Source organism: Gastrolobium bilobum, unplaced genomic scaffold, assembly GCF_033153095.1.
Source record: "Gastrolobium bilobum isolate Gb01-03AN ecotype WA unplaced genomic scaffold, APGP_CSIRO_Gbil_v1 utg728, whole genome shotgun sequence".
NCBI lineage: Eukaryota > Viridiplantae > Streptophyta > Magnoliopsida > Fabales > Fabaceae > Gastrolobium > Gastrolobium bilobum.
In genome coordinates, this window is record NW_026899225.1 from 237522 (window position 1) to 308458 (window position 70937).

Genomic DNA, 70937 nt, shown 5'->3' on the forward strand with positions numbered 1-70937 from the left:
CCCACCTCACTCTCCTAGTTTGACCCTTGGGTCACTACATATTTTATGTAGGGGAGGAGCTAGGTGGGCTTTAATCCACCACGCGCCGCCGCCGTCCGTCTCGGCTCGGTTCATATGTGTGTAATAAAAATAAATTTTTATTAAATAATTTTTTTAATATTTTGTCCAAAAAATGTATCCCTTGCTTCCCTCCAACCCAAACGTTTCTATCCGCCAGTTTTTTGAGCAATGTTGAACCGAACCGGTTCTTCCCCTTCGTGAACCAGTCACCGGTTGTGTCTGCTCGCTGAACTGGTCACCGATTGTACCTGTTCGTCGGAACGGTCACCAGTCGCACCCGTTCGCCGCCGTCCGACACGGCGGTTCGCCGCTGGCGACTGTTCATCGTGACCGGTCAGTGTCTATAAATAGACACTGACACCTTTAGAAATTTATCCAGTTTTATGTGCACTGAAACTTTGCCGGAATTTTTCTCCTTCTGGTTTTGCATACTGCCTTTCATCCTCCGGTGTACTTTCCTCTAACAATAGTTGTGTTCGTTTGGGCTGTTGATTGGTAGTGTCACCATTCTTTAGACGAAATCTGTTCTATCCTGGGAGACAAGTGTCCATCAACCTTTGGCATCTGTGAGGGGGCAAATTGTCTTAAAGAGACACGTTCTGTGGGCTCGGATTTTAATTCATCTACTGCATACATTCATTCCTCTGATTCTGTCTGCTTTATCACACTCCTCAAGTAAGTCTGTTTTAATTATTATAATTGCACATTGATAATTCTGATCATCTACCTCCTCTGTTTATACATGGGTTCAAATCTATTAGTGATATAATATCACCCACTATCTTCAACAACAATTTCCACCCCAAAACGATATCGTATTGGGCTTACTGCAGATAACTTATCTGCAGTAACTGCAGAAAAAACGAACCCTTTAAATAATGTGTTAATTACAAATTAAGATACTTGTATAGACTATGTTTATACGCAAAAAATTTGTCCCAACTAGCCGTTAAGATATGTTTGTGCGAAAAAATCTAATATACTATAGTCACATATAAATCTCATCAATAGAGTTAGAATCAGTGTTGATAAAATCAGACGAGTCCAACTAGGTCGATTCAGAAATCGATAAACCAGTCATATAAATAATTTGGGTAAAGCAGCGGATCAGTCAAGCATTAGAACCAGTGCAATTCGGTCGTTTTTGATAAAAATCGATAACCCGTCCCAGTTCATAAAAAAAATTATTTTCAAAAAAATAAATAAATCATAAAGGATATCAGTTTTTTAAATTCACAAATGATTTATTTTCTTTTGAAATATTTTTGAGCGATTTGTTATTTATTGACTTAAATTATATATCTGTAATACTAATATTTTCATGATTATGCACTATATAAGAAATTTTGATTTAATTTATAACTAGAGATTTCATCTACTGAGCTTAAAGCATTATTATTACAAACATTATATGTTGTTTGATCCTTTGTTGAATAATAATATGTATTATTTCTTAAAATAGCAAAGAGTGAGAGAAAAATGAGTTATTTATTACTTTACATTCCACCAATATCTATCTCTCACTCATTTATTATTATGTAAGCCATTTGCGATGATAAAATATGTATAATAATTTGTCTTTTTGGTGAATTGAATGTATTAGTTTAAATTTCATATTTTTTTGGAAGAATGAATATCGTATTTTTAATTATACATGTATTATTTAATATAAAATATTAACTAAATTTTTAAATAAGTTTTTTTGGTTTTATGAAATTTTATAGGAAAAACGTTTGTCTTTTTAAAAGATATAACTTTGTGTCATTTTAGATCATAGCCGTTGATTTCTGTAAATCAATGTTTATGATTTATTGAGTCAAACTTGTTATTAATTAATTAATTAACAACGTTATATACTTTAGAAGGATAAATATTTTTTCGAATTTTATAATGAAAACATTCTGAAGACATGTTTTCAGCTAAATGTTTCTCTGAGTAAAATAAATTAATCAAACATACATTAATTAATCTTATAATTATTATAAATATATGACGAAACGCATTTTAAGGCAGGGAACCTTTATCAAATCATGGAAGGAGTAGTTAACCAAACCAACGTATTAATTGTTACTTGTTTCTGTATAGTTAATTGACCATTGTTTATAGTTTTATTAATTATTCCAGAAATATACCGACAAAATTTTCCTAGTCTTTTCGACAAAATTCTCATTCCAAGTTTCAAATTATAAAGGACAACCCTGCAACCAAGTTGCTTCTTGATTGGTAAGGATATGAAGTTCTAGTATCCACTAATATAATTTTTTTAGGTTTCAAATTTGAAATTACTTTATTTCAAATTAGTGGAAAGTGCTTGTATACTTAGAATAATAACTAGCAAGGGGCAACGATTCTCGGGGCATAGGATATACCCATATCTAAGGTCTCTGTATTAAAAGAGCCGCACTGCCAAAACAAAACAAAGTTATTGGTGTATGTAGCTTGAGCCTTATGAAAGGATATTTAACAGAAACGAAAGGTTCGTTCATCATTTTACTTCTATGTGGAGTATATAATATCTCTTTCTGTTTATACTGGCTATGAGATTTATTCATAGTATCATCAATAGTGCTTCTATATTGAGGATATCATATTATTAAGAAAAACTCGATTTCATCCTCTCAACTTAGGGTCACACACACTTTGGTTCTTAAATTTTAACTAGGTGCAATCCAGTCATTCAGCCTTCTTAATTGTGGACTTTGTTTCTTTAGTTAAATGTTTCGTTACAAAGGAAATGTAACGAGAGTGAATATGTTTAAATCAAGGAATGCATTTGTGGACTTCCCAGAATTTATCTCAGCAATGAGCTTTTCTTTGAATCAAATAATAATGATAATAATCATAATAATATTATCATTATCACTATCATCAAGGATAAAGAAACTGTGTTAGATCGAGCACTTACCACCAGGTCAAAGCTATAAATATTAGTTGGGGCACAATTCTTTCTACTTACCCTTAAAGTGTACAAGCGTTATGATTGAATCTAACTTCAACCCACACTGGACTTTGCCAAGGCAGAATGTTGGCCTCTTCAACAATCCCCCAACATGTTGGAGTTAATGAGTTTGAGAGAAAAGAGTTTTGAGGTGCTTGAAGTATTATACCAAGAGGCATCAAGTTTGGAATGTTCAACAGTGTTACCTCCAATTTAGGAAAGCAGTAGAGATAATGCAAGCTATTGGGCTCCAGCCCATATGGACTCAAATAAACATACTTTCACCTATTGAGCTTGTATGTAAATATACTATTAGATTATATAATTAATATATCTATCTATCTCCTCCAATGTTCACCATACATCACCATCCAATAGAGTGTTCAATGTAATGTTCAAACAAGTATGAATCATTTACATCCAGTCCAAGATAATTAACTCGGATCAATCAAAGAGTTTTAATAGTAGGATATTATTAAACTCAATCATCATTTGCAATCTAAATAAACAAATCATCATTATCATGAATATGTTTTGAGACCAACATACCAAAATAAAAATTTAGAGTTTAGATTTAATCTAAACTCATCCAAATTCCAACATCCAAAATAAGTCTCAAAATCAGTTCACAACTACAATGTTCATAAAATAAAGATAGCAAAATGTAAGTCTTAAATAAATGAACTCCATCAAAATGGGTAATAGCATGTGAACTGTCACATACTCTAAATGATATATATATTCATTCATTAAGGAGGTGATCTTGGTCAAGATCCCTCTCATTAAGCTCTTCTCCATCTTTGTCACCCTCTTTAAAACATCAAATATGAATTTCATATTATTATGAATTCAATCAGTTGAATAATCTACCAAAGATGTCTAGTTCTACTAAAAGAACTTAGCATCATATCATCAGACAAAGAAGAACATATATTAATGTCATAAAACATCGTAATATCATGTTCATAAACATCAAGCTAGTTTCATAAATTATGAACAAGGTCTAAACAGTTTATTTTGCAAAGAGCCATCAACATAAATTTATTTGTAAGAGAATAACAATTGTCTAGTTTCAATAAACAGGACTATTAGTTAAGTTACTTACAATAACATTGTCATGTGATGTCAAATTTCAATTAAGAGCAAGATCCAAAGGCTTATTATGCAAACAACCATTTCAATGTTTCAATTTGGAATGTCACAATTACTGATTCCTCAAAGTCAAATAATTTAACCAAAAAGATGGTCCAACCTGGTTGGATTGTATCATCAAGTTTGGAATGACACAAGTTTTTCAGGTAGAACCTTTGAATCAGGTTCAAGATATCTTCATCAAGTTTGGAATGACACAAGTTTATCACGTAGAACCTTTGAATCAGGTTCAAGTTATATTCATCAAGTTTGGAATGAGACAACTTACCTTTTTCAAATTAATCAGCAATCATGAATATCGATGAAACATATAGTGCTTATCATTTTGGGTAACAAAAGAAGATTCAATAATTCAAAACACACAATTAAAAGGTAAGTAAATAGTAATTAAAACTTGTCTATTTGTCTCCCACAAAGTGCCATCCTTAGGGAATCAAACCATAACCTCGGCTTTAACACCAAGTATTGGATCGAGTGCTAATTACGAATAGTCCAAAGCTATACTCAGAGCAGATTTCTTTTTACTTAGCTTTACTAACCCAAGCGACATGGTTCGATCTAACTCCAACCCCACACTGACCTTTAGCAAAGCAGAATTTTAGTCTCTCCAACAAATTGATCCAAAGTCACTGGTCTGCTCGAACGTAATTATACTTTTCCAACAATTCAAGTTATTACAGGGAATGAGTAAAATAGACGCATGCAACACGAAATTCTTAGAACAATAGTTCCATGAACTGGAATATCTATTCTTTGGAACGATAGTTAACTGAGTATCTATGTTGTTCAAGTTCTTAAAAAATTTCAGATGTTTGAGAATTCTATTATTTCAATGCTATTTCCAGAGCCTTATTTGATGAGGTAAAGATTATAGCTTCAAATGAATCGACATCTTTTATTTTATCAAACACGATGAGAATTAAATCGGTTTGGAATATCGATTTAAGACGAGATATATGCTCTATCTGAACATGGAGGAAACAGTGTTGTAAATAATATTGATTATTTAGTTTTCATTTAGTCATTTATTGTTGTATTGGGCCAAGCCCTTTGTTGTATTGGGCCAAGCCCATTAGGTTAAAAGTAGGTCAAATATTCTCTATAAATAGAGAACCCTTTGTACACATTATTTACAATTCTATAATATATTAGAATACCCTTTTTCAAGTTGGTATAAGAGCTCTCGATCTGAGGGCTTTGCTTCCGCACATATTATCTTCTTTTTTAACAAAACCCTAATTTCTTTGCCTCTTGCCGCCATCAGCCGCCACTGGAAAATTTTTCCGGGGACCTTTTGGACCAAGGGGACCATTATTGACCTTATTTTTCCTCCGATCTATCATTCTACGCATTGTTCCTCCGCCACAAACGACCAAAACACCTCCGACCGCCTCCAATCAGATCTGTCTTCACTGTTTGGACCACTTTCCGGCGACTTTTCAACAGCGACCACCCACAGACAGGTGCGCGCTCACTGGACGACCACACCAGAAAAATCTCAGCCGGCGAAGCCCTTCCACGCGCTCTCACGCGCCGCCCCTTTCCCGGCGAGTGAATCCCACGCGCAGCTCCTTTCTCCGCCGCGTGGAGGCGCGTACGGCCGTGTTTTTGGACCGGACCACCACCATTCTTCTCGTCTTCTTGTCTTCTGTCTGGATCTGTAATTATTTTTTTGATCAGAGGTCATTTGATATTTTGTTTGGTTGATTTTATCGCTGGTTGTTAACTTTTTTTGTTAAAGAATGGCCGAGCATGATAGTTCTTCGATCTTATCTGGTAAGAGCACACGTTCTATATCTCTTCTTGCTTCTTGCACTGATTTTAAAACCTCATGGATTTTGGATTCTGGTGCAACTGATCATATGGCTTGTCGTACTGAGTTGTTTTGTTCTTATCATCCTACTGTTGGTAGTCATACTATATCCGTAGCTGATGGATCCCATAAATCAGTTATTGGTTCTGGTAACATTCAAATTCAACCTTCCTTGTTTCTTAAAAATGTTCTTTATGTTCCTCAGCTTTCTACTAATCTTATCTCCACTCAAAAACTTACAACTGATTTGAATTGTTCTATCACATTTTTTCCTTCTCATTGTCTTATTCAGGATCTTACCACGAAGAAGACAATTGGAGTTGCTAATGAACATGATGGGTTGTATCATCTCCTTCCAGACCATGCTAGCAAAAATCAGTTATTAATGACACGTCATCCTTCTACTGCAGAGTCTATGATTTGGCTCCATCACAAGCGTCTGGGGCATCCACCATTTAGTCTTTTGAAGTCTATGTTCCCCTCTCTATTTCTCAATAAGTCGGTTGAGACCTTTCATTGTGATGTTTGTGAATTTGCAAAACACCATCGAGTGTCATTTCCTTCTAGCACTATTAAAAGCAGGGAACCTTTTTCTCTTATCCATTCTGATGTTTGGGGCCCTTCTAAAGTGCACAGTGTTTCAGGTGCAAGGTGGTTTGTTTCTTTTATTGACGATTGTACTCGGATAACATGGATATACTTGATGAAAGACAAGTCTGAAGTACCAGAGATATTTATTCGGTTTCATCACATGGTTGAGACTCAGTTTGGTAAGGGTATTAAAAGACTCAGATCTGATAATGGTACTGAGTACGTCAATCAACGCCTGTCACAATTCATTTCAGACAGAGGTATGATTCATGAGCTCACATGTGTTGATACCCCTCAACAAAACGGGGTTGCTGAAAGGAAAAATCGTCACCTTCTTGAAGTTGCTAGAGCACTACTTTTCCAGACATCTGTTCCTAGTTCTTATTGGGGAGAAGCAGTATTAGCTGCAACTTTTTTGATCAACCGTTTACCTTCACGGGTCCTTAACATATCAGTCATATTCATTCCATGACTTCCTTCTTTCCTTCTGTTCCCATATTGCAGAGCCTTCCACCAAGAGTGTTTGGATGTGTTGCCTTTGTCCATGTTCATAAACAACATCGGAGTAAGTTGGATCCTAGGGCTCTTAAGTGTGTCTTCTTTGGTTATAACCCTTATAAAAAAGGGTACAAGTGTTATCATCCACCAAGTCGGAAATTTTTTGTTTCTATGGATGTCACCTTTCAAGAATCTGAATCTTATTTTCTGGGTCTTCATCGTCAGGGGGAGAATAGTTCTTCAGAAGACTCGTCCCCTTCCTTCTTTGAGTCTGGATCAATCTTCTCTCTTCCTAGTGTGTCTGCTCCTGGTGTGTCAGAACCTTCAAATACACCTGAGATACAACCCATACTGTCTCACCAGCAACCTCAATCGTCTGAACCACTGGTAAGTCCTGAATCTCCTATTTCTTCTGAGTCTCCTGAATCTCCTGTTTCTGATTCTAATATTATTTCCTCTCATGATTTGTCTATTTCTTCTGATATCTCTAATGACTTACCCATTGCTTCTACTTCTGATAACTTACCTATTGCTCTTAGAAAAGGAAAAAGATCTTGTCACAAGAAAACTTGTTCCTCCTGTCCCTCTTGTACTCAATACCCTATCTCCCACTTTGTTTCCTCTGCTAATCTTTCTGTGCAGCACAAAAGCTTTGTTTCAGCACTAGATTTTATTGCAATCCCAAAATCAGTACATGAAGCCTTGAAAGATAGGAATTGGGCTCAAGCCATGCAAGAGGAGATGAATGCTTTGGAGAAAAATAAAACATGGGAGGTTATTGATAGACCCAACGGAAAGAAAGCAGTAGGGTGCAAATGGGTTTATGCCCTGAAATATAATTCTGATTGCACTCTTGAGAGATATAAGGCTCGATTAGTGGCCAAATGTTACACTCAAACCTATGGCATTGATTATGAAGAAACCTTTGCTCCAGTTGCAAAGATGAATACAGTGAGAATCTTGTTATCCCTTGTTGCCCATTACAATTGGGATATAAATCAATTTGATGTGAAAAATGCTTTCCTCAATGGTGAGTTAGAAGAAGAAGTCTACATGGAAATCCCGCCTGGTTTTGATTCTGTGAAGGGGGAAAATAAAGTTTGTAGATTAAAAAAGGCCTTGTATGGATTGAAGCAGTCACCTCGTGCTTGGTATGGAAGATTTACTAAGGTTATGATGACCTTAGGATACAGACAGAGCCAAGGAGATCACACTCTTTTCTTCAAGCACTCCCAAAATGGAAAGCTTACTGTGCTCCTTGTATATGTTGATGATATTATTATCACAGGTGATGATTTTGTGGAGAGACAGATTCTGCAAACACGGCTTGCCTCTGAGTTTGAAATCAAAGACCTTGGGAAACTGAGATATTTCCTAGGGATAGAAGTAGCTCATTCAAGCAAAGGAATTTTTATCAGCCAGAGGAAATATGTTCTTGATCTTCTCAAAGAAGCAGGAAAGCTCGGGTGTAAACCCTCTAATACTCCTATTGAGCAGAATCACAAGATGGGCTATGAAGAAGAGAGTCCTCCAGTTGATAAAGGACAATATCGACGACTAGTTGGGAAATTGATATATCTGGCCCATACTAGACCAGACCTAGCTTATGCTGTTAGTGTTGTCAGTCAGTTTATGCACGATCCAAAGGAAAAACACATGCAGGCAGTAGAGAAATTCTTCAGTATCTTAAAGGTACTCCTGGTAAAGGATTGTTATTCCGACGTGATGACAATCTATCTTTAGAAGTCTACACAGATGCTGATTATGCTGGATCCGTGACTGACCGTCGTTCTACCACTGGTTATTGCATGTTTCTTTGCGGTAACTTGGTGACATGGAGAAGTAAGAAACAAGATGTGGTTGCCAGATCAAGTGCAGAAGCTGAATTTCGAGCTATGGCTCAAGGCATTTGTGAGTTACTGTGGCTGAAAATTGTACTTGATGATCTCAAAATAAAATGTGAGGGACCTATGAAGCTGCTATGTGATAATAAGTCCGCTATTTGTATAGCTCATAATCCAGTTCAACATGATCGGACTAAACATATTGAGGTCGACCGCCATTTCATCAAAGAGAAACTTGATAGCGGGTTGATTACCACTCCATACATTCCCACTGGGCGTCAATTAGCTGATCTATTAACAAAGGGGCTTCCTTCAGACAGATTTCAAGAACTTACTAGCAAGCTGAGAATGATAAATATCTATTCCTCAACTTGAGGGGGAGTGTTGTAAATAATATTGATTATTTAGTCATTTATTGTTGTATTGGGCCAAGCCCTTTGTTGTATTGGGCCAAGCTCATTAGATTAAAAGTAGGTCAAATATTCTCTATAAATAGAGAACCCTTTGTACACATTATTTACAATTCTATAATATATTAGAATACCCTTTTTCAACCCTAACAGTTATTCCAGTAATGCCACTGTTAGAATTTAAAGGTGAACAAGCTACCGGTCTTTTCTGGCTACTATTCTTAACATTTAGGAAACAGTACTAACTAATAGCAGACATGGAAATTTCAACTTGCATTGACGTGATATGAAGAAGTATCTTTACTTAAAACGATTAATTGCGTTGCGTTTCCTTTGATCTTGATTCTCTTCTTCCACTTGCCGTCAATTGTCATGATCCATCTTTTGGCTCCATAAAGAGCGGGTCACAATATCTTTTGTTTTGTCCTTTAGGAAGATATATTCGGCCAACACTCTCAGCCCCACTATAACACTTTTCCTCCTATTTATAAAGAACAATCTTGGTTATCTCTTTCTCATACCATCCCTTGACTTAGTGTAATCATTCTTCCCTAAAGCAACCATCATTTTCCCTTGTTTCCTTTTTTGTGGACTAAAGCCATTCAGTCTTTAATTTTTCTTGTAATTTTCTTCGGCCTTCCTTGGCAGCTGTAATATTCTCGTAGCTCAAGTTTGTTCCTAAGTACTAAGAGAAGTTAAAAGTTTTGTCTATCTGCAGATGGCAACATCATGGACGCCAAGGCAAAACAAACTATTTGAAGAGGCCCTTGCTATATATGATAGGGAAACCCCTGACAGGTGGCAGAATGTCGCAAAAGTGGTGGGAAAATCAGTAGAGGAGGTTAAAAGGCACTATGAGATCCTCAAAGAAGATATCAAGCGCATTGAACGTGGTGATGTCCCATGTCCTTACACTGGTATGGCACCGCTATTTCCAATTAAAAAAAAAAAAAAGGACTTTCAAAAAATATTTTTACTCATTTTCTTAGTTTTGTTCCGTATTACATATAATGTGGAGTTTCTTTTGCTTGGTAAGCATTAAGAACTTCTCTAAATATAATGTTTTGAAAAAGAATTCTAATTAACTTAGCATTGTGGGTATTCCTAGCCCAAATGATGTGATATAATATTGGTTAAATTAGTTGAATAAGCAGTTAATTGTATATAAGCAATAAAATCAATTAAATTAAATTACATTTTAATTAATTGATTGTAACTTATTAAATTTATTTGAATACTGGTTAAAACCGCATACTCTAACCCCTTGTAAACAAAGATATGAAAAATAATGTACTAAAAAAAAAAGATATGAAAAACGGAAGTGATGTTTTGCAGAAAAAATTCGGGCACGGAGGATACATGTGAGCAATTGGATGCGGAGAAAAAAGAAATAATAAATTAATTACAGTAAAAAAATTATGCAAAATTTGTAAAGAGCATGATTTATGTGTATAATAACATGAAAGTAAAAGTCCTCGTAACCAGTAACTTAAAGACATGCACTTATAAAAAAAATTAGAAAAATATTTAATAAAATTGAAAGCTTTAATTTTCTTATGTAATATTTTTTGGATTTTATAATTCTCATGTTGAAGTAGAATTGAAATCTCATGTTCTAGAAATAAAAAGTATGTGGGACCCATGTGTAAGAAAAAATTATATGTAGAACCCATGTCAGCACGAAAATCGAAGGGTGTGTAGGAAAATTATAATTCTCATGTTAACGAGAATTATAAAACCCATATTTTTTATGTTAAAATCGCCCTGCACCCATGCTACGAAATGATATGACCTGAATTCCCTTTCTTTAATGCTTGGCAGGCTCTCGTTGATCCAGAATCCAAGACATGCAGACTCAACAGCGTCTCCCTCATAAATATATGTATCACCACCAGCGCTAAGTCGTTTAGTTAGGACATGCTTTCTATGTAAAATAAACGTTATTTCTAGGTGGTGTGGTCAAGAAATCATGTCAATAAAACAAAATTATCTATCAAGGTATTTCTAAGTTTGTATATTATTAATTTATTATGAGTTCTCCTTTAACTTGGTAATATCAAAAAGTTCACAGTGAATATGGGGCAAATCAAAATTTAAGGGTTAAAATGCATGAAGCGTAAAGAAAAATTTCAGTACACTGAAATTCACTAATACGATCACTAAACTCATCGAAACCTGCATGTGGACTCAATAATACGTTTCACGCATGTTAAGAGTTTTTTACCCCTGAGAATTTCTTGAATTTCATCCAAACTAGTGTTTTTACTCCTGCAATGATCAGCCAGATGTTTAATTTTACGTGACAAACTTATAACAAGTAAATATATTTAAATATGATTCATATAATAACATAAAAACATAAATTCTATTATTTATGCGATTTAGATATTAATATATTCACCACTAGGATTAGCCTAGTGGTGTGGGGTGTGTGTGTTAGGAGTGTGTGTAGTGTAGGGTGTTGTGTTCAATTTCTTATAACCTCAAAAAAAAAAGATATTAATATATTCTTATATAAAGTTTCTAATGATCTTATGTAATGTAAATATTAATTTATATGATTTATATACTAATAAGCTTATTCAGTGAAAATATTTTTTTTCTGTAATTTAAATACTAATAAGCTGTAATACACAATTTTTAATCCTTCCAACGCCCCCCCCCCCCACCCCCCCCAACACACACACACACACACACACATAAAATATGCATTCTCATGTATTGTATATACCTACCATTGATTTAAAAATTAAAAACTTTAAATAAAGTATCCATTTAACGTACGTACGTAGATATTTATATTTATAATTTAGATATTAATACAGTTCCATTTAAAATTTTAATATGTGTTATGCGAAAATTTACCCTATGATTTAAATATTAATATACTTTTATGTAAAATTTCCATTGCCCGTTTGGTGTATATATTTAATTATTCGTGATTTATATATCAACATTTATTCTTATAAAGTTTCCATCTATCCATAATAATGTAAATATTTACTTGTATAGTTTTTAAATTAAAAATATTTAATATAAAGTTTGTCCAATAATTTTTTGTACATTTTAAAATAAATAACAATTATTTAAAACTGATTTATTTGATGAATATATAAAATTAATATGTTATATTAATCATTTATGAAATAAGAAATATTATGAAAAAAATTAAGCATTAAGAAGGTCTGTCTATTATAATAAGAAAAAAAATATTAATAAAATATATACATAAAAATAATTATATTATAATGATAATAAAAATATATATTCACCCCATTAAAATTTTCTCTCTTTTTTAGGTTATACTAAACTAATTTTTAATTTAAAGTTTCATCATTATTTATATAAACTCACTTTAGTTAAAAATTTGATTTATTTGAATAATATATAACAGTTATTTCTTTTATTTTACTGTTTTATAAACCAGAAAAATTATAAAAAAAATATTTATGCATTAAAAGGATTTTCCTATTATAATGAGAAAATAATTATACAAAAATAATATATATATGTACATCTATCCTAAAAGTAAAAATCTTATATACCATCATAAAAATAGATATTATTTCTTTAAAATTTCTCAACCCGTTTTTATGTTATACAAACTTAATCTCAATATAAAATTTTTGTCATTAATATCAACTCGTTTAAGTAAATTACATGAATCAAATTTATAGAGAATTATACGAATTAAAGATTCGTTTCTCAATTTTTTATCCAAGTTTTTTTTTTTATAATCATTATTGTACTTCTTAAGGATTTACTATTTAGTGAAATATTTTTAGAAAGAACCCATATCATCGTTTAAGAAGAATGAATAGCACTACTATAAATTAGAAAAAAAAGAAAGAAAGAAAAATGAACTCAAATAAACAAAAAGAAAAGGGAGGGATAGTTGAACAACTTAACAGAAAAAGAAAGAGATTAAGTGAAAGGAAAAAAAAATAATTTGTACAAATAATTACAGAGATATAAAAAAATATTGATTCCTATGGATATAAAGTGCCTGTTTGGATCCTCTTATTTTTAAGCTAGAAGCTACTTATAAGCATAAGCTAGGTCAAACAGGTTTTGAAAAAAGCTCTTATAACGAAAAACTTTTTTTTATAATGAAGAAAAAAGTTGAAAATTAAAAGCTCCTCATAGGAGCTTTTTTTAAGCTCTTATCTGTTTTTCTTGAATTGTGTGTGTTTTTTTTTTAAATGAAGAGTGATAAAGATAGAGAGAGAAATAATTTTCTTGAAATATGTGCTTTTAATTAATTTTTAAGCTAAATTTTTTATGTAATTTTCAAACAGCTTTTAGTTTCTTTTTTTAAGCTCTCTTTTTTTAGCTTTAGCTTATAAGTAGCTTCTAGCTTAAAAATAAGAGGATCCAAACAGGCTCAGAATCATCATCTTAAAAAATTAAAATGTATTATAGTTAATTATAAATAAAAACAATACAAAATATGTCAGAAAGACAAATTTTACCTCTATAAAATTAATTATGAGATGAAAATATAAAGACAAAAAAGGTCAAAGAAACAAAAGAAGTAGACTTAGGATGTGGGTAATTTTATGATAATTCAACACATGGAATTAAAAGTAGAAAGTCATTTTGCTTATTAGTGGTATAAATTTATAGTAAATGTTATGTCTACTTAAAAATTCAATAGTTTTAAAAATTGGTGGATAAATAAAATAATCAATATCAAACAGGGCCAAGGCAAATGAGGGTTCGGAGAGTTAAAGGTCCACTGGGCCACAAGTCCGCCGCCACAACCCTGGTTTCTGGGGCACCCTTCAAGACGTTTGATCTGTTTCCATATTGGGACAATAAACGGCAGTCGTTTTAAGTGTTTGAATTGCTCTCCACGCAACGGCGCAACGCCTTTACAACTTTTCAATTTTCCCGTTTAAACCCTAAACCCTAGCAGAGGGTTTAAGCTCGGGCCACGCCGCGAACTCTCGTTCCCGAAACAACACAAAGCTTCTTCATGATTCATTTCTAAGGCGCATTGCAAGCAATGGCCGCCGCCAGGTTAACCTCATGCGTGGCCGTAGCAGCTGCTGCGGTGGCTTCCATGTCCACGTTCTCCGATAGAGCGTACGCCGACTCTCCCTTTCGGTTCCCTCTGTTCTCTTCTTCACCTTCCCCATCGCCTTCGCCGCCAGAACAATCTTCTGACACCAAGTCGGATCCTTCGGCTCCCGAAGAACCAAACAAGTCGGGTTTTGATCCGGAATCGTTAGAAAGAGGTGCTAAAGCTCTCCGTGAAATCAATAGTTCTCCCTATGCCAAACAGGTTTTTATTTTTTTAATTTTACTGGTTCAGGAATTCAATATGCATTTTTTGTTCTGGCTTAAACAAGGAATAATGCGTGTTCTTTGCGTTGGGACGGATTGTAGTTTCCTGATATATTTTTGTAATGTTTTCCAGGTGTTTGATCTAATGCGAAAACAGGAACAAACTCGCCTTGCTGAGATAGATGCTGAGAAAGTTCATTATGAACTTATTCAGTCTCAAGGAGATATTGTAAGTTATCATTCATAAAGATTGTTTCATACCACCATATCGTGTAGTTTTAAGGTGGTATACTGGTATTGTATTGATAGGCGGCTCATGATATTCTTATAGTCATTTCTGTTTTACTTAAGCGATTGTGCTTTACGTCATCAGAAATTTGTACTAATATTTTTTGAATGTAATGTTTAATTACTAATATAATTTTACCGGCATTTAGCAGTAAAGTAGGAGGATAAATCAAACTAGAAATAAAGACTTAGTACAGTTATCCATAAAGCTTGTAATTACATTCAACGGCCAACTAACACTGAAAAGGCCTGTTCCGAGTGGAAACTTTGTCAACATCTTATTCCCTTTGCATCTTTCCTGTTTTAAACCAAGCTATCCCTATATTCTATTATGTATTATTTTTATCATCACCATTATTGCAAATTTATGTGTTTGTTAAGGTCTATCATTATAGAGAATCATTCTGGTGTGTACTTTCCTTGCAAGTCAGGGTTTCATGGGAGTTTCTTTCTTTTCTTTTTTTAAACTTTTTTTATTCTGGTGTATACTTTCTTAAATTTATATCTTGCCCTGTTGTGCCAATTATATTTTCATTGCAGGAAAGGCAGCGGAAAATGGCTGAAGAACAACGGAATCTAATACAAGAGCAAGCCCAGAGACAGGCCCAGGTGCTGCGATATGAAGATGAATTGGCAAGGAAAAGAATGCAGGTGCATGAATAAACAACAATATACTCTTTTAGTTGTTAATATGTGAATTTAGAAAGTTCTGGCATTTGACAAACATTTAGATATATTTTACTACAATAGCAAAAAATCATAATAGCTTTGAGAATGATGGATGCAGGTAGAAAATATATGCAGATTATGCTGAGCTTGAGCTTAAAGATATGGTTGCTAAATTTTTGTTTCCTCTTTTGGTCCTAGGAAATGGATATTCTTTAGCTAACAAAACTATACCCTTTTAGTCTTTTTGAATTTTTTTAATAATAGAAATGTGTGACCTTAGTTAATCATTGACTTGAAAACTTCTGAAACTTATCCCCCTTCCTATCTTGGTGTTCAAGACTTGGTTGTAATAGGATTTATGGTGAAAAAAGTAATCTAACGATGGACAAATCTTAAAATGGCCAGAGCCCTATGCAAATTAAGCTTCTCTATTGTTGAAATTCTGTAAGATTAAATATATTACATCAAATAGTTATCCATAAGTTGCAATTCACAGACAGATCATGAAGCTCAAAGGCAACATAATCTTGAATTGGTCAAGATGCAAGAGGAGTCTTCTGTAAGAAAGGAGCAGGCAAGACAGGCTACTGAAGAACAGATTCAGTCTCAGCAGCGTCAGACTGAGAGAGAGAGAGCTGAAATAGAAAGAGAAACCATTAGAGTTAAGGCAATGGCTGAGGCTGAAGGCCGAGCCCACGAAGCAAAATTAACTGAGGATCATAAAAGGAGAATGCTTATAGAACGGATGCAAGGTGAAAGAGATAAATGGCTTGCGGCAATTAACACAACTTTTAGTCATATTGAAGGTATGCAATTGATGGACATCCATTGACCTTAGAATATACTTTTGGCTTATATGTTAGTATCATACTGGGGGTATTGACTGGCTTGTCTCTACTATGGTACTGACTCGTGCATGGATGAACTTTTATGCAGCTTCATTGTGTCAATATTTATTTTCCCAATTGTAGATGTGGCTAATTGAGATTAATATCAATCTGGATATACAGATACTAGATTTTGGTTGGTAATTTTAATGCTTTTGTGCAAAGCTAGCTACTGTTAGCTGGAAAGGTTATTAACTTATTGCTATTGATAAATATTGCCAAGTACAATCAATACAAAAGAATAAACAAAAATGTATAACACCAGGCACATTCTTATGTTTATGTGTCTGCATATGCAGTATTCCTTCTGTACATGCCATGAGAGAGAATAGGGAAAGTCTTGTCAGTAATGTTTCCTAGAATTGTTAATCTTCTGACTTTGATAAAATTTCAATTATTACACCATGAGGTTATAAACTTGTTTCCATGCAAGCTTATAATTTAATTTGTCAAGTTCTTATTTGTTTAGCTTGCACAGCGGGATTCATGGTTGCATGATATTATTAAGCTCATAGCCACTAAGGAAAAGTAATTGCTGCTCTAAATTTACTCTTCTGAACTTTTTCTGGGAACTCTCCAGGTCAAGATTTATGTCTTCCAGATATTTCTGTCATTCTTTCAGAAAATGTTACAATTTTTGGGGTTTTGGTGTCTTGTGCTGTCAAGGCTCGTGTTACATAGAGTAAAATCTGCTTTGACTGTAACCTCATTTTTTATCAACTATCTTCATTGGTAGAAGATGAGTCCTGCATGATTTTTGATTTGTAAATTATCTGAGATTAAGAATTTGTTGGTATAAATGCCATCTTTCTACTTGCAATATGCAGGTGGTCTCAGGATCTTATTGACTGATAGGGACAAATTGTTTATGACTGTTGGAGGAGTTACTGCGTTAGCTGCAGGAGTATATACGACTAGGTAACTGCTGTTTTTCTTGGTGCTTTTGATTTTGAACTGAGAAGGGAAGTCTTGGCACAACGATTAGTTTTGTTGGCTTGGTGCCATGTGACTTAGAGGTCACAGCTTCGATCCATGTAATTAGGCCTCTTGCAAATGCAAGATACGGCTGTCTACTATAGCCCTTCTATGGATCCTGCTATAGCTTCAGGTTGCCCTTTTTATTTGATTTTGAACTGAGTAAATCATCTACTGAGTTAGGAAGTCTGTTGGCAGTAAGTGTTTTTGTTTACCCAAACATTACTTTGATTTTTTTAGGATATACAATCATTTTATTTATGTCACTATTGTAATGTCTGTCAGTAGGGATGTGCAAAATAACAAAAAAAATGAACCGTGAACCAAACTGAACTGCACTTAAAATAACCAATTTTTAAAACCAGTTCAAGAACCTGACCGAACTTATTTTTATTACTTTATTTCTTTGATTTTTTAATTTTTTTCTTTTTAGAATAGGGTCGACCTAAACCGGTTCCGAACCGAACCGTTTCCAACCAAACCGAACCATTTTTGAACCGAACCGAATCGGTTTTGAACTAAATAGAATTGTTTTTGAACCAAACCGTTTAAATCAATTCGATTCGGTTTTTCAAAAAATTGAGTTCAATTCGACCCCTGCACAACTTTATCCATACCGAAAACTTTGGGATGTGCAGGACTGATTGCAAGAGAGTTGTATCCAAAATGCATAATAGTTGTTCTATTGTTCTATTGGATACTAAGAAAGTGCATCAGACAGTAAAAGGGGAACGAAGGAATATAAGAAAGGAAAAGGATATAGTAAGAGAGCTTATTTCTGTCTCTTACACCACAGAAGTGGTAGCCTCTGCTTAGGCATCCGACTCCCTGGCTAATTCCCAGTCCGTCCATTCCTACCCCTGAAAAACAAAAATACAAATAAAATCAAGGTTTTTCATGCTATGATTCTTCTACCTCTCTCTTCAACAATAAAGCACTTAAAACCTTAAATATTTTGAAGTATTTTGCCTGAGATTCTTGCACCACTAGCAAAATCTTAGATGTAGTTCTGAAACTCCCTATTCTAATGAAGTATAGTTTCTCTCCCCCAGTTGATTGGCAAGCAGGTGCAGTGTGGTAGGATCAACTCTTGGTAAAATTGACTTTACAAAGGCATGATCATTTTCAAATTTCAATTACAGTCTTTCTTTGGATAAAATAAAATATACTCCGAGATCACAGACTATATATAATGCACTGTGTTTGTGAGTTTTCAAATCAATATTCATCAGAATTCTGCGATTTTTTGTAAATGGTATCTGATTATATTTTATTTTACTTTCTGTTTCTACAGAGAAGGTGCTAAAGTTACATGGGGCTATATTAATCGGATTTTGGGGCAGCCATCATTGATCCGGGAATCATCCATGGCAAAGTTTCCCGGGTCAAGGATCATATCTCAAGCCAAAAATAAAGTTATAAATTATAGTACTTTGGCCAGGGCAGAAAAGCGTAACGAGAGTCGAAGTAGTCTTGGAAATGTAATCCTCCATCCATCATTACAGAGAAGAATAGAGCATCTTGCACGGGCAACATCAAATACCAAGGCCCATCAGGCACCATTCCGTAACATGCTTTTTTATGGACCTCCTGGGACTGGTAAAACCATGGTTGCAAGGGAAATAGCTAGAAAATCGGTATGTTGATTAGTTCTAATTTATATATTGTACTTTCTGTATTTTTATATGATCTGTCAAGTTCTTTTTACTGACAATCTGGCATAAGATTCTGCAGGTCATATATTGATATATGAACAAATGAATTGAAATTAGTTATTATAATGCTACCAGTGGATTCGGTTTATCGCATTAGTTATTAGCTTTTTCCGTAACTTAGTCATGGAATTTCTTTGGATATTGCATTTTATGGCTCGTTATAAGTACTTTATTTGCAGAAATTGTTTAGAAAGATTTGTTAACCACTGTTGACTCCTTCAATTTTTCTGTGAAGGGTTTGGATTATGCCATGATGACAGGAGGAGATGTTGCACCTCTGGGCCCACAGGCTGTTACCAAAATTCATGAGATATTTGATTGGGCCAAGAAATCTAGAAAAGGCCTATTGCTTTTTATTGATGAAGCAGATGCATTCCTTTGCGAGTAAGTTTGGGAGGGTTAAAAATACATTTTGAAGACTATAACTATAAAATATAACACTATTTAAATTACTATGTGGCTGGGTAGCCAAAATTATCTGGTTTATGTAATTTATCCAATATTTGAGGAATGTAAATATAATTACAGTAGTCTTTGGAGAATATCTTTATGTTTTTGCTCAATTGATAATGGTTTAGATTTTACTTAAATTGTATTTTCAATAAATTTTGTATTTAAGAGCTCGAAATAATTTCAACTTTACTTTATTCCTGAGATTAAAATAAATACAAATGAATCAACAACGGCTTTTTATGGATTTTGTATGAGTGAGCTTTTGTTGTTACCTTGTTGGCTGTAACTTTAAAGGATTTCAAAATTTTCTCCCTATATTGTTGAAAAAATTGGTGTGATAAGTTGGATAATAATTATATATATTTTTTATTAGAGCAATGATTTAATGTTTATTTTGTATTCAATACAGGCGTAACAGCACACATATGAGTGAAGCTCAACGAAGTGCTCTAAACGCATTGCTCTTCAGAACTGGTGATCAGTCTAGAGACATAGTTCTTGTCCTTGCTACAAACAGACCAGGTGATCTTGATAGTGCAATTACTGATCGCATTGATGAAGTGATTGAATTCCCGCTTCCAGGAGAGGAGGAACGTCTAAAGTTATTGAAGCTTTATTTGAACAAGTATCTATGTGATAACAATAATGGCTCCAAGGGGGGCTTCTCGTTGAAGAAGCAGCCCCAAGAGATTACCGTAAAAGATTTATCGGAAGATGTGTTGAGAGAGGCTGCTAAGAAAACAGAGGGATTTTCTGGCCGTGAGATAGCCAAACTCATGGCCAGTGTCCAAGCTGCTGTCTATGGGCGCCCAGACTGCATCTTGGATTCCCAGTTGTTTAAAGAAATTGTAGATTACAAGGTGGTGGAACATCATCAGCGATTAAAACTGGCAGCTGAAGGCGGCGGCATGCCTGACCAAATGTAATAACTTGTTTGGCCTTTAACCTGAATCCCCATTTTGACCTGCTCTGGGAATTTTCTTCATATTATTCTCCATTTTTTGTTATTTTTGCCAGTATTTATGGCCGATGTAGCAGTTTCATTAAAAAAGTTCACCTTGATGCATTTTGTTAGCCAAATTTAGAGGATATTCTGGCTTTATTAATTTAATAGGAATGAGAGGCTTTAATGACTTGGAAGCAGCATGAAACTGTTCTTTTCAAGCTATGGGGCAATAAACCAGGTCTTGAGAGCGTGGAAGTCAATAGTCTTAATTATTATATTTTATAAAATATACTCAGAGTTGTAATTTAATTTTTTCATTTTGTTGTGATTTTGATTTCTGTTGAATTCCTACTATATTCTAAAAAAAAAAATGTTAAAATATTATTTATTTTTTGCTTGATTGTAGTATTTATTAACTTAATAATTTTTAACTTTTTTGTACATTTTAAAGAATTACGTAAATATTTTGTGACTTGACTTTATTTTCATATTTTGTAACTACTTTGTTTTATATATGTATCATGTAAATGGGGAATTTTCTCATTTAGTATCATTTTTTATATCATAAAAATCAATTTATTTTGCTTAACCATAAATAAAAAGGTTTTATAAGAGTTATGTTGTAGGAAAAGTGATTGTGTAATGTTATAGAGATTCGTTTTGCGTGCCTTAATTTTTTATTTATTTTTTTGTTTTAAAAAGTGTGGGCCTCACAAAATGTTGTGAGAGTAGGAAAGTTTGTTGTGTTATGTTAAAGGATAAAATGAAAACCCTAAATAAAAATTGGGATAATAATTATTTTAACTGAAAAATACATAGATGAAATTTGTCTCACACGCACACTTACGTTTAAGAATAATAAAAAAAAATGCAAAAAGTATATGTAAGACAAGCCATTACAAATTTTGATTTGAGTTATTGAACAATTTGTCAACCTTATTACCCTCAGAGCAAGAGCGCTCTCATAAAATCATCGATCCAATGTATATATGCATGGCATTATGTCATGTTATGTTAAAATAAAAAAACACTTACTTCCAAAGCTTCAACCAAAGAAAACCCGTAAGACAGGACAAGCCACTGAGAAACAAAATAGAAGAAAATAAATTAAAAATAATTAATGCAGGATTAGAATTTAGAAGATAAGACATGATTGTGCACGTGAAAAAAAGGGTCATCGCTCGGCCTTTTTATTTTGGTACATTCACAAGTAAAAGAGTTTGGGACAATCACATACACTTGGCACGAACGAGTAAATACTAAATACAGGTCGCTTTAAGATCTCATCCCTCTTTAGTCCAGGAGGTAAAGCCTTTCCCTTATAAAATTTTGAGTTTTATTAATCTACTTCCACATAAGATAGTTATCTTATGTGGTAGAGAGAAAATAGGTGGGTCCCACCATTACAAGAAAAAAGAAAAAAGACAAAAAAAAAGTGGGGTGCAAAAATTGAAGTGAGAGAATATGAGATAAGTTACCTCATATAAAAGGAGAGTAATATTTCTCTAAATTTTTTATAAAGGCAATTAAATTCTAGTACTCTCCTTCAGACACACAGTTATCTCCCCAGTTATCACTACCAGTTTCCTACTCCTATATCCGTGTGGGTAGGTCATAGGTCTTAAAAGAAAAAAGAAAAAGGTCTGGTCTCCCAGAAAAGTGTGGAAAAACCCGTTAAAGCCATCGAGATTGGTCGCGATGCGGGCCATACGGGTGCGCCCCCAACACTCCATGCATGTTCAACACGTGGCCAAAAGCTGGTGTGTTCCCCTACCTCTTGACTCTCTAAATATCACCACGTTTCTCCTCAGCACCACGTGGAGATTCATTCTGCACTACATATATTAACACCAACCGTATCTGCCACTCCATTCTCGTATGATACCAAAACCATACATATAGACTGCGAACTTTTCGTTCAGACAAAGAGAAAGAGAAAGAGAGAGAGAGGGAGAGAAAAAATGACAAGCACAAAGGTTTTCTTGTTGGTGCTGTGGCTAGCAGTGTGTGTGGGGATATGCAGACCTTGGTGTAATGATTTTGCTGATGATGCCAAAGCCAAAGCAGATGAGGCCAAGAAGTTTGCCACCGAAGCCGTTCATAATGCCAAGGAAAAGACAGAGTCTTGGGCCGATTGGGTTCATGACGAGTTCTCTGAGTAATGTTCTTTCTCACTCTTTCCTTTTCTATTCTCAATAATTTTCAGTTATGCAAGCCCAGTATGTTTGTTTCCCTGATGTGATATATATATATAAATATATATAGCAACCGATTTCAAATAGAGAAAATATGTTACAAAGCCAACGGGCCATATACTTGTGTTTTAGGTTTTCATTGTTTATTTATTTATTTATTAATGTGATGGGTTTTAATATATTCATTTTTCTAATGGACGGTATGTCTTTTCTGGGTTCTCAATTTTAGCGTGGATTGATGCTGCTACTTTCTGTTTTGCTTGACTAGTATTTGCTATGTAACAAATTCCTTAGTTTCTAATTCTTGTGTATATTTGGCCAAACCTTAAATATTGTGTTTTGTTGATAAATATATCATAATACTTTGAAATTATTGTGGCAGAAGTTTTGGGCTCCAAAAGGATCGTGAAAAACAAGCGACTCAAAACATGAAGTATAATGCTGAAGATGCTGCCTCAAGGGCCACAGAGACAATGAGATCCGCAGCATCGAGTATTTGTTCTTTCTTTGCCACTCTTTTTTCATGTACCTTTCGATTTAAAATTGGTATATATCGAATTAATGCAATGTAATTCCTTTGATTTGTTTTTCTAGGGGCTTCAGAATATGCTTCTCAAAAGGGTATGGATGCCAAGCAAGCAATTTCAGGAGCCATGGCATATGGAAGAGAAAAACCATACGAGGCTTATAATGGAGATGATGAGATCATCAGAATGCCATCTGATAGGATTAATGATGCAAAAGACACAATGGGAGAAGCCATGGCTCAAGCCAGAGAAAGAATGGGAGATACCTATGAGGATGCTAAGCAAAAAATGTACACTGCTTCAGATAAGGCATCAGAAAAATTCTATGATGCGAAAGACACAATGGCTGAGGCAATGGGAAATGCAAAGGACAAAGCAAGCGATGTTTATGATGAAGCTAGGCAAAAAATAAGTCACGTGGCTTCAGGTAATGCTAATGATGATGCTAAGCCGAGAATAAAGATGGCTTCACAGAAAACTTATGATGTTAAAAACAATTTAAAAGGAGCAATGAATTATGGAAGAGATAAGGCCAATGATGCTGAAGATAAGATGGGTGTGGCAATTGGATATGGAAGTGACAAAGTGGCCGAAACTTTTGACCAAGCTAAAAATAAAGTGGGTGAAGCATATGTAACAGCAAAGAATACCATGACTGAAGAGGACAAGGCTAAGTATGAGGCTGCAAAGGAGAAGGCTTCGGAGGCCACTGGCAATCTTGGAGCTAAGATGAGGAACAGTCCAAAAATATGAGGGTATGGTCAATTTTCCACTTATTGCTAGCTATATAGTAAAAACCTCACTAGTGTATGTTTCAATTAGTTTTTAGCTCTTGCCCAAGTTATCGTTTATATCTACTATGTTCCCTTGTAATGTGTTCTGGTACCTGTTTTTGTATATGCCTTTTCTTTGATAGAGATGCAAAAGTACAGCTTGTTAGATATTTTCCTTAAGAAAATGGTAACACAAGTCTCTATTCTCCCTAATGGTAGGAGAAAGGCCTGGAAGGCTGTTAGGTTAGGATCCATTTCCAAGGTATGGGACTTGGAGTTCCACATTTATGGGCAATTAATGTGGGGTTTATAAGGCCTTGAGCACTCTTACCCTTTGAACTAACTTTTGGGATGGTGCATTCCTAGGTTCTTATCAAACGGTATCAGAGTATCCACTATGTTTCGTATTGGAACTTGGAACCAGAAGAACCTGGGGGTTGGATCTTTAGACTTGAACCCCGGGCTTGGGATGCGAAGCTTGGTGGATTGTTAAGACCTATTTCCAAGGTATGGAACTTAGAATCCCACATTAATTGTATAAACAACTAATCTGAGGTGGTGTATCCCAAGGTTCGGCCCGCACAATTTGGCTCTTCTGGTCTATCAATATGCCAAGTAGAAAGGTTTTTGGGGCTTAATTTGCAACCTACCATAGGCTATGTATTTATAACTATAACCTTTTGCAGTCAGTGTATGCTGACGTTTGATATAAATTGTTGGGGCCCTTTCCTAGGCATGTGTAATTTGTTATAATTAGAAGAGCACGATCCTCTAAAAGGTGCATGGTTTAATAAAGGTAATCCCCTCTCCTTTAATTAGTAGTATCTCTTCTGCATTTTGTTAGTGGTCTTCTTTAGTACTTTTGGTGGTCCATATCTCTAAATGCAAGTCCGCGGTCATTTATTTTAGACACGGACGAAGTTTTATAATTTTAGATAGCAACTTTTGCCGGAACAAGCATAGTAACTAATGTGTAAATTCTAGTACTAAGATAGGAAATAAATTAAGTTTTCTAAATCTCTATACGCCCAGAGGTTTTTGGTAACTTACAAAGTAAGTATCGTACTAATTAATTGGGAAGGTCAACTTGCACGAAGCTTGATTTTTATGTAATCTTACCGAAAGCTCCAAATGTCATGTGACAAATTGAGTCAATGCAGTTAGATTAATTAACTGAATCTGAGCCTTTGGGTGAAGGTGTATTACATTCTGAGTATTTGTAAGAATATCTCATTAATTATAGTATGGACACAGCATGTATATGTGGAATACATTGTTCAGCGTAGTGTATTGTATATAGATATATACTGCTTTTGTTTATGGCTCATCGCTGCAGGTATATATATCGAGAGGGGACTAAATTTCCACCAAACTTTGAGCTCCTTTGAGAATAAATAAGAAGCGGGATTGGATCTTATGTAAGATTAGGTATCTATCAGATGCATGACTGAGCTATGTTTTAATGGTTGATAATAGTTTTTAAGTATCTTAGCATTTCTAACAAAACCACAATGAATATTGCGCGCTCAGTGCAATAACCTTTTCCTTAACTAGTTTGACTCTTATCTTTCTTAAAGTTGCCATCTACCTTCTTTCTCTAGATTTTATTCTTTAGAATTTTATTCATGGTTCTTTATAAATTTATGTTATCACCCTCTTCGTCTTGCTCGGTTGCTCCAATAGAGGCATAATAATTGGGAGCATTAAGTTTTGCTACTGTTTACACTGGAACACTGGTAGTAATTCTTCTTGTAATAAATTTTGCTTTTTTTTTACTATTCTGTTTAGCCAGTATAAAACTGTTAGTTTCATAAATGAAAAAAAAGAAAAGGCAACCAATTATAATTAAACAATGAAAGATGTGCAGATGTGAGTGTAAGTGTGTGTGAGTTTAATTATATCTGTTTGCTTAAAACATTATTTTTGGATCAATATAGGTAGCAAACAGTTAAGTTCGAAATATATTGCTTATTTTGATCTTTATCTGTCTCAGCTAAATATCTTCATTCTTTCACCAAATAATCATAAAGAACTTCCCCCTTGACGTCATGACGTGTCACCAGTATTGGAAAAGGGGGAACCAGTTTAAAATGTCATTTTATGTAAGAAATCTTATATATACTTATAAGAAATGTCCCCCTTGATCTAAAGTGATTCACCTTACTACTTGTTCTCTCTTGACGAGAGAGATGGGCAGCCGGAGGCTGGTATATTAATCTTAAATCTAAATGTCCTCTCTCAAGTATTTATAAGAAAAATACTTTAGAAAATAGCGAATCATTGTGTACTATACGGCATAGTCAAAGGATGAGTTGTGCATAGTAGAGAGGGTTTTAGAATAGTGTACTTATAGATGGGTTACTTGACAGGAATGAATTTTTGGACCTTTTAAAAATATTTGGAGTCTAGTTCTTGATCCGTTATCTTAGCCGTTAGCCTTTCTTGGACTTTCTAGAAATGGGCCTCTGGACCTCTATTAGGTCGATAAGACTAATCCTTGAGTTTCGCTATTGCTACGAATTCTTATCACATTTCATATAACTGTTTTCCCTTTCTCGCATATAAAGGATATTACTTTCACCATGAGCCTGTTATCATTGAAAAATATATATACTAAATATATGAGAGTCCTCCTCTTCCTTGTTTCTTTGTCATGATTTGGTTATATCTTCATGATTTGTTCGGGTAGAGAATATTGACAACACACTATATTGACTTACAAAAAGGTAAATTGAGAAAAGAGCGGGTATTGTCTACTAAATTCATGTGTCGGTGTCCAATGTAACGAATGACTAAGAGAGGACAAAATTGTTGGGTTATGGGTAAAGCCTTCAACAATATTGATTAGGAAGGAAGTGATCACAAGTTCACGAACCGAGGCTTCCATGATTGAAATACAAAAGGTCTTAAAGGGCTTATGCATGAAATATCGTTACAGCTAGCCTAAGTAGCTTATAACAAACAACGTAATATAATATGTAAGTTCATCAACAACGGCCGAAAGTTGTCGTCATCTCTCTTCTTTTCTTCTTTTTCCTTTTTTTTAATTTCTCTCTCGAGTCTTGCCCAGTAGGAAAAAATGGCTAATCATTCCAAAAGGGAGAAAGAGGTGAGAAACTAAGAATTAATCATTTTTCTGCACCAAAAAAATAGTACATATTTTCGTTGCTGCTAGCTAGTGCATAAGAAAGAGCATAACACATTTTAAAGAAGATTGCATATTGAAATTCAATGATCAAGTATGTTAAGTAAGAACATACAAATTAGAAAACGAGTAAGCTTCCTCTGTTTGAATATGCACATTTAATCTAGTTATATTCACTTAAAATCTGCTGTCTTTTATTATTATAATTATTATTTCTTTTAAAAACAACATGGACAACAACTCTTGAGAAGAAGGAGAGTATCTTTTATGGGCTTACATTTGATGCTTCTTCATTGCTTGCTTGTTATTGTGCATCCAAACCTTGAAAACCTGTCTTTGGACACCAACTTGAGAACAAAATTGCTGCACTTCCTGTTCATCATGTTTCTGGATCTTCCATCCCAGCTTCTCAGCAAACTCCATCATCTTATCCTTCTGTTGTTGGGAGAATTTTGTCCTGAACCTCTTCTTTGATAGTGGTGGCTGCACTGATAACTGTGCTCCTGTATTAGACTGAAACATGTTGAGATCTTCGCTGGAGGACTCAGCGGCGCCGCCTCCAAACGCCACCATCACCGGCGGAATTAGGCCTGCTGTTGGGGTGGTGGTCACCACATGTGAAAATCTATGATGATGATGATGCTGAGGGAATTGAATATGACCGTTGTGTTTGTTGGGATAATAGTTATGATAATTAGGAACATGTTGGGGTTGTTCACCTTCAACCTCTTTTCGATGAAAGTTGCGGTGGCATTCACAAGCAGCGCATCTTAGTGATTCTGGTGTTCCTTCTTCTCCACTTGGCATAAATTCGCCACACCCATCTACCACGTGGCTCCCCATGCTGGCGGCGTGGTTCCTCAGACATTCTCGGTACCTGATTAACGGGTTTAAGATTGTTGTTGCAATAGTTGTCTGTTGTGGTGTTGTTGTTGTTGTTGTGGGGTTTGATCCACTTGCAATTGGGGTGCTTGTTGTTGCAATAGGAGAAGAGCTTAGATCTGGATCTGTAGTGGGTCTTTGAGCTTGAGGAATATGAGTGGGTGCAAGAGGAGGTGGATAATGATGATGATGATGATGGTGTGAAGTTTGAGGTGGATCATTGAAGATTAATGTGCGATTTTGAGAAGGTTGATCAGTACTTCTTTCCCCTAACGTTGAAGCTAGATTTGCAGAAGACAGCTTGGAAGAAGAAGAAGAAGAATCTCTATTGGGAAGATTAGTATAACCTAAAGTGGTGGGCATCTCTATTTCCTTGTCTTGGACTCTCATTTCCATCAAATCCCTTATGTGAAATGCCAAGATCTAAGTTTGATCTCAATCCCTTACCCTAATTATGACATGGTATAATATAATCTTCCTTAATCATCATCATCTTCATGATTTTTTTTTTCTTTAATTATGGTTGTGTGGATCTTCCTGTAGCCTGTTGAACCCTAATTCATCCCATCTAATCCAAGAACAGACTCAATCAAAGATGTAATTACTAGCACACCACACGAATTATTCTTTTTCTTGCTTATTCTGATATTGACATCTGGTTGCTAATCTCACCAACCAATTTTCTCTAATCAATCCTATTCTCAGAGGCCTAAGGCAGTGTTTTAACTGTTTATATAGTTCTGGACAGAATAGTTTGATTTTTTGTGCCTATGTAACCTAAATAAAATAAAAAATAAGACTCACTTCAGGTGCTAAGATTAAACCACAAAGATTTGAGGAGTAGAAAGCTGAATTGCAACATCAACAACTTGAAAGACACAAAGGGAAAGAGAGAGAGAGAGAGAGAGAACAAAATAAACTCAACATTGATTAAGAAAGACATGAGTGATTTTATTCTTAATATTGATTTATGAGAAAAGGGGTGTGGTATGGTGGTAAGGGCCTAAGTATTGTTTCCTACCAGCCATCCAGCCCCATGAAAACCAACTATGAAAGGAAAAAGAGAAGGTTGTTTTGCACTCAGAATGAGTGGTGACTTCACTGCAAGAATTTGTCTTACAGAACAACCGACAAGGTCATGTTGGTCCTCTCCCATAGCCTGCACCCTGGTCCAGTTTTTAATTATTGCCCTTCTGAGTCACTCTCTGGAACCCTAGTCCAATCACCTTCAAATGAATGTGTGTCCTAAACCAGCATACAAAAGCAATAAATCTCTGGTACTGTAATTAAATTCAGTGCATTTCGGAGCATTATATATTAGAGGAGGAAGAAAAAATTTGACAAAAATAAAATAAAATTAACTTACATGTAATAATTTTATTAGTGAGATATACTAAATTTTTAATATAATAGTAATACTAAAAATTTATTTCATACAAGGGAATACACTAATTAAGGAGAAAGAGCATGAGAAAGGAGAATAATTTCCGTGATCCGAATCACTAGTTTAGATCAATTAAAATCAAATAATTATAGAGAAGAACGAAAAAATAAAAAATAAATTTTTATCCAAGTGTCATTCCCTAAATGAAAGAATTACATGAGATATGGAGCACAAAAATATTCCCGTGAGAAAGAGAGATTGCTCGGAATCTTCCTACAACACCCTTAAGTTTATAGATTAAGTTGTTTAAGACATGCAAATAATAGGTTCTGAAAGGAAGGTTAATCACTAGAATACAAGAACGAGAGTAAAGGCCACGTTTTTTTTTTTTTTTTTTTTGGAGTATGCAAGGAAATTAAAGCGAGTGAAGTGAATGCTTGATGGGCCACAACATTAGCACTTGTCTTGTTAACATGTGTCAGATTCTCTTTCTCTCTCTACTCGAGGCTGTTTGTGTTGTTTTGTGTTGTGTTGATGACTTTGTGCGCCTGCTAGCTGCTGCGTTATCTGCAACGTACCCACTCTTTTCCTTGGACCAATGACTTATACTTTATCACCTTTGCTTTCTTTCACGATGCAATTGATGCTATTTGCTACCTTTGTTAGCATCTTCTTCCGCATTTCTCTTTCGGGTATCAATTTGTGCTTGTGTTACTTTGTTTAATCTGTAGCACTGGTGTGCATTGAACTGTTCATAATTGATTTTGATAAAAATCAAATTGTATTGGTTTTAACGATTTAATTTTTAAATCTAACTGGTTTTTTTTTTAAAACCATTTTTATTTATCCAAATCAGTTTGAAACTGGTTTCAAAATCGATTTATGATTCAAAACCGATTTTAATTTAAGATCAATCTAATCTGGATAAACTATAATAGGCTTACAAGTGATAAAGTCTATAATAGGTCCAAGTATATACAGGCTTCATGAAAAGCGCAATATCACCATTGCGCAAAGGACCCAAAGGTTCAATGGTCTCATTCTAATATGACTTAAAAGCTAAGGAAGGATCCTATAACAAACTAAGATTCATTGTGTTATAGGCCAACACACGAAAGACAGCTCCAACTTGTCATCACTCTAAGAAGACAGGCCAATATATAGACGTATAGCCAGAAAGGCACCAGCTAAGACATATAAATCTGCAGCCCATAACGACCAATGGCATGTCGCCTACCAAAGGCGGCATAAGATTTGTTATATAAATCAATGGTACAAATCCAGGTATGATCATCTAATTCCAATAAGAATATATCATAATACTAACTTGAGTGTCAGAGTGTCATTGCAAGGTACCCCCAATCGAATCCATTGCGTCAAGGAAGCTCAACATCCATAACCTACTAAGCAAATATCATCAGCCCACGAAATACTGTACCTAACCCAAAGTCTTCAATCTTCAATTGTGTGTGGTCTAGCCTAATCCATATTAGATTGTACAGATAATAATCAAAACCGATTTTGAACCGATTTTAATTCAAAATCGATTTTAAATCAAAATCGGTTATGAACCATAAACTGGTTATCAAGTTCAAAACCGATTTATAATAACTTCAAAATCAATTTTTGCTAAAAATTTCTAGGTTATTTTGATTAAACATGAGAAGGCTCTTTATTTATTTTTTGCTAAAAATATCTAGGCTATTTTGATTAAATATGAGAAGGCTCACTATTGAAGCCATCAATCATGGATTCATCCATATAGAAGTGATGCTCACAATCATGGAAATTCTTGTTTTAACCATAGTTATTAAAATTGGACCGACCCGACCGGGTCGACTCGAGAACCGGTAAACCGGTCATATAATCGGTCCGGTTGAAGCAACGGACCGGCCATGCATCAGAACTAGTGCAACCCGGTCCGACCCGACCAGTTATCATAAAAAACCGGTGACTCGGTCAGTTAACCGGTGACCCCCAGTCTCTAAAAAAAAATCCCAATTTTTTTTTAAAAAAAAAAAAAATCATGATGGACATATTTGAATATATTTTTTTCTTATTGACTTACATAAGTTATGTACCTACAACACTAATATTATCTCATTTATGTATTATGGGGAAGGATATTGTGACAACCAAGTTATGTTACACCCATGTGACGCCCAATCAATCTCACCGTTAGATCGATTATGTTGATCCAACGGTTATATTTATTTCCATTTTTGTATGGTCATGATTTCTCAAATTTAAAACTTTATATTTCTTTTCACCTTTGTATGGTAATGATTTCACATATTTAATGCTTTCACTTTAAATATGGGGAATCATGACCATACAAAGATGGAAATAAATATAACCATTGGATCAACATAATCGATCTAACTGTGAGATTGATTGGGTGTCACATAGGTGTAACATGACTTGGTTGTCAAAATATCCTTTCCCTATTGGATTAATTTTGAATTAATTTGTAGTTAGGGATATCATTTTCTGAACCTAAAACTCCGTATCACGATCATTATATTTTTGTTTGATCTTTTATTGGATAATAATATGTGATTTATTATTTTTTATATTAAAATATTTGAAATTTTTATCTTTTTTTTAAGATATTTGAGTATGTTTATAATTTTTTGATATAAATTATAAAATTGCATATATTTACCGGGTCATGCGATTAAACCAGTGACCCAGTACCTCGACCGGGTCAATGACCGAGCCGGTTTTAATAACATTGGTTTTAACCATAAATATGCTCACAATAAGCAAAAACGTAAAAGATAAAACTGTATTATCGATAATTTTAGTAAAAACCAAACCCGCCGTATGAAAAATCATATTTGAATTTTCTAGACACAAAAAACAATTTTCTATTCTAACTCACATTTTCTCGTAAAGTATCAACGAGAAAGAATGAGGTAAACATAATAAACTCAATAAAATAAAAAATAAAAAACTATTAAAAAGTGAATATGGTTTGGTTATTTTGAATATCCAAACTGTTGTGAAAATGAATAACCAAACTTAAACCAAAATTAAAAAATTGGATTGATTTTTTAAACTGTTTTATAAAATTCAATTTTTGGAACTGGTTTGGTTTAGTTCATGGATTGGTTTGGATCATTTTTTGAACACCCCTACTTTCTAATACACAGTCACGTTGGCCACTATATAAATTAAAAAAAAAAAAAAAAAAGCTTTGCCTAACCTGGGAACTGTTTCATTTGACTTTTCTTCGTTGAAACCATGCTTTATTTAATATTAGCCTTGACATTTAATGGAATTTAATTAACGGGTAATTTCAAAAATGAATTTAAATCAGGACTAAATAATTAATTGTTGGAACACTTGAACTCTATTTTAAACAATAATTATTTTGAGTTTTTCTATTTTAAAATTTATAAACACTTGAACTATTCACGAGTTATATGGTATTAAGTTTATCATAAAACCAATAGAATATAGTTTTAGTTAATGTATCAAACTTGTTAGTTTTTTTTCTTATATGAAAATCACAGTTGGCTTTTACTTTATATATGAAGTAAATTGAGTTAATTGTTTACCAAAAAAAAATTGAGTTAATTTATACTTAATTAAGTGAGCTCCAATGGATTGTTTTAAGTTTTAACCGTGGATTAGCACTTGATGTACGGATATGCACGGAATCACTGTTTTGAATGTAAGATATGTCAAATCTCTTGTAGTAGGTTATGTAGAATATCATTTTGAATATATATATATATATATATATGAGCTTTATATCTCTTCTTTCGCAGTAGAATCCATGACTTTGCAGCAGACACAATCAAAGGTGGGGGCCACATTTTTTTAAAATAGAAAAAAAAAAAAAACAAGGCACACCTTCCAAGCACTCAGTGGCAGAAGAAGTCTCTTCTTCCTTCAAAGGAGAAGTGATTTTCCATATATATATATATATATATATATATATATATATATATATATCATTTTGAATTTTTTAATCTTGACGTGAATGACTTACTTTTAAACAAATTGAAGAAGTAAATCGGTTAAAGAAAACTAAGCAAATTTTTGAAAAAGTTTTTCAAAAATATATAATTATTTGTTATATATAATTAATCAGTTACGAAGTACTCAACGTGATTTTTCAGAATATATAAATAAAATAAAAGCAATTTGTCACTGATCACAATAAGATTAATTTTGGCAATTAGTCTCTAATATTTGTGCTAATGTTAGTACTGGATTAATTTTTCTTCAAAAACAAAAGCAATAGAATGCGTTTGGTTAAAGGTTTGCGTTTGTATATCTTAAAAATGTAGAGGGTTTATTTAATTTACTTATTCTCATTTATAAATATCATTACGTCTTGGGAATTTTATTTTTAAAATAATGCTTACTGTGACTTAAATTCTTAAACGGTCAAATCATTAGCTTACTATTTTTAATTTATTTTTTTTATAAACAAAAGGTCTAAGCCACAAAATAAATAAAGAACACAAAAAGAAACCTAATTATTGCAACTCAAAGCACGAGGTCTCCCAACAGCTGACAGATCAGCAAGCAACAGTAATTGGATGCAGTAGAAGGTTTTCACCAAATAAGATAGTCTTCCTGACCCTCATAGTCTAATATGAAATTCGCCAACCATGTACATGAGTTACCCTCCCTCAAAGTATGCCTAAAAGTCATAAATCAATTTTTATCGATCTGTGTCCGTATGCGAGAAATCAAATGATTCTCACGGATTATTGTACCATTTTTAGTGAGCACACTAATCACACTTATTGAATCATTTTCAATAATGTTGTTACAATATCCATCATTCCAAGACATCTCCAACCCCCTAATTCTGCTTTAAGTGAAGAACACATCCTTAATGTATACGCAAAACCACCAAGCCACTTATTGCATTCATCACGAATGATATCCCACAAGCAGCTGGACCATGGTTACCACGCGCAGCCCTATCCGTATTAACCTTGACAGTACACGAATTGGGAAACTGCCAAGATAAGTTTACTACCATGATTCTTCTGATAGAAGTCAGATTTGTACATTTAGTTACAGCCTCTTCCACATTCTTTGCAATATTTTGGATTTGGTTTTCCTTCACGAAAATGGACCAGCGAGGCACCATGTGTTCTTTCATTTCGCCAATGATTTTAGATTATCTTGCGTGTCATTAATATGCATGGCAATATTTTCCGACAGCTACTGATCCTTATCTCCTAAGAAGAAGAAATCATCAACTTTATCACTTGGAACTAGTTTGAGCACAAGGATTTGGCTTCACTATGGTCTTAAATGACATGTGAAATAGTCTCCCTCTCTAGGCCGCAAATTGGGCACATGTCATCTGTCTCTCCCCACTATGTCGTTCTGGATCTGATAAGAAGTCTCTTGTGCATCATCATTATTTTTACCTTTTGTGGACCCTTCCAGCGCCAAAAGATTGACCATAGATTATTCTCCTCTACTAATACATTATTTTGCTTGAGAAGAACATCATAAATACCCTTCACCATGCTTGTATTATCACCTTCCAGATACCAGAGTTTCATATCTTGCTTATCAGCATCATTCAGAGTTAGAGTGTTCTGGAGAATGGCAATAACATCATCTAAACGAAGTTTCTTAAGTATTTCATAGTTCCAAGCACCACTTGAGGTAACCATATCGACGACTATTACATTATGGATGTGAATAGGTGTAGTAATATATAAAATAAATTAACTCAAACCCATAAAAATCTTACATGTACAAAAACTTCAAAATAAAACTCTTGCAAAATAAAAATAGTCCCAATATGCATACCTATGAGGTTCAATTTTCAATTAGAGTCATCTCCCTAATTCAACCCCTACCTCGTCAGATCTTCGAACTTTCACACAAACACACACGCACACGCGCGCGCAGACATACACACACACATATAATACTTTGAAACCGGTGTCAAACAAACAAGTTTGACACTGAATCTTAATTATTGTTTTTTGTCAATCTAATGGTTGTAATTTAGGAGAAATTAATAAATATGGCCATATAAATTGTAACCGTTAGATGAACAAAATCAATGGTTGAGATTTAATGTCAAACTTTTTAGGTTGACACCGGTGCAAAAGGATATAGGAAAGGAATATTTTGACTCCAGAGTAAGACTTACATGTCTCACTCTTCATCTTAACTATTGATTTTCGCTCATCTAACGGTTATAGTTTAGGAAGTCATACTAATTAATTAATTATTAATTACACTACAAATGACAATTATTGATTTCTGTCCATCAACTGTTAAGATTGAGAATAAGACTTTTAAAACTTACTCTGGAGTTAAAAGAACCCTCCATATATATATATATATATATATATATATATATATATATATATATATATATATATATATATATTGTCCATATGAGTAGATATATGGTTTTGTTTTGTCATCTCCTTAATTATAACTATGTACTTCGGGGAGTACATATTTATAATATTAAGGGAAAATTTCAAATAATTTCTTGTTAGTTTTCTCTCGAATCACTTATCTTCTTCCCAAAATTTTGAATAATTTACAGCATTGCTTAAAGTTTTTTATCTCTTACCTCCTAACTTAATTTTTCATCCAAAAATAAGGTTAACAGAGTTTTTTGTGTTTTAATTTTTAACTTTTAAATAAAATAAAATAAAAATAATTACATAATTATTCTACAAAACAAAATTATTAGAACACAATCAAACAGACCCTATATTTTTATATTATATGAGAATTTTTTTTATCATGTACAAAAATAAATAAATGAAATCTATTTTTTTTCTCCTTAATGGATGACGTTCACTTTTTAATATATATATGAAATAATTTTTTTTTTTTTTTGGAGTTACCCAACCCTAATTATCTCTTTGAGACGAGTTGGCTCCCTCCGGTATCCCCACGAGCTTCGACTCTTTGAGCCGGCTATGGGACTAATCCGGAGTGCGGGGGAACAGTGATGGCTAAAGGTTCAGCCCCTCCCCAAGAATGCATTCAGCGGGAATCGAACACATATCCAACCCCACTAACTCAGCGCCAAGTTACCAACTGAGCTGCACCCATTGGGTTGAAATAATTTTATCTTATACAACATAAAATTTATATTCCCCTTAATTTATATACACATACATGCAAGTTGGTTATATTAATTCACTTCCATTAAATTTTTTTTTTTTTTTTTTTGTCATACAACGCAATTTTTTATACATCATCAAATGATATCATAAATATTTCCCTAAATTTAATATGGGCAATATTTTTTCTCAAGGAGAAAAATATTGTCTTCAGCAAAAACAAATTCATATGGGACCAATCGTTAAAAAAAATGGGGAGCTGACACAAAATTTGATGTATATTCAGAAAGAAATTAGTTTCTCCTATAACGTGAGAAATTAATCCGTCGTCTAATATATATTTGAAATGAAAGAAATTGTCCCCACTTGAAGATCTTACGTATGGTTCTTGTCCTGTTACGTACTGTACAATCATGTAATGAAATTTGTGATTGATGTTTTTATATTCTTTTAGTTAAAAACTCTAAGTAAAGATGTGGACCATATGGTAGAATTTAAGTTTTTGAAATGTCTACAACTATATAAATACGGATTATTCCTGCACTTTCGTGTCCTTTGCCAATTTTTTTTTTAATAGTATCATCAAAACAGTTCCTAAGCTCATTTGTGGAGTACGTAATAGCCACGTACATTTGACTGATTAATAACGTTTTGTTTTGGTACTAATTAATAACTTTATTTAGAAATTAATAATGAGCATGTATATATCTTTGTTGAGTTTAAGTCTAATTGGTAAGGGTATTGGATTACAGTGTAAGGGCAGATAATCTAGGGCCGAAATGAACGAAAATTATGAATACTATTATATTACAAGATTAGGCTGGCTGTGCAGTCTTCCCATTAAGGTCTCAGTTATAGAGAGAGTATGAAAGAAAGACCTATTCTTTTTTCTTTTTTTGGTAAGCAGAAAGACCTCTTCTTAAAGTGCTCATATATACACAATATCTAATTTGAGACTCTTGAAAAAGATTTTAAAAATGTCTTATAGTAAACTTTTTTGATATTGTAAATCCTAGTATAATTACAATCAATTTTCACATGTTGCGTCAGAACGGGTTATATTAGGTTAAAAACTATAGAATTAATTTTGTGAAATTTTCAAATTGGTTAAAATTTAAAAGTTTAGGGCTTATGCAATTAGAAATTATTGATATAATAAAACTCTTTTCTGGTACCGTGCGATTTTCGTGATTTTGTGGTTTGTGCATATTTGAAAAATTAGAGTTGTTTAAAAAAATTTAAAAAAAAGAGTGTTGAGTGGCTACAGATTTACCAAACAATAGTCCTGTACATGTATTATTATTGTTCTGTCTGAAAGACAGAGATATCCAACCGGTGGCTAATATATTTTATGTAAGATCTAGGTGCCCTCTCTCACGTATCTATGAATGAGATACCCTTGAGGGTAGGCCGATCACTGTGCACAATAATAATCGACATAGTCAAGGCGTGGGGTGTGTGCACAGTGACAAGCTAAGAAAGGATTTAGAGAGTGTCCGCACGTTATTGGTTTAACTCTGTATTTATAGATGGGTTACCTGAAGGAGTGTACTTCTGGGCCTCTTAGGAATATTGAGGGCCCAAGTCCAACTGCTTAGCTGTCTGGATATGATTGTCATCAATAGGAGATTACCTTCCTTTTGTGATGTCCTTTATTGGTCCTTCTAGAATACGGGCCTTTGTCAGGTCCATAACAGTTTCCCCTTAGCCCGGTAGTTTGGTTGTCCAGGCTGTCGGGATGTAATATCAGTGATCTCTTCATTTTATTTCGCAAGTCTCTTTTCTTGTCAAAAGTTTAGATGTGTTGTTTTCATAGCAATAATTTTGATTTCTTCGAAAGAATTTGAGAATCTAAGGGCGTCCCCCTATCTTCTAAGATTATTTACCTCGACTAGAACTCACGTTCTTGCTATTTTTGCAAGACGGGTTCAAATACCTCGACGTTTTGGCCGAGCTAGAACTCGCGATCCTGCCCTTGGGCAAGACAGGTTCAAATACCTCGACTTGTTTTTCGAGGCTAGAACTCTCAATCCCGCCCTGTGGGCAAGACGGGTTCAAATACCCCGAATGTTCTACGGGGCTAGAACGCTCAATCTCGCCCTTTGGACAAGACGGGTTCAAATACCCTGGATTTATTTACGAGGCTAGAACTCTCAATCTCGCCCTGTGGGCAAGACGGGTTCATATACCCCGGATTCCCTTACAAGGCTAGAACGCTCAATCTCTCCCTGTGGGCAAGACGGGTTCAAATACCCCAGATTTATCCACAAGGCTAGAACTCTCAATCTCGCCCTGTGGGCAAGACAGGTTCAAATATCCCGGATTCCCTTACGAGGCTAGAACTCTCAATCTCGCCCTGTGGGAAAGACGGGTTCAAATACCCCAGATTTATTTACGAGGCTAGAACTCTCAATCTCGCCCTGTGGGCAAGATGGGTTCAAATACCCCAAATTCCCTTACGAGGCTAGAACGCTCAATCTCACCCTCTGGGAAAGACGAGTTCAAATACCCCGGATTTATCCACGAGGCTAGAACTCTCAATCTCGCCCTGTGGGCAAGACGGGTTCAAATACCCCGGATTTCCTTACGAGGCTAGAACGCTCAATCTCACCCTATGGGCAAGACGGGTTCAAATACCCCGGATTTATTTCTTAGGACTGGGACTCTCGGTCTTTCCCCTTGGAGCAGGACGAGTTTTAAATAGTCCGAGTTGACTTGTGAGGCTAGGACGCTCAATCCTGCCCTCTGGGCAGGACGGGTTCAAATACCCCAGATTGTTTTTCGAGGCTAGAACTCTCAATCCCGCCCGTAGGCGAGAGGGTTCAAATACCTCGACGTTGAATATTTAACTCAGCTTTTTGCCAGAGTTTCATTTTACCCCAAATTTTTATCCTGGGTCTTTATCGCGGATTGGGGTGTGATCCTTTCTCTAGGTCCACATCTCTCCAAACCCGTCTTCATTCTTAATAAGCCATTTATATTCCGGTGGGCCGGTCTTCATTTTGACTCTTTCTTCATAACCTACAAAAGTAAAATGTCAACATTTTGATTTTAAGTTTAGGCGGCAGTATCCGCCTTTTTTCTCGAGCCCGGTTTCTCTTGCATCGACTCTTCTTTCAACTTGGCTTCTTTTGCCCAAGTCTTGTATTCATCTAGGTGAATTTCCTTCCTTATTTGAATGGATCTGGATCTCCTTCCTTTTTTAGAGGGGATCTCCACACCACCTGTTTAATTATTCCTTACATCACATTATAAAGAAGATAATTAGCAATAATTTTGGTTCAATCATCAATCAATAATTTTCCAGCTGCAATCAGCAATCAATGATAATTCAATCAGCAAATTATATTTGACCATATTTTATGCTATATGATCTGATTGAGCACCCACCATATTTCATTTATGCTCCGTGAACATAGGGAACAAGGCCTCACGGTGAAACCTGATGCTCTTTTTTCCATGATAATATTTAAATTATCTGGCGACCTACTATTGCCGACATATAATACTAAACACATGCATAACAATGTTGACCAACTTTCAAAATTATATATTTTGCATATAAGCATCGCATAAGAATTTGGTCTAGCAAGAAGAAGTCATATATAAAATCATGATAATAATTTCTGGGATATAAAAGTAAGGAACAAAATGTTTCCCTGTTATTTTATAACCATCTTGCTTGCAATAGAGGACGATTCCTGGAGTGGGAGTAAGATAAACCAGCACGGGTCTTTTTAATTTAAGCTCATTGACATGGTTCTAGCATGTTATTCTTGCCTATTGAGATCTGATCCCGCCTCTGGTTTTGATGCCGAACTGCCATATTTATTGAAGTCTGATCTCAGCTTTGGTAATGACTTGGCTGAGATGCTTATTGTTGGATATTGGCCGAGATGCTTATTGGAGCCGGTTCTCTATCCAACTCTTGTGTATTCTGCATATCAATTACCCCTCTTTTGTTTGTGTTCTGTCTAAAAGACGGTATATTTTATGTAGGATCTAGGTGCCCTCTCTCAAGTATCTATGAATGAGATACCCTTGAGGGTAGGCCGATCACTGTGCACAATAATAATCGACATAGTCAAGGCGTGGGGTGTGTGCACAGTGACAAGCTAAGAGAGGGTTTAGAGAGTGTCCGTATGGTTTAACCCTGTATTTATAGATGGGTTACCTGAAGGAGTGTACTTCTGGGCCTCTTAAGAATATTGGAAGCCCAAGTCCAACTGCTTAGCTGTCTGAATAGGATTGTCATCAATAGGAGATTTCCTTCGTTTTGTACTATCCTTTATTGGTCTTTTAATACAGGCCTTTGTGAGTCCATGACAATTATCGTAGAAAGTTACAATAGCTTTGGCCCTTCCAAACCAGAATCAAAAACAAGCAAATCTAGCATGGATTATTGGTTCGGGAGTCACATCGTGTGCCGCACGTGGCTATGAGATGCAATGCAAATAGTCTCTGCAGAACTTGGAATCCCACGATATAGCATTCTAATATTCTATCCATCGTCCCCCACTCACTAATTAGGTTTACGATAGTTGATAACCCTTACCCAGTTACCCATCGTTCTGCAGATTGGGTAATAGAAACATCGCTGAACAGCGAATTTTATTCATTACATTGTTTAAGTGCATGATTATTAGAAAGAAAAAGAACAAAACTTTAAGCATGATGCATTCCTTTTTGTCGTTTAGTTCTTGTCAAATTGCGGTCCGGTCTATCACAGTCACAGCATGCTTACTATGAGGTTAATACAAAGCAGGTGATGACATATGATCCCACCTTTTGTCTTTTTCTTGGTGATAAGAGATGTTCTTTTCTTTTTCTCTTTCGATTTTTCTTTTAGATGTGACGGCAGACAGAATAGGATCGAGCCTTTTTGTTTTTGTTTTTTCTGCAGAAGATGAAAAATTAAATAATGAAATGACCCTTAAGTCACTACTTTAATTTTAATGATTCATACAGCAAAACAAACGGGCCCGCAAAAAAGACAAACATATCACAAAAACCCACTTTGGACAACACAATATGCCAATATGGAAGCAACTTCAACTAAGTCCAAGTAATACAATGATGGACAATCTCAGGAGGCCCAGAAAATATGAGATAAAATTCAAGGGGCTAACTATCTTGGGCTTCTTACTATTTCATTGATTCAACGAACCAGAATCATCGAGCTTGTGACACTCGGGCAAGGCCAGCTGCGACAGTAAACTTAGTAACTGACATTTAGAAACCCAACTCAGTTAACAGCGAATGTCTTTTAAATTCTATGGTATTCAAGTGTTAGCTGTCAGTCTCCTCCTGAGAGAAGGAAGGGGAATGCGATATAATATACTCTTTCAGGAATGTGTATTGCCACTCGTTGTTCAACTATTTATTTTTTTTATACCATGACAGCAATGAGGTTTAAGTCTATAAATTTGTGCAAATTATTCAAATCTCTCAGCCCACTTCTAATGGTTTATTAATTTTTATAAAAAACATCACTCTTTTTCTTTGTTAATCAAACTACTAGCTTAAAAAATTTATATCAATTTACAAAAAAAAAAATAAAATAAAAAAATAAAAAAAATTATATCAAAACTAATTAAATATGAAAGAGGCCTTCTCATCTATAATAAAGTGCTTAGGTTGTTGGGTATATATGAAATCTATAAAAAAATTCTCCAAGCACCTTTCGCGTACCCAAAATATCCGTGTACTCAGCATCGTTTTTAACCTAAGTATTGTTTCCCAAGCAATCATCCTTAGATCACCCAATTGATAGTAATAACGGTACAATTACAATGATTGTAACAAGACTAGAGTTATGACACGGAATAAGATGCAAAAGCTCGCAAGGTTATGTTTTTATGGAGACAATAACTATTAGCAAAGAGAAGAAGCTCATAACAAACTCGAAGACAGCTTTATAAATCGGCATAAAACAAAAACAAAGAATGTTAGTCCGTAGGAACTATACCACACCAGAGCTACAAAAGATCAGGAATAGCAACATTAAACACCCATTACCAGGGACTGAGATTACATTCTGAAATCAAATGGATAAAAATACATTAGCAAGCAGTAAACCAAAAACTCTGTAGGGATCACAAAACTTACAAATCTCCTATACATCGCAAGAGATCATATGGTGGATAATCCCAAGTGGAAAATGGGACAATGACAAATACAAAGAAGAACGAAACTTGAGAAATGTTTTAATCTCTTCAAAATAGTGCTTGAAATTTTGGTTAAAAGAATAAACAGGATGAAATAATAATGCTGCATTGGTACATTGAAATTCATGTGGCGGCCTCTCCATTATGATTTCATCCTGTTCATTCTTTTAACCAAGGCAGCATACAAATGTTTTCCCTCCTCATCTTGACTCCTCACCCATTCATCCCCACTAATTAAGCACACCCTAAAACAACAATAGATTTCAGGTCACCACATTATACACTAGAAGTCAATCACAGGCCCAAAAGTAGTTGCAGACCAAGATCATACCTTCAAATTTGATCTTTCATTTTCGGAATTTAGTCTCAATAAAACCTCTACCATAGTATACAAATATAAAAACTTTTACATGGGATTGCAGTCCACAAACAAGAGAATGAATCCTCTCATGGGAAAACTTACCGGAAGAGGATCCATTTCCCCATTAACGAGTTATCCTTCTCAGACAAAGCAAGAGCAACCAACATGGGTTTTCAGTAAAGATAAACACACCCACACTTAGCCACAAGAATCAGTGAATCCCAATTGAAGTTCATTAATCACTGAAATACATAACAGCAAGCCTAATACAAAACAACAGCAAATGAAACTAACAAGACTAATGGAGTAGTTAGTGAATGGTGAGTCACAGTACCGGTGGTGTGGGCCTTGGCAAGACCCCTTTAGCTTCCACGAGCCTATACATATACCAAGACCCAACGGACCTATAAGGCTTCCATTTCTGGCACAAGTGCTCCATTTCGGAAGGCAAGGGTAAACCCTTGAGGCCATATAAGCGTTCCACCCCTCTCCGAACAACGAGATCCCCAACAGGTAGAACGTCGGGGCGGTGAAGAGTGAAGATCATGAACATGTGAACTGACCAAGGCCCAATTCCCTTAACCATGGTGAGCTTATTATGGAGAGTTTCGTCGTCCATTTCGAGTATCGAAGAATCCGACAAAACCCCATCGGCGAATTTGGTGGAGAGGTCATGGAGGTAAGTGGCTTTGGGTCCCGAGATTCCGACCTGGCGGAGCTGCTGAGGTGAGAGAGCGAGAACGACGTCGGGTAGAACCGCAGAGAGGCCACCGCAGAGAGAGACGAAACGGGTTTCGATGGCGTCGGAGGCTTTGTTGGAGAGTTGTTGGGAGATGATGCTCTTGGTGAGGGAAACGAAAGGTGCGCGATCAGTGAAGAAGTGTGGAGGACGGAAAGTGTCTATGCAGGTGGCTAGGAGATGATCGGCATTGCGGAGATGGTTCAGAGCCACTTCGATTTCGCCTTTGCAAGTTAATGGTTTCGCAATCATCGGAGAGAATAGTGAGTGCGTTGAAGCTGAAGCCTTTGTTTCTTTGTTATCAACGGTATCGGTATCACGGTTGAGTCTTGGAATTTTTCGAGCACGGAATGAGATTTTTGTAGAGGGTGTCGCGGTGGTGGATTTGATTGAGGATGGGGATTGTGAATCGTCGGGATTGGAATTGGCTTTCGTTTGAGACCGAGTTCGCTTCATCGCGGAAAAATTTGGGGCTGGTTTTTTAGGGTAAACCAATCTGGAAGAGATCCTTTTCAGTGATATTTTTTAAAATAACTAATAAAATAAAATGGGCGGGTATCAAACAAATATTCTTTTCCATGCTGCAGCGGCAGGGCACAATGTCAAATGTATATTATTAACATATGACATGCGTACAAAATAGATGGCGTTTTAAATATAATTAAATTATTATATACTTTTTATTTATTTTTGATTGAAAAGATTATTAATTTATGAGAAAAATATTTGTCATTTTAAGAGAGAGATAAATATAAAAAAATAATTTTTTATTTAAAATTTAAATTAAAAAAAAAAGGAATATTAGTCTCTGTTATATGAGAGTAGTTCTCTCATGCTATATAGATTATAGAGAATTCAAGTGGAGTCCACCGTTAAAAAGCAAAAAAGAAAAAGAGGGGGTGCGATTTTTGAAGTGAGAGAAAATAAGATAACTATCTCATATAAAATGAGAGTAGTATTTCCCTCAAAAAAACCACCTATTTTTCCTCCATGTTTTTCATTCTTTGTGTTTATTTCTCTTTTAAAATGACATTACTTATGTCATTTAAAATGACAAACAACAAACCAAACCGTTTATTTATTACTTTTCTAACTACAAATAATGGTTGATTTTGGTTTGACTCGGATACGTGCCCATAGTGTCTAATTTGAGCATGATACACGGGAGCAGCAATTGCTTGAGCTTCGGAGCTTTATTTGATTTTAAAAGATTGATCCTAGTTCGACTAGGATCATTTTGGCTTTCTCGTGGTATAGTAGTGTGTAACGGCCAGATGTACAGCCATGCGCTTGGTAATAAAATTGTAAGCATTTCCTTCATCAATGAAGATTTGGACTTGCTTGCCTGCAATTATTCATGTAAGCGGAACCAATGAGAAGAATGGTGGTCGAATAGGGCATGTTGGGTTATTTCCTATAATGCTAGTGGGAAAGCTTTGCTAGGTTTGATGTCTCCCTGATCATCCTCGTCACTCGTCAGTGCCTTCTAAATATAAAAAATTTGGTGGTCCTTTGCATTTGTGCCCATGGATATAACTTTCATCGCAATTGTAGTAAAGGGCTTTTTGGTAGTGCGCTTGCATTTCTACTAGTGTGAGGCGCTTGATAGGTATATTTCGTGCAGAAGCACGGAGTCAAGCTTGTTGGTTTGATGGCTAAACTATTTGAACCGGTCTTGTAGGCCACAATTTACCCTGACCCATAACATTTCACCAATCTACCCTTATTTTGACCGGTGACTGAAGGTTTAATCGATTAGCGTAATCGATTAAACCTTCAAAAACAAAAAAATGAAAACGAAATTGTTCTTCTATGTTACACTTCCTCTATGGTTAAAGCTCATATGTAGAAGAAGTAGAACGAACGCGCGAGGCAAGGCCTGCACTCCTTGTCGTCGTCGTTCAGATCAGGTGAAGGTTGCTTCGACAAAGAGCGAGCCCTCAATCCCACAAGATTTGCCAAATTTCTTTTCTATCCTTTTCCTGCAACCAAAATGCATCGAACTTTTAGGCCATCAATCAGATTGACCTTGTTTTATTTTAGAGAGAGGGGGGAGAGAAAGAGAGAGAAGAGAATAAAGAAGATGGTCAGAATGATCATGTTTTTTTTATACTAGTTGGTTAGTCTTGTAATTTTTCCTCGCGCGTTGTTATATAGGTAGAGGAAGAGTGCCGAAGTTATGATAGAAGAAGAAGAAGCGTACAATATAAATGGCTAGGAAGGGGAGTTAGTGAGTGTGTATGTGGGTGATGAAACCAAGCATATGTTGTACGTGACGTGCATGACTGCAAACTTGTGCCTGCATTCTTTGTGTTGTTGTTGCTGATAATATATCCAAAAAATTCACAATATGACTTTATCGTTGAAAATGCAAGTTAATCGATTACAATAATTGATTAATTGTCCCACCCTGTCATAGTGAGTAAAGGGAGGGAGTGGTGGTGGGTGGTGGGTGGTGGGTGGTGGGTGGTGAGAAGGGACAAGAACCCATTATCATCGCAAAAAGAAAATGAAGATAGAGAAGAGGCAAGCACATGCGGTACATGATGCATTCCTTGATGAGCTGCAACGTGTTTTTTGCTCGCTTGTTGAGTTTCGTTGAATGAATAATAAAGCAACATGGAGTTCAAGTTTCGAGATTGAGACTGGAGGAACCAACCAAACCAAACTCTTCCCTCTTCTTTCCTATTTGTGAAAACCCAAAACCCTAGAGTGCTTGCACGCACGCTCATACACAGAGGAAGAGAAACTCGAAGGAATGAGGCAATGGACTTCTACGAGTATGAATAGTTGGAGAAGACAGTTGAGGAGCAACCGAAAGATAAAGATCCTTCTAAGAAGAAAAAAGAAACCAACGACAAGAGCGACATGAGTTACCGGAAGTGCGACGTCAATGACGATTTGGATGCCGATGAACAGAGCAATAGGTCAAGGGGAGACCATGATAATGGCTCCAAGAAAGATCGCGACAGAGACCGTGACCGAGAACGTTCCTCCTACCACCATAGGTAGAGGGAGATGTGCGTGGAAGATGTGCATTTTCAAATTGCGTATGAAACGTCTCATGCAAAAGTAAGTAAATGTGCTCTTGTCACGTGTTGTGCTCTATGAGACACGTATTTGGGATCTGTACGTTCGAATCATGAAGATGATGTGCGACTTGTAATGCGCGACACATGACAAGCGTGCACTTGCTTATGCACAAGTTCTGCACCACCTGACTTGAACGCGCATACCACATGTGCTTCTCACTACATTATTTTTATAAAATATTTAGATTTTTGATCAATGTAATAAAATATTTCCTTTCTTATATTAAATAGGACAAAAGATTATTATTTTTGTGCGAATGACATGGTTAAAAATTATCAAATTATATCACTTTTAATAAGTAATTATCAAATTATATTATTTTAATAATTTTTTAAAAAACAATACCACTTTATTACACAACTATTTCCTAACCCTCAAAAAATAATAAGCTTTCTCTTCTTGTTTCTTTCCACTCATTTTCTCGAGAGACCGAAACTTTTGTCCATTATATATTTTATTACCAACCCCTCATTTAATATTTATTATGCATCTATCATTTATTATTAAAATATAACTTAATTTAGTTGTCCCCACAAAAATCATTTGTCCTCATTATGCACAAGTCATCTTAGCATACAGTCTGCTCAAATAATTTTTTATTTGATCTGTACAGAACAAATAATTTATAATGTGATTTGCACAGCTCATTTTTTTATTTCATGAACAGCAATAATGAATGAACATGATGCATTTAAAAAAGTTTTTTTTTTAATTAAAAGATATGTTTAAATAATTTTATAATGATTTATATAGTTTTTTTAAAAAATTTAATTGTAATTTTTTTCTTAAAAGCCTTTTAAAAAAACTCTTAAAACATATAAGCTATAAAATTTAATTTTTTTTTAAGTTTATCCAAACATATTAAGATGTTACCAAAATAGAACAGTAAGCAAAACCAACAACTCCCTTCTCATAATTGTCTAGATAAAATTTACACATCATAATTCATGTGTTGTCACTTAAAATATTTTTGACAAAAGATGAATCTGCAACAGAACAGTAGCTTGTTGTAGAACCCATGCATCTTGGAATCTCAACATCACAAGCATTGCAACACTAGTCAAAGTCAGCACAGAGAGCCACCTTCTTTGCTTGAACTTGAGGTTTGATTGAGGCACAGCACAGTCACTAAGGTAACAGCAATGAGTTTCAGCGAGAATAGCGACGATGGTAAGGAACTTAAGAAGCCGTTCCTCAACACTGGGAGTTGGTACAAAATGGGTTCAAGACAATCCAGCATCATAGCTTCCTCAAGTCAAAAGGTCATGCGAGATTCGTCTGTTTCTGTCATCTTCTGTGTCCTTATCGTCGCCTTGGGTCCTATTCAATTCGGTTTCACGGTGCTTCAAATTCTCTTCACTCTATACTAACCAACCTTCATGAAACCTTTTACTTATCTTGTTTGCTTTTACACAGTGTGGATATTCTTCTCCAACGCAAGAGAGTATAATAAGCGATCTAAATTTATCGCTTTCTGAGGTTTGACTTTGTTCATTGTTTCTGAATTAGATTTATTTGAATGATGAGTTTTAAATCATTATGCTTACTTTATGCTGTTGGGGTCAGTTCTCTCTATTCGGATCTTTATCCAATGTGGGGGCAATGGTGGGAGCTATAGCCAGTGGTCAGATAGCAGAATACATAGGACGCAAAGGGGTATTATAACGTTTGTCTATATTGGCTTTATAAAAGAAGAAATTGGAATGTGATGAGTGATGAGTGATGCTTTTGGCTTGTTGAATTGCAGTCATTGATGATTGCGGCAATCCCCAATATATTAGGATGGCTCGCCATTTCTTTTGCCCAAGTAAGTGTTTAGCATTTAACATGGATAGTTGGTTAGTGATATTATTGATGTATCTTGGGTTTTTTTACCTTATAGGGTGTATTGTTGCTTCTATAGGACTCGTCGTTTTTATTTATGGGGAGGTTTTTGGAAGGTTTTGGCGTTGGGATAATCTCTTACGTGGTAATCTTTGTTAGTCCTTTTATCTTTTATTTGTTGGGAGTTGGGACTATCAAGAAGAATGTTAAGTGAAAGTAGTCTACTGGTTTTTCTTCTGTTTAGGTGCCTATTTATATTGCTGAGATATCACCTCAAAACATGAGAGGTACCCTTGGATCGGTGAACCAGGTTGGCACTTTCAGTTACTAATGAATGTGAATGTCATCATCATCATCTTCTTCTTTTTATTTGTATATGAAATTCATTTTGTTCATGTCTGTGATACTTTTGGCTCAGCTCTCTATCACAATTGGAATAATGCTGGCTTATCTATTGGGCCTTTTTGTCAACTGGAGAGTACTTGCAGTTCTAGGTAAATTCCTAGTGATTTACTTGGTTCAGTTGGTTGGTCTTTGGTGAAGGCACAAATAGAACTCTTAATAATCTTGAGTTAACAAGTCATTTTCATTAAATCTCCACATAATTAAATTCAAGGAACATGTTCATTTGGAGTCGGGGTGTGCAGCCAAATTTACCATAGGAGGGTTGACCGTGGGGCACGGGGAGTAAATTTGAATGAGGATGCAACATTCGGGGATAATATGTGCATTTTATACCATTTTGTTCTTAAAAATTTAAAATGAATGGGGGTGATGGAGCTCCCGCCACCATCTACCTCTGCCCCCAAGGAAGCAGGACTTGACTGCTCCAGAATATCCATGCAGAGTTAGGCCTATGCACAACAAAATTTATTACAAACAATTTTCATGCTCTTATTGCAATGACTTAAACATTATTTGTCAAAAATTCCTGCATAATTGGCGTCAAACAATTGATAGAATATTATGTGCTAAATAGGCAATTCAAAACACTAATGTTTGGAGCATAGCATTACTCAGTTTCTGCAACCAATTTATAACAAAAACATGTTCTGTTCCATCGCAGGAATTTTGCCTTGTACAATATTAATACCTGGATTATTTTTCATACCAGAATCTCCCAGATGGTTGGTATGGATCACGTGTTGTACGTTATACTAGTTGAATTTTGTACCTTTCATCTTTGTTTATTTACATGTCCCTTCCAGAAAATTAAAAAAAATAAAAAATAAAGGAGGACGAGATAGTTTACTCTTTCTTACTGATTTTCTAATGTGTTTATTTTTTCCCTTCTGGGTTGGTGGGGAATTGGGGAAATCTAGGCCAAGATGGGGATGACAGAAGAGTTTGAGAGCTCTTTGCAAGTGTTACGAGGATTTGACATCGATATATCACTTGAAGTAAATGAAATTAAGGTATTTGACTCACTGTTGGGTGGGTTTTTGAATTTTAGCAACCAAATCATATGCATGACAGTAAGAGTAAGCATATGCATCTTTCAAAAAAAAGAGTAAGCATATGCAAGGTGCAGTTATAAACTTATAGTATAGTTCTAGAGTCTGTATTTAAGATCCATAAACTTCTAATCACTTTGCTTTCTGTGTAGAGATCTGTGGCATCAACAGGAAAAGGCGTTACAGTCCGGTTTGCCGATCTCAAGATGAAAAGATATTGGTTTCCTTTGATGGTATGCTATAATTCCTTTTTTTTCTGATTTTGTACTTCTTCCCCAAGCTTGCCCTTTTGTTATATGTTTGTCAGAAAATTCGAACACCATCAATTTTGGTTATGTGCCTGCAGATAGGGATTGGATTACTTGTACTTCAGCAATTGAGTGGTACCAATGGAGTTTTGTTCTATTCAAGTACCATCTTTGCAAATGCAGGTTAGATCTACCTATTAGCTGTTAATTGTTGAGTTAATTTTTTCATTATATTGATAACTTTATTATAATTTTTTTGAGGGGGCAGGGGGATCGTTGGTGCTAATTAATCCGTAGGTATGAAAGGGATTTAAAACCTTGAAATATTCAAATGCCCATGTTGTAACTTCACGACTTCTTGGCTGTTTTACGTGACCTTGGAACTTCAATATGTTATTAACTTGTGGTACAAGGAATATAAAGATGGTTAATTCCCTTTCGTTTTTGGTATAGTTTTCAATAATTCAGGTATCAACATTTAACAAAGGAAACTAATTTAAGGTTTTAGATGATAGCTAAGTAGCTCCAATATTTTTAATTGCTCCTGTTTTGATATTTGACTTCCGTTTTGTGACAGGAATTTCATCCAGCAATGCTGCTACGGTTGGGCTTGGAGCTATTCAGGTTGCATACTAGGCCTAGATTACATATCATGTTTCTTCATGTAATATCAAAATCAGGAATTCAATTCTCATAATTAGCTTTCTTTTCCAGGTCATAGCGACTGGAATCACTACTTGGTTGGTAGACAAAAGTGGACGGAGGCTGCTTCTAATAGTGAGTATTGAGCAAAACCAATCCTTCCAAGAATATTTTCTAACATCAACATCAACTACACTTTTATCCCAAACTAGGCAAATAAACCCAAATGAAAAGTACTAAAAGATTGAGAAAAGGATAAAAATAAAATTAAAAAAATATATATAACATTATCCATGAACATTTTTTAAAAAAGAAAAAATTCTAAAATATGTTTTCACTTCTGCAGATATCGTCATCTGTAATGACAGTTAGCCTTCTCCTGGTTTCTATAGCATTCTATCTGGAGGTTGGTAGGAAATGATACAAACTCGATTCAATATCAGGAACTTAGCTATGTTTTTAACTAATTGATTGTATTGATAACAGGGAATCGTATCGGAAGGTTCTCGTCTACACAGCATTTTGGGAATACTTTCTGTAGTTGGTCTCGTGGTAAATTTTGTGGGCTAGGTTGGAAATATCTTTTTTCATGTTATTCAAGTACTTATCAGTTTGATGAATCCGTTTCTTTGCAGGCTATGGTAATTGGCTACTCTCTTGGACTTGGACCAATCCCTTGGCTTATGATGTCTGAGGTACGCGGAAGTAATTGAAGAATCGAGTTATTAGTTCATTATATAATATGGCCTGTTTATACTGTTTTTTTTTTTTTTCATGTACTCTTGGTTCTGAAGGCTCCATGTGCATTATTTGACAAGAGTTATGTGGTTGGAGGACTTCAGTATTTGACTTGTTAATCTTGATTTTCAGATACTTCCGGTGAATATAAAGGGATTTGCTGGCAGCATAGCCACCTTGACAAGTTGGCTGACTTCGTGGATGATCACAATGACTGCAAACTTGCTTTTGACTTGGAGCAGCGGAGGTTTGTGTGTGTGTTATGTGTGAAGTACATTCATGCATGCTCTTGTATGTTGTCAATATAATGCTAACGTTTGGCTGTCAACAGGGACATTCACAATCTACACTGTGGTAGCTGCCTTTACTGTTGTTTTTGCGGCAATGTGGGTCCCTGAGACCAAGGGGAGAACTTTGGAAGAAATTCAGTTTTCCTTTAGATAGATATTTATGGGAAAGCGCATCGGTACTATGTCTTGTTTCAATTCAAATGATATGCCCAATTTTTTTTTTTTTTTTTTAAGCCAGATTTAATCATTGTGTATGACGGGAAAAAATCAGTGCAACATGTTTCTTTTTACTGTACTAGCTGATGTGAGTTCAATAAAAGATATAGAAGCGAAAGAAAGAAAAGAAAGTTGCCTTTGAATAAAAGAAGTGCAGCCGTTTAAATCACAAATTGTAGTATAGTTCCTTTCTACAATCACAAATTCGATCTTCTCTGGTTGTAAGGAAAGACAGAAACTGTTTGAGGCACCCTTATATGGGGTCGCTCCAAATTAATCAATTGACTAGTTGACCCGGTTTGGTTATGAGCTCAATTATCAAAAATTGGATAAAATTCTTCATATATTATGTACCAGAAAGATATTATTTATGGGAAATATGATTCTCATCTTGCGTGGGATAAATTGTTTCATACTACACACAAAAATGGATGAAATTCACTCTTTTTCTTTTTCTCTCTCCTTCTTAGTAGGTTCCATCCACTTTTTTTTGTGTTACATGAGACAATTTGTTTCATGGAACATGAGAAAAATCAATCTCATTATTTATATGGGTTCGTTTTTTCTACCGTCAATGTAAATAACTTATCTACACTAAGCTCAAAACGATGTCGTTTTGAGACATAAATCAAGGTATTTTTGTAATTACAATTTATTTCAAGGTTATAATAATCTTTTTCATTCTAATTTCTTAAATTTTCAACCCAAAATAACATTATTTTAGAAGCGAATGTAGATAACTTATCTACATTCACTTTAGAAATATTAAAGCCTATTTATATACTTACTTTTAATAAAAGCAAAAAAAAATGAATATTAGTTTTCTTCTATTTGCGACTATGAGCTGGTGTCAACTTCCAACTAGACGGGGTGGGATAGCAGCAAAGGGACTTCAACACTTTCAAAAAAAATAAATTAACAAAATAACAAGCATTATTGGATTTAATCAGTATTTATAGCAGGTGACATGGGCTTTTATAAGAATTTGGCCCATGAGCATACAGGTAAAACATTGGGCCAAGGTCCAAAGGTGGGATCTTAGCTGCAATTATAAGGATCCGTTTGGATGAGTTTTTTTTTTTCAAAAGCTTGAAAAAAAAGCACTTTTCTTTTTTAATTCGTTTGGATATCTGTTTTTAAAAAAAACAGAAGTTACAAAAAAGCCAAAAATTTACTTTTTTCACAAGCTAAAAATTTTAACTTCTAAGAAAAGTAGAAGTCAAAAACCAAATATTTTTTTCAAAAATTAAATATTTTTATAAAAATATAAATAGCTTTAACTTTTATAAAAAATACTTCTAAAATAAAGAAGACATAAAAATTACTTTTTTGATAAGCTCAAATAAACGGACTCTAAATATTAGAAGTTAGAACTAACCCAAAAACAAAGGTGAGAAATTGTCACATGAAATAAAGGTGGGACCTCCATGAATATGCAATAATTTTTAAAATTTTGGGACCCGGGTAAAAAAATATATATATATAAAGGAAGGAAGAAAAGAGAAGAGAAAAGATTTTTTTTTCCTTCTTTCAAAAATAAATAAGTGAAAAAATAAAATATAAAAATTAAAATGTTAGTATAACGCTATTAAAAGAAAAATGTGAGAATTGACCATTTCTTATTCTTAATAGTTTTATGAAAGGAAAATGTTATATCGTATAAAAATAATTTAAAAAAAAAACTTATACGAATTAGGTGTATAGTGTAAGAACCGCACCGTTAATTAAGGAAATTAAGTAATTAATTATGTTATATTAGAAAATGATTTCATAATTGACCCTTATAATTATTAAGAGGCTTTAATAATTATGATAAGTGATTAAGAATGCTGAAAGTCGTTTTTCGGAAGAAAAGTGCAGATACCGGCTCTGCTAGTCGGTATAACTGCGTACCGAAAAAGTATCCCGAAAAATTATAATAAGTGCATGATAATTCCTAGAATAATATATAGGACTTGTAAAACGAGTTTCAAGTTAAAATAATGAGAACTGGTGCCAGAAACTATTACTGGCTATGAAAAGCGCGTACCAGAAAGGTGCTCCGAAAAATATAATAAAAATATGATAATTCTTGTTAAATTAAATAGGTTAAGAATCCAAAGTTTGGGATTAAAATCCTAAGCGTAGCAATTAAAGTTAATACAGCGTGTACCCTAGAAAACAGACTTCTATGCATGAGTTGCTGAGAGGATGATCAGTTTGGCTGCTCCTTTGGGTTTTCTTCTCCATTTCTTGAGCAAGTTTGCTCCTTTAGCTTTAAGTCTTCTCTTTTCTTCATCCTTAGCACTATGGTTGGGTGTGATGGTCACTTGTGAGTGGGAGAGGAGCTTATGTTCTGAGTTGTGTTACTGTCTTAGTGAGCTTGAGGTGTTGTCTTGTTGAGTTGGGGGTTGTGGAGTCATCTTCTTGGTTTGTGTAGCTTCAAGGAACTTCCTTTGTGAAGAAAGGGCCAAGCTTTGTGGCATTTTCGTTGGTCTTGTGTAGTCAATTTGTTGGAGCTGGTTGTGAGCTCCAAGAGCAGCCCTTGTTTCTGCTTTGAAGCCTTGTGTATGTACCTCAACTTGATCATGAGTTTCTATGCCTAAAAATGGAACCTTGATGCATGTAATGGTTAAAAGATGATAACCTAACTTGAGGTAATGTCAAACACACCTAGAAATGCATGTTTAGGCTTCTGTAATCGGTAAAAAATGGAACCTTGGAGGGATATCTTCGCGAAATGAAGAAACTGCATTCTGTCGCGAAATATCCGGATATTTGCTCGTGAAATATCCGGATATTGATATCTGGATATGGGAATCTGGATATCCGGATATTGATATCAGATATTGCCAGATGGATATCCGGATATTGGATATCCGGATATGTCCCCGAGGAATATCCGGATATTCTGGGATTTCGTAGAACAGTAGTTGTGCTGTGTGTACAGTAGGCTACTGGGGGTTTGTGGACCCTGGATTGACGAAGTTGAACTTCTGTAATTAATGAACTAGGTTAGAATCATGTGATTAAGGGCTTGTGGCTTTGTTGGAAACCTTAAGACGTAAATCGTAAAAGGAGAACGTAGCCTTTATGTTAATGCTTTTGAGCTATGTATGTTGATATACTTGCTGGTCTTAAATCAGATTGTGATCTGCTGTGTGTTGGACTTAAGCTGTGAGGACTCTTGGCATTGGATAATGAGCTTGCAAGGTAAGCTTTCGTGTCCTCGGTTTAGCCATGTTGTGGTTCCACCATGTCCCATGGGGGTATGGTTATATGCATGTTGTGTTACATGCTTTTGATGTTTTGGAAATTCTGTTGAGCTGTTATATGCTAGTGCCTTTATGATATGCATGTGGTGTTCCACCTATACGGTAAGCCTGAGTATGTAGTACATACAATATGGTGAGGCTGTGGGTGAGGTGCAAGCGGTGTTCCTTGTACTATCTGTAGGTAATAGACGTATTCCTGCATTTCTCTGGCCAGTAGAATAGTATTGACACACATGGCATGAATATATGTTGCACTACATAGTTTTGGAACTTATATTGATATAAATGCTTTTAGACTTATATTGCACATGTAAGTGAGCTTGGGGTGGAAGATCCTTGAGGACCCCTTGTCTTACTGAGATTTCTAGTTTAGAGATCTCACCCCACGTTTGGGGAATGCTTATTTCAGGATCAGGTAATGTGGGGGTTGAGGCCCCAGGCGGCAGGAGGCCGGAGCTGAGTTAGATATTGATGATATTATATGCTGACATGTTGGATGCTGGATATGTTTGTTGCTTTTATGCTTTTAGCTTCATGTTATGATTTTGGATTATCTTGTTGAGACTCTGTCGTTTATGTTGTTGATTTGCTGAGCATGGGGATTGTCCATGCCACGTAGACTTGTTATGTCTTGTTTTAATTAGAGTTGTATTAATGTATCAGGATATGGTCCGGATTACGTGATGTAATGTCGTGACTTAGATACTCACTTTATATTTTATATTGAGGTATTTCAGTTAGTTGTCTTGCAATTTACATACAGGCATTGTTTTTACGAAATTGATTAAGTAATCAACTTGGCTAAGCATAATGACGTCATAATTGAAAAGAAAAAGATATTCCGCAATTTTTTAATTAAGAGCAGCTTAATACGATGCAATGATAATATTTCGGGTATACACGGGATGTTACATAGAGCATATCCTATAATTGAGGTGTATTATTTTTCTTTAAAAAAGAAAATGTTTAAATTTTACATAATTATAAAAGAAATATCCAAAAATAGTACATTTGTGGCAAAATAAAATAAAATGCTTATATATAGATCATAATTTAAAGTTAAATTCCGATTTCCTCGTTGACATATATATCTTCCAATATGTTCATCCATAAAAAAATGTATTATTATTTACTGATTAAAAAATAAATAAACAGAACAAAATATTATGGTCGGTTTGTACCAATGAAATATTATATTTGAAAATCAATAATGAAAATTTTAATTTGAATTATAATTTCTGTCAACTTATACTATTACGTGTGATTTCTAAAGTAATTTTAATGAATAATTATATTAGATTCTGAGCATTATTTACTATACTTCAATAAACACTCCACATTTGTCTTATTAATAAAATGAATGCTTCGAATTTGTTTTTTCTTTTCTTTTCAAACTATTCAACCCTCGAAGCCAATGATTATCAAACAAATAAAATTACATGTTTATTATTATATAATAATAATATTGAGATTTAAACTTATAACTTATTTATAACCGCATACAAATTATACACAAATACCTTAGTCTTAAGTGTATTTTATTATGGGAAAAATATTTATAATTTTGTTGTAGAAATTTTTTTCCTATCACATTTACATAAAATAAAATGAGTTTCATCGTTAAGAGAAGTTGGAAAAAATTAATAAAACCCACTAAAGAAAAGGAATTTTCTGCATGAAATGCAGACATGTTATTCCATTTTATTATTCACTCCAATAATCATCCACTACAAAGAGTCCTGTTATTTATAAATGAGATTATTATATTTTCATCAACATGAGATACAGTTATTTCTATCAATTTCAAAATTACGTCATTTTAGAGATTAGAAGAATTAATGAAGGATATTTTAATAAAACTCATATAACAAGAAATAAATTAAAATTTATAACATACCCTTCATTAATTTTCTCAATCATAAACCGATATAATTTTAAAGTTGATGGAGATAAATTTATGTCATGTTGACGAAGAACGATAAACTTTTTAAATATATAGAATGAACATGAAAGGCCATGTTTTAACTTGACCTCCATCTTGGACTATAAATGCCATTATCTAGGCATGCATAGAATGGGGTCAAAGACGTGAATTGAATTATTTTTTGGCACCTGGGAGGGCGGAAGAAAGAAACTGCTTGAGGCACCTATTATAGACACATGGTCGCTCTAGATGAACCAGGTGACCCGCCTTCTTTATACCTTGTAATCTTGCATTATTTCCTAGCTTCCTGTCATGTGTTCAGCAGATCAGACACGTTACTCGTGGACTAATTTAATAAAAGCGACAACTACATTTATGTTCAAACATTCTCAAATATAGCTATACTTTGTAATTATTAGAGTAGTTAATATTGAATTTATTGTCAGCAGTAAATCTGGGTGAGTCGGAAAGTGATAAATAAGAAAAAGTAAAAATGACATTATCTCTAGAGGTAGGTTATATTTACAAAAATTTTTGTTTACAAACTCTTACAAACTACATTATCTTCTTCCGGGAGAACACTCATTATACTATGTTCTCCCGAGAGAACATAGTGTAATTTGTAAAAAATTTCAAAAAAAGTTTGTAAATGGATCCTTCCCCTTATCTCAAAAGGCTATACCATTGTCAGTGAATGCTTCAGTTTTATGAAGTATATTATATGACTGGGAAATCTGAACATGAATTGAGACATTTACATATACACGTTTAAATTAAAAAATTATTAAGTGTAAAATTTGTATAAATAACACTAGTCAGCGCCTGGGAGCCGACGCATTTATAGGATGACATGCATCTCTTAGGTAACTTAGCACGTAGAGATAATGGAACAGAAACGTACTATGTCCTATTTTGTTTTCTTTGGTTTTTCATCCTTTTTTGTGGAGGTAAAATGTATCGTACATATTATATTCTTTTTTATTTTTAAAAGACACTAAAATTAAAACAGAACACATTTATTATGCTTTATTCCCTTCTGATATATCTACCAAATGTTACCTTAAATTCTCTAAGAAGTAATGCATACGGTCTCGTGTACTAGTGTGGTTTTGCAATAATATCATAAGTACTTTGTGGTCTAAATTTCTTACTCTTTCATGATCTGAGCAAGCTCTAGTTTGAAAATTTTATCGTTCTCGCCCCAAAGAAGAAGTATTCGCTGCAAAGGGAAGTTAAGTAATTAACATATATGATATTGAGTTTCTGAATTTGATTAAAATGATTCATCTTATTGAAAATAAGCAACAAGGATCTACATTTATACAGAAGAAGAAAAAGGCCATTAAAGATACATCAGGCCCATGGAAAACGGCTATGCAACTAAAACGTAAAGTGAATCAATTAATTATTGTTACAACTGAATCCGTAAAACCCGCTACAGTTGTCAACGTCCATAACTAATTCTAACGGTAAGATAGTTAAGTTACTGCATCCGTTGATACCCCCCCCACAAGCTGGGCGGTGAACATCATGAACTCCCAGCTTGGAAAGCAGTAAACGAAACTGGGCTGATGAAATCAGTTGATCAGGGGCTTAGTGAAGAAATCAGCCAGTTGATCAGTGGAAGCAATGGGCAGCAGATGAATTAAGCCTGAGTGAATCTTCTCTCGAGTGACATGACAGTCAATCTCGATGTGTTTGGAACGCTCGTGGAAAGTGGGATTGTGTGCAAGAGCAATGGCAGGCCGACTATCACAGTAAACAGAGGCTGGACAATCCCAAGACAAACCAAGGTCCAGGAGAAGATATTGTAACCATTGAATTTCGCAAGTTAAATTAGCCAAAGCACGGTATTCCGCTTCAGAAGAAGAACGAGAAACCGTAGGTTGTTTCTTTGAGCGCCATGAAATAAGTGAAGATCCCAAGTAGACACAGTAACCTGTGATGGATTTTCTGGATTCGGAACAAGCACCCCAATCCGAATCAGCAAATGCACGGATACTTAGATCATTTGACGCAGGGAAAAAGAGACCAAAAGCAGGAGAGCCCTTTAAATAACGAAGCACTCTGTGAGCTGCTTGTAAATGTGAATCAGATGGTTTAGAAACAAACAGGCTAAGTTTATTAACTGCGAAGGATATGTCAGGACGTGTTGTAGTGAGATAGAGCAGCTTGCCAATAAGTCTACGATAAGGAGATGGATCATCCAAAACTGTACCAGAAGCAAGAGTGAGTTTACAAGATGAATCCATTGGTGTAGACATAGGCTTAGCTCCAAGAAGTCCAGTATCAGATAAGATCTCCAATGTATACTTTCTTTGGTTAACAAATAAACTAGTGGATGATCTAGAGATTTCAAGACCAAGGAAATAACGAAGATCACCCAGATTCTTGATTTTAAAGCGCTCATCGAGAAAGCATTTTACACGTGAAATTTCATCCAAGTTGTTACCCGCAAGCACAATATCGTTGACATATACCAAAATAGCTGTAAAAGTAGAGCCATGTCGAAGGGTGAATAATGAATGATCTGCGGATGATTGATGATAACCAAGAGAGAGTAGCGCAGCAGATAATCGAGAATGCCATTGACGGCTAGCTTGCTTCAAACCGTAGAGAGATTTCTGCAAGCGACATACTTGACCTGGTTTAGTGCAATGTAAGCCTGGTGGAGGAGTCATGTAGACCTCCTCATGAAGTTCACCATGAAGGAACGCATTGTTGACATCCAGCTGCTGAATGAACCAACCTTGTGCCGTAGCAACAGAAAGAAGAGTTCTTATGGTCGTAACTTTTGCAACAGGGGAGAAGGTGTCGAAATAGTCAACTCCTTCAAGCTGCGTGAAGCCCTTTGCCACCAATCGGGCTTTATAGCGTTCAATCGATCCATCAGCATGATATTTATGATTTTAAATAGCTTTGATACCATGTGTGATAATTCTTCCCTGTTAATGGAGGTGATACCAAAATCAAGGATGGACTCTCATTTGGATGTAAGTAGTATGGATTCGATGGATTCATTACAAAATCAGGAGCAGCAACGTGATTTGCCATTGTGAAATCCAAGAAAGATGATTGAATTCAAGAAAAAAGAAACAAGAATTGAAAAAGCGGAAAGCGTGATTATCAGAGCCCTTTGTGGAGCTCTGATACCATATTGAGTTTCTGAATTTGATTAAAATGATTCATCTTATTGAAAATAAGCAACAAGGATCTACATTTATACAGAAGAAGAAAAAGGCCATTAAAGATACATCAGGCCCATGGAAAACGGCTATGCAACTAAAACGTAAAGTGAATCAACTAATTATTGTTACAACTGAATCCGTAAAACCCGCTACAGTTGTCAACGTCCATAACTAATTCTAACGGTAAGATAGTTAAGTTACTGCATCCGTTGATATATGATGAAAGCATTCGACTTTTAGTACCCAAATTATGGAGATTACCTGCGAAAAATTCGGGATGTTGATGTCTTTATAGCTGATTTCAAATGCCTCCAACAGCTCATCTCGCTCCTTCCTATTCGAGTACATCACCTATAATCATGGAAGTCACATTGTAAAAGTACTAGCTACAAATTAAGATTTCTTTGAAATCCATATATTTTGGCAAATTTTTAAGTGTTTATTGTTTTTCATATTATAGGAGATAAATTTATCTTATCTCATACACACATCTAAAAATATGTGGAAATCCATATTTTTTTCTTCTCACATGGGCCTCATATATATTTACTCATATATATTTATGTATATGTATAAGATAAATTTTTTTCCTATAACATAAGAAACATTAAATCTAATTTTTATTTTCATCAGTTTTTAGTTGTAATAGTGTATCTATTACTTCTGTGCCCAAAAAGTAATTAATTTTTTTTACCTATTAGTTAATAGGTTCCAAGTTCCAACTGATATATTAGCCTCTGATCAATATAATTTGTGCAGAGTAACAATAGAGTAGACGAATCAAGAGTTATCACTTTTTATCATTCTAATTTTAAGTTTAAAAATGTTTAAATAGAACAAGACATAAATATACTTTCTTTCTTTTTAAAGATAGAATTTATATTAAGAAATTTAATAAACAAATTTGCCTGAATGAAGTAATAAATTCTGATTAGCTCATCCACGTAAGTAAATTTTTTGCGATCAAGAAAAAAACATTTTTCCTATCATTGGTTGATTTGGGGTAACCTACACTAAGACCTATCCAATTGCATATCATATGTTTTCCACGTGGATTATTTTGACAGTCATTTTTTCTAATGCTAATATATACTTTAAATAATTGCGAAAGATTTATGGATTACGAATTATATTTGACAGATTTTAAACATTTATTGTAATAACAAAAACAAACAAACAGTTACTAATCCGTAATATTATTATTATTATTAAAAAAATTATTACAGCAATTCTCTTGTTTACCTGATTGATTAATTTATCCCCGTTTTTTAAAAAAAAATTATTACTTTACCCTTCTTCTCAAATTATATATCAATATATTCCTCTTCTCAAAATATTTATCAACTTGTCTCTGTTTAACCAACGTTTACTTTAATAAATGACTTACAAATGATTAGGATTTGACCGAATTTAGTCAAATAGGGATAGATTAATATATAATCTGAGAAAATTAATAAATTGGTACATAATTTGGGAAAGGAGACAAAATAAATAAATAAATTAAAATAAGGGCAAAATGGTCAATCAACACCATATTTTGTCCTCTAAATTAAACTATGCATATTTACATATATCTTTATATTCTACTTTTGTATAAAATTATTCTTTCATGAGAAAAAAAAAATTGTCCTTTTATTTTTATTGATTTTTCAAGGTATCATCTGGCCGACAGCTGAAGACTAATTCTTTCGAGAAATCATATTACGTGGGTAAATCTCTTCCGACAAAGCTTTTTTCATACATACGGTCAGGAATTGAACTCTTGTCAACATGTTTAAGAAATCTAGTTATCTACCAATTATACTGGACTTTGTTGGTAAATATTGTCCTTTTAAACAATATAACATTGTGTTATTTTAAATAAAATATTTAATTTTATGATAAGAGAGACTTTTATGGTGGAAGAGAATCCAATATTATTGATATTTTTTTTAATTAAATATTAAGTAAAACAATATCATTTCACTTAAAATAACATAATATTCTATTTTTTTAACAAACATTATTTTCACTTAAGATCTATGTTTTCTTTTTTTTAGAAAAAAAAAAAAAAAAGGTCAGGGAAGAAAAAAAAAGAGAGGGTTTAACAGGGCAAACCTCAAGAAAGTCTTTGTGTAGACGCCTCGGTAACCAGAGGTTTCTGTGAGTTCCTGCAGCGAGAAGGGACTTTACTCCCTTAACGGAAGTTGGCATTAACAACTCCGAACACGAAGAATACCCAACCCCTTGCATTGCGGTCAAGAGCATCGAGTCCATCATTGCCAAAACCAAGCCAGATATCACGATGGCTTGGACCAGCTCAGGGTACAGCTCAGCCATCTTGAACGCTACAGCCCCACCATATGAGAACCCAACCACACTGCATTTCTCCACCCCGAGCTTCCTTAACCCCGCCGCCAAATACTTCGCTTGAAAGGCCGGTGACCGCTCCGGTTTATCGGTGAAGGAACCGCCAAAGAATAGGAGGTCCGGCACGTAAACAGCGTACATTTTAGTTAAAGAGCCAAGTTGGAATTGCCAGTTCGCAAGTCCGTCCCCGCAGAAGCCGTGGACGAGAACCACCACTGGCTTGCTAGGTTTTGAAACGAGTTTGGGCTTTTCGTCGCTATTCTTGGGCTTCGAAATGGTCTCCGAAGGTACCCAGAATCTCATCATCGTCCCCGGCTCTATCTCCACCTCGTAGGTCCTCAACCCCGACATTTTCATTAGCCAACGCAACAGTGACCATATTGCCGTCACCAGGTTCACCATCTCTCCCTGATCTCAGACAGACACTATACTCTTTGTTGGTCCCTTGTAAGTTGTAACTCCCAACCAATGGAAAATGTAATAGCTAGAGTACAAAAGCACATTATGCTGTTCACTAAAAAAATAAAAACATGGGACATCCTAGCTACTGCTGCTACAACCAACCATATCAATTTAATATGTGGTACTTGAGTTTGGAAGGAGTTAAATCTTTAATGGGTTTTGGGGCCACTTTTCATCACTATGTATAGCATGATAACCGGGGGGTTGTATGATTGTATCCACTTGGACTTTATGCCTTTACCTTCAATACGATTGTCGAAGTAACTGAGAATTGCATTTTGACGTACAACAACGTTTTTTTGGCAAGCACAGAGAAGATATCACCGCTCGCTCATCTTTTGCAGCCTATGTTGCGCGTAAAAAAATATAATAGAGATTATAAACAGTTAACAACAAGCAAGTTGGAAAAATTGCAAGGATGAATGGTGGAGATGTTAGATATTTATTTTATGGGCAATATTAATTAATTAGTTTTGTATTTAAAATTAATCGGGTTAATGGATATTTCAATATTATTATTGTAACTAGCTCGTTGTGATCACATTGAATTGGGCTTCTAGCATCTGTTGTTATTGGGCCTAGTTGGGCAACAGTGTAGGCTTTAGTGTGACCCTGGTTTTCCATGATGGGTGGACCCAGTGGACACAGACTCTTTTCTAGGTTATTAGCTAGGTCCCCTCTCTAGCCTATAAATATTGGAGTTAAGCTCCATAAGCCATCATGCTCCCATCGCTGAGGCTGCCTCTATCGAAATAGGTGATAGAGAGGAAGATCTGGCATGTAGTCCTTTCAATCTTTCGACTTTGTGACGATCCAATAAGGTACACACAATCCCAACTTTGATTTCATATTGTTTAAGTATTTTATAATCATATACATGATCCAGGGTAAAATATTTCTATCATTTGGTATCAAAGCCTCTGTATATGATTGTAGAATCTATATTGTTGAATCAAATAAATTGGGGTTTTACATTTTGGAGCATGACATTGGGTGACGATGTACATATCTACATTTATTTGATTTCACCAGTATTTATAGCAGGTGACATGGGTTTTTTGTAAGAATTTGGCCCACGAGCATAGAGGTAAAACTTCGGCCCACGGTACAAAGTTGGGATCTTAGCCCCAAGTTTAAAAAGATAAGAACTTAACCCCGACAACAAAGGTGAGAAGTTGTTACTTGTTACACGAAATGAAGGTGCCGCCTCCATGAATATTCCACCAATGATCCATGTCATTATGATTTATGCAATAATTTTTTAAATTTTGGGACCCAATTAACAAGAAAAAAAACTAAAACATCATTATGTAATTGTGTTCTACATCTTAAAAAATAAATAAAGGAAGGAAGAAGAGAGAAGATTTTTTTTTTTTTGGTTCTTTTTTTCAAAAATAAATAAGTGAAAAATGAATATAAAAAAATGGGGAAAAGGCTTCCGATGTTACTTTAGACAACTTTGTCTAATGTTCATCAAAACGACGTCGTTTTGGGGTTGAAAAATTAAAAAATTATAATGATAAAGACTATTATAACCCTGAAATAAATTAAAATTACAAAAATACCATGATTTCCGTCCTAAAACGACGTCGTTTCGATGAATATTAGATAAAATTATCTAAAGTAACTTTAGAAAAAACAAACCCTAAAAAAATAGTGTTAGAATAACGCTATTAAAAGAAAAATGTGGGGTTATAAAAAAAAAATGTGGAATTGCTCCTTGTCTCATTCTTAATAGTTTTATGAAAGAAAAATGTTACATCGTATAAAACGAATTTGAAAAAACTGATACGAATTAGGAGTAGAGCATATATATCCTACAATTGGTGTATATTATTTTTCTTTAACCTGGATCCTATATTTTTAAAAATTTGTCATGAATTATAGTACCACATCATTTATGAATCGTTTATGAAAATTGTTATAATAATATATAGAATTAATTACTTAATTTGAAAAGTGATAACTGATAAGTGCTACGGAACTCATTTTATGTTATATATATATATATGGGTAAAGGATTTCTCCACTCAAAGGAGATAAAGTTATCTTCGGTGAGCCAAAAATGACGTCGTTTTTGGACAGAAATCAATGTATTTTTGTAATTCTAATATATTGCAGGATTATATTAGTCTTTGGCATTATAAATTTTTAATCTCATAACTCCAAAACGACGTCGTTTTGAGCTCGCTGGAGATAACTTTATCTCTCGTGACTGGAGATTTTTTTTTCCATATATATATAAACTCATTTTATGAAGAGTATAGGGGCGTATATTACGAAAACGGTTTTTAGGAATTCACGAATAATGTGGTTCCATGATTCATATGCATAAATTATTGAAATTGAAGTACTCAACTTAGAAGGAAAAACATAATCACATCAAATGGTCAACTGGATGCCACATGAATAACTATATTTTTTTTCCTAGCTCTTCGTTTTTTTTAACTTCAAATTCATGTTAAGATCCAGTGAGTTCATTAATTATCATCAACCCAAAGTCACGAGAGATAGAGAAATTGAATACCCTGAAGAATTTTCAACATCTCAATGATTCAATATGTCATATGGGCTCAAGTTTCTTCTCCGCTAGCAACGTTCACCAAGAATTCTTTGCGACTATAAATTTAACTTGGTCACGAAATTGCAATCAATATTGATCAATTCATTTATGCACCATCTCCTTAGAGATTTTTCTTGGGTACCCAATTTTTTTTAGAGTAGTTATACCAAAAGTAATAGGGTTTAATGTTTACTGACGCAAAATAATGTTGTTATAAAGACTAATGTAATCCCACAAAAATTTAAAATTATAGAATTACGTAATTCCAAAACAATTTCATTTTGAGATAAGAGAAGGTAATTTTCTCTTAGGTGACATGTGAAATATTAAACTCAAAGTAATAACAACCGTTTATTACTAGCAACATTTGTTTATTTTAAAATGAATAAGAAAAAATTCATATGATGTGATCCAAGATTATTATTAATATCATTCCGCAACCCTCAGCCAAACAAGGAGGAGGAATATATAGCAAATTAATGGACACCAAACTTCTAAATATGTCCAAATTTTGCAAGAATATCTGCATCACAATCAGTATTCTCTGTAAATCTCCAAAAAAGAATTTTCAGTAATTATATGGTTTAATTTAAGGTTTTAATGTTTCTGCAGCGAATGTAGATAAGTTATCTACATCCGCTCCTCAAACGATGTCGTTTTAGGTTAAAAAATTATATTAAAAAAGATTATTGTAACCCTAAAATAAATTATAATTACAAAAATATATTGATTTTCGCTTTAAAACGACGTTGTTTTGAAAAATTATATTTTCGCTTTATAATTACAAAAATAAATTATAATCTACATTGAGCTCAATGTAGATAAGTTATTTACATTGACTGTAGAAAAAGCGAACCCTTAATTTAACTATCCAAGATCTAACGGGTCAAAAACGCAGATTAGCTTCCAGTCATCCCTGCAAGCATGGGAAAAGCTAATGCATCCCTGGAGACTATTTCAATTCTAAAGCACTCTATGTTGGATATGGCTTATTCTTCACATGTTGATGAGGTCTTTGTTGGCAGGGTCAGTAGAAAGGTAACTGATACTGTTGTGGGCTTATGACATATTATAATTTTTTTCTTAGTAGTTTGGGTTTGGAATAACTGCTATTAAGATTTTCTAAATCATATTTATATTCCCTTATAAATCAACTGACTTGTAACGTTTGGCGGTGGAGTGAATATAATATAAACAAGCTGAACGTAGTCTACATTGTGTGAATCAAGATAAATCACTGTGTCGATCTTTCTCTTTTTGTTTTTCGATTTGTGTGTGTGTCGATTTTCAACATTTGGTATCAAAGCTCTGGTTCTGCGACCAAGGTAAATCACTGTGTCGATCTCTCTCTTTCCTTTCTCTTTTTGTTTTTCGATTTGTGTGTTTGTCAATTTCCAACATTTGGTATCAAAGTTCTGGTTATGCGACCAAAGTTACTGTGATAGATTGGGGTTTCGCGATTTAGGTTTTGTCTTGGCATTGACAAAACTGTGAAATTGATCTGGAAATTGATTTGGGTTTTTATTGTTGGAATATTCAAGTGTGGTGGTGAGTTTCATATTGGTTAGTAATGGGTTAGGTGAAGTCCATATAAGTGGGATGATCCATAAACTCAATACAGTAAGATTCTGGATTGAGACATGATATCGGATCCACTTGATAGGGTGGTGTAACCTTAATTTATTGATAATGATCCTCCACCACAGACACCTCTTAGATCCGCCTGACACTCACACCATCTCATTAAGAATGAAAGAAAGAAAATCATGCACCAAAATTAGAACTGCTGCTTATTTGTTCCATACTTTTTGATAGTTTGATATCTTCACACTGTTGTGTTCGTAGAAAATTATTTCACTCTATATCTAGCTAATGAAAAAATTTAAAGTGGTCAAAAACTACCGAAAGATTTGGTGGTCCAAGAAATTTTTATTTCTTATTTATCCATATTTCTTTTTTTCTTTTTTATCCTGTCGGAACATCCAAATTCCTCTCGTAATTAGTTCATAATAATCTGACACTAGTGATGTGGATTAAAATAAATAAATAATATTTTTTTAAAGTTCTGAAATACTGGATATCTTACAAAATATATATTTTTTATCTTTTAATTATTTACACGCTCGTTAACAGGATCCAAAAAGATATACAGGTAATCATGTGAGGTTTGATGGTGAAAAAGTTGCCTGAGTACCCAAGCCAGTGCAACACTAACTCCATTGGACGATTAGATTCGATGCGGTATTCTAAAAGACATTTCAGTTTTACTGTTCTGAACCGCACAGTGTCCAGTTCAGAGAGAACAGTGATCCAACATTGGCATTGGACCATCAGTTTTGTTTCAAACAAATTAAATGCACATACGACTCACTCTCTCTCACTCATCTCCTGAAAGTGTATCTATGTTTGTGTATGAATGTTTGTGCTGTGGATTTCACAAAAATGAAAACAACCACTGTAAAATTTTACACTCTGCTTAAGCATAAACTCGCAGTTAGTTAATACTTAATAGGACGTTAATTAATAAAAGTTGTAACGCTCTTGCAACCAAATGGATATATCAAACGGTCCATATTTGATGATATCATGGTCAACATCAACTATACATATAATATAATAACTAATCTAAGAGGAAAAGTGAACAAACAGAAAAGTAGGTTTATATGTAACTGACAGAGAAATTTAAAGAAAGAAATCCAGAGAAAAAGCAAACTAAGAATATAGAATTATCCCATTCTCACTCCATCTTATGCAAGACAGCAAGACGGAGAAAAGGAAGCAAGCGAAATCGAAAAGGTTAAAATAAAATAAAATCATATTGACGAGACCATAACCATCGCAATCAAAAACATCTTCTACATCGTCGTAAAACGTCGTTGACGTATATAACTGCTTGGTCTTGACCGTCTAGCTCCTTTTACCATCTTCGGTTATTATAAGATTATTATTATTGTTCAATATTTTTCATCTTGTAAAGTCGTGAATGAGGCTCGTTCTATCTGTGACGTTGAGTCTCCAAGAGAGAAAGGGAATGCCGTTGTCGGAGTCTTGATCACCGTCATCCACGAAGCGAAACTCGTTGCTCATCGCCGGCGAGAGGCACTGCATCTTCTGGCTCTGCTGGTGTGCGTACCATGAGTTGTTGTGGTGGCTGTACATCTGCGCCGACTCCATTACGCCGCCAGAGACCGCCGCGGGTGTGGCAGCGGCAGCAGCACTTGCTCTTCTCTCTTCCTTCTTGAATCTAATCCCACAGGCATTGCAGAGTGACTGCAATTCAATTCAAATAGAAGCTTCTCTTTTTAAGAAAATGGAGAGAGAGAAAAAAACAGAATGATTTGATCAAAAGAAAAAAGAAAGAAAGAAAATATTATAGTTATTTACCTTTGGGCCTCGAGGGCCATTCCTCCAAAGGGGTGTTGAAGTGGTGTCACAGTTGGCGCAGCGACGAGCGAGGAGAGGATCGTTGGTGGAGTTGCTATTATTGCTTCCTCGGTTGGTCTTGGTTTGGGGTTGAGGGTTATGTTTGGGTTGTAGTAAATCCCAGCAAAAGTTTGAGACAGAGCGACGTTCATGGCGGGTTCGTTTCTCTTCATCTTCGGTGTAACGGGTGGATGGGGTTCCAAGGGAGAGAGTACAATCCACGGAAGAGGAAGAAGGAGTGAAGGAATACATTTCTGATTCATCATAGGGTTTGTGGTTGGGCATGGAGAATAGCATAGAGAAAGAATTGGTTTGACTATGAAACATACCACATGTACAGGGTCCCATCACGTGCCCCTGGGAGCCACTGCAAGAACGATGCATCCTTCGTTGGCTTCTTCTTCTTATCTTAGGAATATTTAGTTTTGATGAATGAGCCCTCCTTCCTTATCCTCGGAATTCGAAGCTGATGAGGTTACAGAGAGAAAGAAGGTGATGAGGAGAAAGAACGATGACGGTACGAGTATTAATAGGCAAAAGAGAGAGAGAGGGAGAGAGAAAAGAAAGAGAAGATGATGAGGTTATAGATTTAAAGGGGTTGGAGCAGAGAAAGTATAATGAGGAGAGTAGACTGCGTTCGAATTGCAATAATAAAACGTTTGAAATGTAACGGGGGGCTTGGAATAAAGAGCTGAATGGTACGGAGTGGGGGGAGAAATGAGAAGGAGGTGTTGTCTGTTAGCTTTGTAAGCTAATAAAATGGCGAAATACCAGTCAGCACCTGCAGTCCACCTTGTCGTTAATTGCAAATGGAGAGATGTTACATATATATATGTATATAATTATATATAGTGGTTGGGTTTCAGGAGAGAGAAAGGAGATGAGAGTTATAATAAAATACAAAGACGAGAGAGGGACCCAATGGCCAATGGGTGTGTTATAGGAGAGAGAGAGAAAGTGCAATAGTTAAAAATAAATCAAGGGTAAGACTGAATCATGCAGCCAGTGAATGATGAAGTGAGTGCGGTTGTAGGGCATAAGCAAAGTATTTGAGTTTCTATCTATGGTACTGTTTGTGACTTTGTGTAAGATTTTCCCTTGCATAGTTTCAATTTATAGCACACTAGGTGGAACAAGAAAAAGAAAGAAAGAAGAGACGGTGGGCTGAGGCGCAGGAAACAAAGAAAGAGTAGGGTGGGTTTGGTCATTGGGTAGTCAAAAGAGCCCACGTGACTTGAGGGAACAGTCTTCCATGGATCTGCCTTCTCCGATCACGAGGCTTTATTAGTGTCTCAAACCCAATACATCAAAACCTCTGTCCGTATCCGTATCTCTGCTTCTCTGCCTCTGCCACTGCCACTGCCACCCTCCCAAGGAAAATGGAATAGTTTCTCTCCCCCCTTATTCTCACGCTCCTTCTCTTCCCTCCTACACCACGCTCTAATCCCAATATTGTTAACCATATACTCTCTGCCTCCATCCTTAT

General features: G+C 34.8%; 7 protein-coding genes across 9 annotated transcripts; 3 read left to right on the forward strand and 4 right to left on the reverse strand.

Annotated features, from left to right (window-relative positions):
• The first annotated feature begins 14227 nt into the window (after window positions 1-14227).
• Window positions 14228-20779, forward strand: LOC133288553 (uncharacterized). Of its 2 annotated transcripts, none has more exons than XM_061486333.1 (8): window positions 14228-14593; window positions 14729-14824; window positions 15424-15534; window positions 16049-16358; window positions 17267-17357; window positions 18709-19051; window positions 19365-19513; window positions 19992-20779. In XM_061486333.1, exons 1-8 carry the CDS (start codon window positions 14315-14317, stop codon window positions 20506-20508), a joined length of 1896 nt encoding a protein of 631 aa, XP_061342317.1. In that variant the 5' UTR covers window positions 14228-14314; the 3' UTR covers window positions 20509-20779. The 2 variants fall into 2 exon arrangements, with proteins under 2 accessions (XP_061342317.1, XP_061342318.1); XM_061486334.1 differs by having other exon boundaries at window positions 14479-14546.
• A 1710-nt stretch (window positions 20780-22489) lies between these two features.
• Window positions 22490-24003, forward strand: LOC133288555 (late embryogenesis abundant protein, group 3-like). Its single transcript, XM_061486337.1, has 4 exons — window positions 22490-22686; window positions 23106-23215; window positions 23318-23379; window positions 23428-24003. The coding sequence occupies exons 1-4, from the start codon at window positions 22490-22492 to the stop codon at window positions 24001-24003; spliced, it is 945 nt and encodes a 314-aa protein (XP_061342321.1).
• A 2986-nt stretch (window positions 24004-26989) lies between these two features.
• On the reverse strand, window positions 26990-29260 carry LOC133288554 (zinc-finger homeodomain protein 6-like). 2 transcript variants are annotated; one of them, XM_061486335.1, is made up of 2 exons: window positions 27446-29260; window positions 26990-27106 (listed from the first exon to the last, which is right to left on the reverse strand). In XM_061486335.1, exons 1-2 carry the CDS (start codon window positions 28444-28446, stop codon window positions 27067-27069), a joined length of 1041 nt encoding a protein of 346 aa, XP_061342319.1. In that variant the 5' UTR covers window positions 28447-29260; the 3' UTR covers window positions 26990-27066. The 2 variants fall into 2 exon arrangements, with proteins under 2 accessions (XP_061342319.1, XP_061342320.1); XM_061486336.1 differs by lacking the exon at window positions 26990-27106 and having other exon boundaries at window positions 27363-29257.
• Window positions 29261-42551: 13291 nt separating this feature from the next.
• On the reverse strand, window positions 42552-44268 carry LOC133288584 (alkylbase DNA glycosidase-like protein mag2). The gene has a single exon (XM_061486382.1). It carries the CDS (start codon window positions 44237-44239, stop codon window positions 43370-43372), a length of 870 nt encoding a protein of 289 aa, XP_061342366.1. The 5' UTR covers window positions 44240-44268; the 3' UTR covers window positions 42552-43369.
• Window positions 44269-48018: 3750 nt separating this feature from the next.
• On the forward strand, window positions 48019-52231 carry LOC133288588 (sugar transporter ERD6-like 6). Its single transcript, XM_061486386.1, has 18 exons — window positions 48019-48216; window positions 48293-48355; window positions 48443-48532; window positions 48624-48683; window positions 48780-48845; window positions 48945-49010; window positions 49119-49194; window positions 49767-49831; window positions 50023-50115; window positions 50307-50387; window positions 50501-50585; window positions 50980-51026; window positions 51117-51179; window positions 51391-51450; window positions 51531-51596; window positions 51680-51739; window positions 51915-52029; window positions 52114-52231. The coding sequence occupies exons 1-18, from the start codon at window positions 48019-48021 to the stop codon at window positions 52224-52226; spliced, it is 1467 nt and encodes a 488-aa protein (XP_061342370.1). The 3' UTR covers window positions 52227-52231.
• Window positions 52232-54633: 2402 nt separating this feature from the next.
• LOC133288540 (uncharacterized) lies at window positions 54634-65700 on the reverse strand. Its single transcript, XM_061486321.1, has 6 exons — window positions 65682-65700; window positions 62752-63416; window positions 60916-61005; window positions 58618-58685; window positions 57655-57773; window positions 54634-54869 (listed from the first exon to the last, which is right to left on the reverse strand). The coding sequence occupies exons 1-6, from the start codon at window positions 65698-65700 to the stop codon at window positions 54634-54636; spliced, it is 1197 nt and encodes a 398-aa protein (XP_061342305.1).
• Window positions 65701-68992: 3292 nt separating this feature from the next.
• LOC133288603 (GATA transcription factor 18) lies at window positions 68993-69835 on the reverse strand. The gene is made up of 2 exons (XM_061486405.1): window positions 69413-69835; window positions 68993-69298 (listed from the first exon to the last, which is right to left on the reverse strand). The coding sequence occupies exons 1-2, from the start codon at window positions 69833-69835 to the stop codon at window positions 68993-68995; spliced, it is 729 nt and encodes a 242-aa protein (XP_061342389.1).
• Between the last annotated feature and the right edge of the window lie 1102 nt (window positions 69836-70937).

Excerpts from the sequence above, each read along its gene's own strand:
- LOC133288553 (XM_061486333.1), top strand. The coding sequence starts at position 14,315 with ATGGCCGCCGCCAGGTTAACCTCATGCGTGGCCGTAGCAGCTGCTGCG. Across the intron at positions 15,535-16,048 it reads TGGCAAGGAAAAGAATGCAG|ACAGATCATGAAGCTCAAAG; the intron begins GTGCATGAATAA and ends TGCAATTCACAG. Across the intron at positions 16,359-17,266 it reads AACTTTTAGTCATATTGAAG|GTGGTCTCAGGATCTTATTG; the intron begins GTATGCAATTGA and ends TGCAATATGCAG.
- LOC133288555 (XM_061486337.1), top strand. The coding sequence starts at position 22,490 with ATGACAAGCACAAAGGTTTTCTTGTTGGTGCTGTGGCTAGCAGTGTGT. Across the intron at positions 23,216-23,317 it reads AATGAGATCCGCAGCATCGA|GGGCTTCAGAATATGCTTCT; the intron begins GTATTTGTTCTT and ends TTGTTTTTCTAG. Across the intron at positions 23,380-23,427 it reads AAGCAATTTCAGGAGCCATG|ATCATCAGAATGCCATCTGA; the intron begins GCATATGGAAGA and ends GGAGATGATGAG.
- LOC133288554 (XM_061486335.1), bottom strand. The coding sequence starts at position 28,446 with ATGGAAATGAGAGTCCAAGACAAGGAAATAGAGATGCCCACCACTTTA. Across the intron at positions 27,107-27,445 it reads GCAATGAAGAAGCATCAAAT|CCATTTTTTCCTACTGGGCA; the intron begins GTAAGCCCATAA and ends TGGAATGATTAG.
- LOC133288584 (XM_061486382.1), bottom strand. The coding sequence starts at position 44,239 with ATGAAGCGAACTCGGTCTCAAACGAAAGCCAATTCCAATCCCGACGAT.
- LOC133288588 (XM_061486386.1), top strand. The coding sequence starts at position 48,019 with ATGAGTTTCAGCGAGAATAGCGACGATGGTAAGGAACTTAAGAAGCCG. Across the intron at positions 49,195-49,766 it reads GAGAGTACTTGCAGTTCTAG|GAATTTTGCCTTGTACAATA; the intron begins GTAAATTCCTAG and ends GTTCCATCGCAG. Across the intron at positions 51,027-51,116 it reads TTGGGCTTGGAGCTATTCAG|GTCATAGCGACTGGAATCAC; the intron begins GTTGCATACTAG and ends TTTCTTTTCCAG.
- LOC133288540 (XM_061486321.1), bottom strand. Across the intron at positions 61,006-62,751 it reads TACACAAAGACTTTCTTGAG|GTGATGTACTCGAATAGGAA; the intron begins GTTTGCCCTGTT and ends CCATGATTATAG. Across the intron at positions 54,870-57,654 it reads TCTTTCTTCCGCCCTCCCAG|GCATAGAAACTCATGATCAA; the intron begins GTGCCAAAAAAT and ends TTCCATTTTTAG.
- LOC133288603 (XM_061486405.1), bottom strand. The coding sequence starts at position 69,835 with ATGCATCGTTCTTGCAGTGGCTCCCAGGGGCACGTGATGGGACCCTGT. Across the intron at positions 69,299-69,412 it reads ATGGCCCTCGAGGCCCAAAG|TCACTCTGCAATGCCTGTGG; the intron begins GTAAATAACTAT and ends ATTGAATTGCAG.